Raw genomic sequence first — 71,787 nt, 5'->3', positions numbered from 1 at the left:
AGTATGTGGCTTTATAAAAATTATTTCTGACCTAATGTGCATGTTGTCTCATTTTTTTACTTGCCCTGAGCAGAAGCTCTGAATGAAATAAGTTTTATTAGAATAATTCTACTGCATGTAGATTTTGTCACAAGTATTGCTTAAAGGATTGCAAAACGCAGTCTCTTCAAAGGACAGCTGGGATCTAAATTAAGCCTAGAGAAAATAGCTAGAACTCTGTCAGCCTGTAAAGTGATGGTATTACTCTCTTATACTGGGCTTCACTGACATACAGATATACCCAGTGGGCACTGAAAACCAGTGTACAGAGTTAGTGAGACTTGACTGTTTCATAATAAAATTTATTGCTTCTACTTACTATTTTCCCAAAGAAGAAACCAAGATGAAAACAGGAAAACACAAGATAGAAGAGAGAATTCTTCACAAACTGTGTTTCTATCATGATTTCAAGAAGAAAAGCAATACAAGTAGCAGAGAAGGAATATAGGAATATCCAAATGCAGAATTCTGATTTATCTTCTATTTCTAAAATTCATTTATAGTATTGCCAGTACTGAGAGTTCAGAAAAAAAAGGGGAATGTGAACCCTAAAGTCTCAAAGATACAATTCTTGCTGCAAATATGAAAAAATAAGATGACACTGTGGTTCTAGCATGACTTCTAGAGTGACTGTTTTATGGAAAACAGTATCAGCATAATCATAACGAAATTTTAAATGATTGCTAACAGGCATAGATATGAAACACAGAGATAGTAACAAATATAAGAGAAACAACTTATTTAAAACAGTGTTACTCACTTTGCCCCCTTCTTTTACACATCATGTTTGTAAGAAGTCCTTGATTTAGAAGAAGGGACAACCTCTTCCCTCACGTGCTCCTTCCCCTGCTCTGCACTTTCTGCTACATCCCCATCCAAAATACCATCACATCCACCTAATGCTCTCTAGCAGTTTCACAAACACTGCTTTGAGCCACCCTTCTTGCCTTATTTCTACACATTTTTTGGGTGTAGACCCAATCTGAAGGGAGGGGAGGATAAGGGGGAAAATGCAGTTCTACAGCTGCTGCTGTGACAAGGCAATCCAGTGTATATGCATATTTCACGTCCTATGATCACTTATTTCAAACTACAAGCATCTTAGTGCAGGAACTGTATTTTTCCCAGATAGGTTAAACTTTGTGAAACAATGCTAAATTATACACAGTAAACGCACACTTGCAAAATCAAGCACCCAAGAGCCAGTAAAAGCCAAGAATAAAGTAACCCACATAACCTTAATCCAGAATCCATGGGCATACACATTGTGGTATCATTTCAGCTTACAAGATAGGATACTATTTTTTTAATATCATCTTACCTTGCTCAGTGCACAAACAGGCTGGGCTTATTGAAAAAGCAATCATTCAATGTTTTTGTTCAGTGATCCAGGCCTTGTCTTCTGTATGTTCTTTAATCCTTTTCTGAAGGCAGAAAAAACCAAAATGAAGCAACTATTTTGATCATGCTCTTTGCTACAGTATCCAGGTAATCTCACAAACATCTATTTGCATTTATTTTACAAAAGCTGTTATGCAGTGCTGGTTTTGTGATGCACAATACAAAGTAAAGAATATATGAGTATTAATTTGAAGTGCTTGTAACTTGCCTGGCTGCTGAATTTCAGAGTACTCTACATGTTTGGCATGGTTTTCATATTCAAAGTATAGTTTCCACCTGACAACAGTGGGAGCAGCAGCTCCTCTTCATTTATGCAAATCATCTTACAGACAAGGAATAGACTATTCTTGCCACCTATGAAAAGCTGGGTTTAAATGATTTGCCCATTGTTACACACCATCGTGTGGGAGATGCAGGGATATAACTTTAGCCTTTTAAATACCGTTCAATTGTTGTACACACACTTTCATTTTACTACTTGGCATTCCCCAACTCATTCACTGCTTCTCCTAGACACAGCCCCATTTTCGGTGCAGAAATGTTGCTCAGGCAGATTTTCAAAGTCTTTCTGTAGTTGGCTGGAATTTCTAAATACACAGCAGAACAGCTCTGGTCAGACAGCTGTGTGGCTAGTAATCTCTGTCATGCTTAACACATAAATACAGTCTTATCATGTAGATGTGACACAGTTGCCATGTTCCAGCAAAGCAGACAAAATACTTCCTGGCACTGCTGGATTTCCTGTGAATTTACACACATTGCTTTCTGAGGAATGCAGGACAGAAATAAGACAGTTTTACTTACAGGATGCTCTCCACAATGAAATGGAGGTCTTCACCTCATATGCTACACGGCAATTCACCCTAAAAGCCCAGTTTTCTCTGCCTTAACTTACAGATAGTCTCATCAAGATCCCCAAGCCTAGAAATGTACAAAGATGCCAAGAAACACTCACAACTTGATTGTTCATGTTGCAGGAACACTACACATACAATGAACAGCACGCGCCCAGCTGCCTGTTTCTATTACAATCAAGAACAGCTGAGGTGAGATGAGCATGGATACATTACTGTAACCATTCCCAACCACCACCCTTCAGGGAAGCAGCCAGGGATTTCCCAGACAAACACTCCATCTCTATCCCTCTCCTTCCCCAGCTCAATAACCCTCTCCAGCTTGATGGATCCCATAAATGTCCAAACCACAAACTACGCCAAGGTGCCCACCTCAGATTCAGCTCCCTTTGCTTGCCTGTCAGAGGTGGCGCGCTGAGGCAGGTATCAGGCATAAACACAAACTCAAAAATTATTTATTATTTCAAACTCCATTGAAGAAATAAAAAAGAAAACAAAAAACAGTCCCCCCCCTCCCCTCTGAAACAAGTTCCCTCACTAGGCGGACCAGCTCACTCTTAATATGTATTCTTGCCCTCCCCTCTGCCCCTCCCAAGGTACACCAGATGCACTGCCAGAGGGGCGCAGGGGAAGGGACGCCACGGCCGCACAGCCAGAGATGCCCGCGCTACACAGGTGCGAGGACGGAGGAGCAGGCGGCCTTGCTTTCTGAATGGTGCATTTAACTGCCAATCAGAGCGCTTTCCCGCCCCCCGCGCCGAGGCTGCCCGATCCAACCTCGTCTCCGTCTAACGCCATCCCGGTGATGCTGATGAGTGGTGGGAGGGGCAAGGCCCCGATCCCGTGCACTCCGATTGGTCCAATCAGCCGTCAACTCACTCCGGCGAGGCACCGCCTCCTCACCGCTCCCCTCTGAATTTACGGTGCAGAGAGGAAAATGGTGCAGAGATCTCTCACGATCTGATTGGCCAAGTGGAAACGCCACTCAATTTAAGACTCCGCCCCCTGGCGGGACCGCATCTCAGCTGACCGGTCAGCCCCGTGACAGGGTAGGGGTGTGCTTCCCTGGCGAATGGTCAGTTCCGTCAGTCACTCCTGCAGAGTCCCGCCTAACCGCCCTGAATCTCACCTGCAGATTGGCTGTGGCGGGTGTCCGTCAGCGCACCCTAGTGGGAGGTGCGCTCGGGGTTCTCTGTCCGACGGTGCGGCCCAGCGACTTCCCGGCGGCGTCTTGCAGCGCGGCGGCCGGCACGGCGGCGGACATGGGGCGGCGCGGCAGGGGTCCCTGGGCCCTGGAGGTGGCGGTGCTGGTGACATCGGCCTGTCTCGCCGGTGAGCGAGCGGGGTCGAGCCGGCGTGGGGGAGCGCCGGCCTGGTCAGCTACCGCGGGGGGCTGCGTCGCCGCTGCGGGGGAAGGGACGACCGCGCGCCTCAGCCAGCTCGGGCCGCGGCGGGGGGAAGGGGGCGCGCGAGCGACTGGGGAGGGGGGAGTGAGCGCGCGAGCCAGGGGGTGCGGGAGGAGGGAGGGGCGGGGCCCCAAGCGGGCGCGGGGGCGCTTGGGGCGGCCTGGGCGGGAAGGCCCCGCAGGCCCCGCACGGCGCCAGGGCTTCACCAGCCCGTGGGCAGCGTTGGGGGCGGGCGGCCGGGCGGGCGTGTGTGTGTGTGTGCGCCGGTCGGCCTGGCAGCCTCGGGACCGAGGGGTGGGAGTGGGGGGCTGGCCTCTTGCTGCAGTTCCCTGCCCCCCCACCTCCCTCCCCCCCAGCTCCTCCTGGCACTTCCCCCTCTAGCAAAGGCAGCGCGGAGCATTTTGCGGGTACACGCCGTTTTGCATGTACGAATTCTGGCGTTTTGCGGAGCTGCTGTTGTGGTGGCTGGAGGGTTTCTGTTACTCCTCGTCAGTCAGGCATGTCATCTGCACTGAAGGCTTCCAGGCGCTGTACATAGTTTTCACTCGGTATACCATAGTTCTTGAGTCCAGCTTCACAAAGGCTTTTGAGAGCTGGAGTTCTCCTGAGGTGCAGATTTGGCAAGGTGCAAGTTTGGTTAAGTATTCTGTAGGTGGGTGCATAACCATATGTAGTATTAATTGCATCTCAGAATTTACTCACTAGACTTCAGTGCTCATGTGGCCTAGTGAGGTGCTGTGGTCAAGCAGTTACAGTGTGTCTGAGGAAGAGGCTTGTGTTCCCAAGTTCTAATTCAGGTTTAATCATTGAGGTCTTGATCAAGTCTGGCTAGGCAAATTTGACTGAAAAGGGTAATGCTCTAATTTTATCCACCTAAGCGATCTTAAGTAAGCCAACTTGTCTGACATAACGTGTGACTGTCTTACACCCTTGTAGAGAGAGACCTGTGAAGGCCTACATGCTGAGCAAAAATACTTGTACCAGTTCTGTAAATTCCCTCGTAAACAAATTGGTCTGGAAACATTTCTGACCTTCAGAATGTGGGTTGATACACCACTAAACCTGATAGCAGGCCATCCAATGAACACATACCTATTTAAAACAAAAAATGCTTGAATCTACTCCATATACACCTACTGGTTTGGCCTGTTTCCTTCCTTTTTGCCACCTTTCCCTGACCTGTGTCACAGTGCTTTATTCCTTTAGTATGTTTATCATAACATAGCTCAGATTTACTGTCAACGTTTATATGAGCTATCATGATCCAGGCTTTAAAACAGCATCTTCAAGGTCACATTGGTTAATGTTAGGGAAAATGATAACTGCACAACACATCAGTTTACTATTTTTGTAAATGGCCTTCGTGTTTGCAGATGCCCTGGAAAACTATTGTATATAGCTGCTTGGATTGGTAACTAATTTTCAGTGATCATATGAGTAAATACTTCTATTTTTTTTCGACGGTTATCTTTATTCATGCCATTTTGAAGTATGCAGTCGGACTAATTGTATGATTAGAACTTCAGGTTAGATGGCCTGCAGATATTTATTGCTCTCATACGTTATTTTCTTGAATCTTGTGTTAGATTAGTTTTCTGTTAGAAACCTACAGAGATTGCTCATTGGGGGAATACACCTGAAATTTTGTGTTGTGCATGTTGCTGCCTCTATGCACCAAATATGTTTTAAAATTTATTTAGATAAATGTGTACACGGTATTGCAGTTACGCTTAAGTGACTTCAAAATAGGAAGCTAAGTTGAAATAAGCCCATCTCTTATATTTATGAAGTCCTTTCTGACTTTATTACACAGTTAATTACTGTCATCATAATACAGTTTAGAAATAGGCTTTTAGTCAACTTTGCTATTCAGGGTAATAGGGAAGAGAGTGAAGGGGGATCTCAAATAAGTGAAAACCCCACATGAGGTGTATTGCAGATTGCGGCTTCACACAATCAGCTTAGGTCCAGTACGGCATCCAAGGAAGAAAAACATCTCACAACGTCATTTGATTGAGAAGGCAGAGCAGAGAGCGCTGGAACTGTTCTGCAGGAGCCAGGCTGTCGGTGCCGGCTTAAACAGAGCACTGCCAGGAACAAACTCTGCGGATCCTCCTGGCGCTGGGTTCAGTGGCTCAGGCTGTTGTCTGCATGAAAAGAGGTGCTATGCCAAGCACTCCTGGAAGCAAACAGAGCTGTGTTGCTGCATAGCTGCTTTTGAGCTAACAGGATTTTTGGAGTCTGCCTGGCTCTGCTGAGAGTTAGCTTTTCCAGAGTTCAACTCTTTAACACCACTCACAACCTGCTAGTGAGTATGAGAAATGTACTGTGCTGTTGCTTGAATAATTGTCTGGCTTCTGTTAATGTGGATTTGTCTGCCCTTAGTTATTGCTGTATAGAAGTGTTATTTTGTATTCCAGAGCATTAAAATGATTAGTTCTTAGTAGTTATGTTACATAAACTGATAGGCATGAGAAGGAGGAAGAAGGACTATAAGCTCTAATGTGCTGTTTTCCTATTATATAAGGGAAAGACTGCAAGAACTCTGACAGCTTTTTATGTTTGTTTTTTAGGTGTATGCGGTGATGAATTTAGTATCTTACGATCACCTCAGTCAGTTGTTTTTCGAGATGGAAGTTGGCCCATTCCTGGCGAGCGGATCCCAGATGTAGCTGCGTTATCCATGGGCTTTTCTGTTGAAGATGTATGTTTCAGGTCTTGATTTTGAAACACCTCTGAAACTACAGACCTGCTCACTTAACATGCAAATCTTTCTGTCATGTGCTGGAATATATAAAATACCATCCTGTTTGTTTTGAGGAATTCATGACTGACTTGTCAGAGTGTGGTTTCCAGGCATAGAGCTGTATTGGTCATGTGAGCAGCAAAAGGCTGGGCTAGCTGGCTCATTTGAATCATCAGCTATAGAAGGAAGCAAGCAAGCCTGTGGAGTCTTTACAGTGCTGTTCTTAAGTTCCTCTGAGACCCAACTACATGCTATCCCCCCCATCCGTGGTCACGTACTGAGAATCTCTGGAAACCAGTGTCATTTCTTGCCTATGAGCTATCCATAGAGCTCTGTTCTTGAGTACTCTGAAGATTGCAAGAAATGGCTTGGCTAAGCAGGCATTTTGTCAGGTCAGCAAGCTTGCCTGCTGAGCATAGTTAATAAGAATGAGTAGACTGGATACTTAGGAAGTAATCCAAAGACTTGAAAACCTGATTTGTGGTAGTGTTTTCCCAAATTAGGGTTTTGAATATCGCTTTAGAGATGTTTAAAGTGGGGCACATGAGTAGGAGCCCTTGGATTGATTCCATCTTACCTACTTACTTTTCTGCTGGGCTTCAGCAGGGATGAGTGGCTGTTGAAGCAGTATGTGAAAGCATAATAGCCAGACATCTCTAGCAGCGTCTGAGTGCAGCCAGATACTCAAAGCTACATGCTGGGATGTTCTCACAGTGCTAGTGAGGGAGGCCGGTTCCCATTTCTCCCATACTGCAGTAGGGAAGAGGTCTGATAAATCTGGTTTGAATGCAGGTCTGTTTAGCCTGTGTTTTGGAATTTGTCTGAAAATATCTTGCTGTCAATTAATTACGCTTTTTTGTCATTAAACTAGTAACAAACTCTTATGAGTAGTATTCCTAAGAAGTATATGTTGATTATTTATCAAGAAAAAGCAATACATGAGGTGGTATTGTGTGCATTGCATGTGAAGACACTCAGCAAAACAGTGGGGTTTGGCCCATTTTGAACACTGGACTTTTGGCGTACTGGTCATCCAGAGGTGTGACATGGTTATCATGAAAAAAAAGTGTTTCAGTACTTGCTCTGTGCCTTTGCCAGTTTGGAATTCATTTGCTGTGATGGGTCCATAGCATCCTTCAGAAATAGCTCTTATTTCAAATCCTAGAAGCAGGCAGGGAAGGAAGTGTTTAGATTACTCAGTTAAGCCCCGACACTGGAAGTTTTCTGCAGTAAGGCAGAGATCACCATATGGGTAGCTTCCAACCCTGGTTTGGAGAATACTGCAGGGCTCAAACATTCGTTTTGCTGTTTACATCAAGGCTGTAGTCTAGGAACATAAACTGACAGTGCAGTAGGTGCACTGTAGAGAATTTGGCATTCTTGCTGCATTACATTGGGGATTATCAACCTCAATATTCCTCTCTTAATAAGGCAAGATAAAACTGAACCCCTTTTTTGTCCCTGATGATGCTTTACAAGGTTTTTCTTTTGTTTCTTTGAGGTGAGACAGAGTATAATGTCAATGGCATTTAATTCTAAAATCCAAATAAATCTGTTCCATAAAAGTTAAACAAGCAGTTATGTCTTTTAAACAAATGGAGAAATCTGTTTGAATTAATTCCAAATAGATGGATTTGTATGTTATTCCCGAATAAACCTTCACTGTGCTCTTACTGATACATAACTGTAGGAAGCTACTAAGGAATCTTTTTACGTTTTGAAGTTTTAGATTAGTAGGCTGTTAGTATGATTGACACTCCCACCCACCCCACTGACCCCCAGTTTCTTTCTGGTACTGAAAATACCAAGATGTTAGTGTTTTAGTGTGCCTAAACCTGTTTCTATGGTGTTTTGGGAAGGACTTTGGTTTTGTTTGGGTTTTTTTGTTGGGTCGTTTGTTTTATTAAATTCAGCCTACAATTTAAATTCAGCCTTATTAAATACAAACTGTGATGTTACTAATTTAATTATGGGAAATAACTCTTGATACATACAATACGTATAATGCTTTTTCAGCGTAACTTTGTTAGAAAGTTACTGGCAGCTTTTAAACTAACAGTTTCTTCATGGTTAACTTGAGACAGTATTATTCAAGATGAAAGCATTCTAGTATTAAGTTACTTCCCCATGAAATTTCCAGTAGGCTGTCCTGGAGATATCAACAACATAGGAAGTTACTTTGCTGTAACAGCAGGGGAGGACTCCTCTCTTTCTTCCTGTGAAATATAAGGTATTTTTACTGTTTTGTAATAGGACCTTCCCTGGCCTGGACTTGCAGTGGGTGATCTGTTTCACAGACCACGAGCTACTGTGCTGGTAACAGTGAAGGGAGTAGACAAGCTGGTGTTGCCCGTGAAAGGGATTTCTTACCCTATTGAGAATGTGAGTATCCACATTTGGAATTATCGCGTGATTTCTGTGAGTCTTGTGATCTAATGAGAAGTACGTGACTCCCTATTGTAGTCCTTGACGTTTATTTATTCTTACTTCACTTGAAGTTCACATGTCCCCTTGAATGATAAAATCAGGCTGTATGGATAAATAATTCAGTCAGGCTCCTGTACAAGGTGAGAGGCCTTTAAGATCACCCAAGGCCTCCTGTGTTGAATTCAGTAACTTGTTTGACTGCAGCATGTTCTCCTTGAAAGGCATCTAGTTTTAATATATTTGTACCAAAAGGCAGAAAATCCACTGCTTTCCATGTTAACTTACTGATTCATAGGCAGAATTACTAACTTTTTTCGCTTAGGCTGAGTATGTGTGATAGCATTTTGTGTGGTGTTGATTCTTTGACATACTGTATCACCCTCTAAGCTGTCTTTTGAGTTTTCCTCAAGTACTTGACTGTGAAATATAGCACTTGGAGACACCATTTGATTATACTGTATCAAAAAAGAAAACAAACAACATTATGTTTACTTATCACTGTCTGTCTTTGCTGAGACTTTTCTTACACTTGTCACAGTGTCACAGAACCATTTAGGTTGGAAGGGACTTCTTGAACTCATCTAGTCCAAAACCCTGATCAGGCGGGGTCTGCTAAAGCAAGCTGCCCAGGACCGTGTTGCGTTGGGTTTTGAGTATCTCCACAGATGGAGATGAAAATATCAGTGTCTAACTGGAATGTTATGTGGCTTTACGTTGAATTTAGGTCAAATTGTGGTTAACACAGATCTGCTTTCACATTAGCTTTTGAGCACAGTTCAGTAGTTCAGGCACAGTTACATGTTGGCATTGCTGAAATGGTTTCTAGACCAAAACTGATTTAGAATTGTCTGCACCTGACCATGTAGGCATTGCTAACTTGTGGAAGCCTTAAATATACTTGAAGTCTTCAGTCATATTTGCACTTGTAACTTTGATAAGGTTCTGATATGTACATAATGCGTATTTTCTTTATTTCCCATTGATAGGAATTATTATTCTTAAGCTTTAATTGTTTCAGTTAACCAGTGCCATGGCTTCAGATGAGCTGCCCCAGATGTATGCTGGCAAAGTACTGGTTCTCTGATACTCAAGAATGAGTTTCAAATGATCATCACTGAGTCCATGTTCAGGGCCACTGGGTACAAATTGACCTAGCTTACAGACTTACTAAAATTTATTAGCAAGGATGTTTTTTATGCTTTTTAACTAGAATTTTTAACAGAATGTGCCATTCTGATGCTTTTTACATGAAACCCAGAAGTAAGTGTTTAGAAAAACTTAACAATGTAATTAGCTTGCTGGTAACGGCACTATACTGTGGTAGGTTTTCTTATTGTTGGTAATTTTTTATATGGCTCTTCTCTTCGGTGTTTCAGCAGTTAGCCTTTCTACTGGTATATTTTCATTCATCAGTTTTCTGGGGTTCATAACTTTCCATTTGCACTAAGGTTGGTTTCCCCTTTTGTATTGCTTCTATATTTGTTGACAAATAAGGCTATACTCTTAGCAGAAGCCTCTTAATTACACAGTCATGGTCCCTTGGAGTTCTCATTTTTGTGTCTGCCATATATACAAATAAATAGTCTGTAGCAGTTCATGGGGGTTTTTTTGCACATTGATTCCTATTACTTGTCATTATTACTTTGGCAATATTCATACTCTTTGCTCAAAAAGAGCCCGTTATTCCAGACTTCTGTAGGTAACCAAATTATCTCCTTTTATATCATTAGGCCCCATTTTACTCAAAAATCTAACTACACTTTGTCTTCCAGGCTGTTCCGTTCAGTCTTGACAGTGTTGCAAATGCTATTCATACCTTGTTCTCTGAGGAAACTCCTGTGGTCTTGCAGCTGGCCCCCAGTGAGGAAGTGAGTATTGCTTCACTTCTAATTCTGGATGTTCTAAATAGTAAACCTCTTTCCACTTGTATGGCTGGAGGAAAACCAATGGATTATATGAAATATTTTGTGGTGGAGAGAGATTGCAAGTATGATTATTAATGTGTCACTGGAAAAACTAAAAACTAACCCCTGTTGTTATTAAATAATGGCTGTTCCTGCAGAGAGTGTACATGGTGGGCAAGGCAAACTCCGTATTTGAAGATCTTTCTGTTACACTGCGCCAACTGCGAAACCGTTTATTCCAGGACAACTCTATTCTCAGCTCCCTTCCTCTTAACTCCCTCAGTAGAAACAATGAGGTAAAAAAAAACTTTAATCAGTGGGAACTTTAATATTAGGGTTTTTTTCTAATATTCTTAGTTAGCTTGTGCTTTTACTTTCTTTTTTTTCTTCTTTTTCGCCTTGCTTTGCCTAGGAGAGCTCTATTTTTTCCAGTAGAACTCTAGGAACTAAGTTTTAAGGTTTTTGTAAGTAACTTTATTGAAAGAGTAATTTCCTTCCAGCATGTTCTGATGCTGTAACAGACACAACCTGTTGTAAAATACTGAGACTTACAACAAAATAAGACTCCCTAACTTTGGTTTCATCAGAGGAAATTCCTTTTCCTTCTGCCTCTTTCCCCAGGTTGACTTGCTTTTCCTGTCAGAACTACAAGTCCTACATGATATCGCAAGCCTGGTAAGGTTTTTTGAAATACTTTCCCCATCTTGTATCACAAACTTCAGACATCTCCTTTGAAGGTAGAGAAGCCGTAGCCAGGCTATTTGACAACCAGTGATATATATTCAAATGTGTCATCAATTGGTTGCATCAGTTACAAATAGCTTGAGAATGCATTATTTAATCAGCCCTGTCACTGGTGGAAGAAAATGAGAATCTTATTCATTTGTGGTTTCTTTTGCATTGCATTTGGTGAGAACAAGGAATTCTGAGCTGCTGTTTCTCCGTACCCAATGATACAGGAAGTGCTCAATGAAGAGTTTGCCAGGGCTTTCCTTGTTTTCTTACTGGAGAGGGATAATGGTAGTTGAGAACATGTTCTTTCCCTGTCCACCATTTTACTTCAAAATATCACTGTAACACTGTATCTGAGAAGACGGGAGTGACTTTTGTAGTGTGAATAGTGCTGGTGATAGAAATTCTTTTAATTCTTATGATCTTTTTACTAAGAAACTACTGTCTTGTTGCTGTCATTCGGGGTTTGTTCTGGTTTTTGGTTTTGGTGTTTTTGGGGGTGGGGGGATGTTCTTTTTTTGTGTCTTTTAACCTGCAGCCCTCAGCTACTCAGAGTTGAAAGAGTGAGTCATGAAAAACTCGGAAGCTCACATTAGGTGAAGGGCCAGTGGAGAGAAATGGGGCTTTTGACAAACTGAGGTAGAACAACTTGTTTTTGTCTTGCGGACTAGAAATGCTGTAGTTAAAGTAGACAGGAAGATAGAAACAGATAATACTCTCTGAAAGCAAGGAGTTTGCTTTTATGCAGGCAAATATCATTGCTGCAGCTTCATACCTGTAGAAGTGCAAGAATATCACTGCTCTTGTTTTAGATAATTTGGATTATATTGGTTGGATTTAATGACAATGGAATGATACCCCTTAAGTAAAATTTTGTGCATGAGTAACAGCAAGGTAGAAATTGCAACCTACTCAGTTTTGCAAGGGCCAGCTTCAGTGGAGGGAATAGTATCCAAGTACTGTAGTTCCGTGGGTGGTTTTTTTCCCTCTAAGCTTTATTTTTATGGCAATTATAGAACAAGGATTCTGATGTGAATAAGTATAATGCTTCTTTATAGTAGAGCTCTGTATTACATGTATATAACCTTGGGTTAGGAATAGATGCTACATGATGAGCATCTGCTTTCTTCTGTAGAATAAGAAAAGAAACAATTGTGGACATCTTCTAGTTAAGAGATAAGTTGGCAAGAAATTCCACTTCCTAATCAATATGGAATATGACTGTGGAAAGTGAGGCTGGATTAGTCCCAGCAAACCGATTTTGTGAAATGTGTTTTTAAAATAACCTTTGTATGAATTAATTTCTTTCTGCCATCAATCGTGTGACATAGCTATCTCGACACAAGCACTTAGCCAAAGATCACTCTCCAGACCTGTATTCTCTGGAACTGGCTGGTTTGGAAGAGGTTGGAAAACGATATGGGGAAGACTCTCAGCAGTTCAAGGATGCTTCTCAAATTCTTGTAGACTCTTTGCAAAAGGTATACTTTCTACCTAATGAACAAAACTCACAGAACTACTAAGGAAATAATGTTTTGTGTTACCTACAAGGGAGTTAGTTTATTGACTGTCTTCTGCTTTGAATTGCCACTTCATTAATGATAGCTTGCCTGATGCTTGGTTTTTGTTATTTGAGGTTTTTTTAATGCAGTTGTTTAGTTATAAAATGGAATATTTCAATTTGTCACTCTGGAAAGTGTTGACATGGTTCTACCATGTGTTGAATATTTTGTGTAATGAGCAGGAATACATTGAAACCATATATCAACATGACCTGATGTGTGTTTTTCCTAAATAAATACCTTGCATTTAAAACCCACCACTATGTCTCAGAAAAACTGGCTCTCAGAAATGTGGAAGTATCTTTATCCCAGGGTACAGTGGTTAGTTTCCCCTTGCCCACAAAGCCATATAAATTAAATTTCCAAGCCTCTAAATTAACTGCTGTTCATCTGCCAGTGTGTTCAAGAAAATAATTCTTCAGCAGGTCTTATGTAATCTTTAGATAAAAATATTAGGAAGTCACTTCTGAGAATTTCAAAAACATGATGGAAAAGTGTAAAAGCATGAATTTGCTAAGTCAAATAACTGCTTTCTTTAAACATTGTTCTTCGGCCTCTTTGCAGTTAAGCAAATATATTTTAAATACTAGACATATTAGTCCTTGGACCAGATTAAAATATTCAAGTTCATAATTTCCCAGTGGAAGATTGAGAACCTAAATATTTTGTTGAAACTGTCAGTCATACAATTGGGAAACTGTACAGTGATGGGCTTTTTGTAAAAGGGATGAAAGGATGAGTTTCAGCCCAGAAGGCAGTCATAAGCTACAGTCTGCTGAACAGTGGTTGAGGGGCTTTAAAGAAGTTTTGTAAACCACATGAAAGTTGGCAGTTTCTTAGTGGAATTCTAAATTAGTATAGATTTTTACAACTTTTCATAATTATTCCTGAAGCTGACATCTTATGGTTTAGTACATCTTGCTAACAAAAACTACTTAATTCCTGGCTACAGTGTAAGTTTTAAATTAAATCAAATCACTTTTGCTTTTCTAGTTTGCAGATGAGATGTTTAATCTGTATAGCGGAAATGCAGTAGTAGAAGTAGTAGCTGTAAAGGCATTTAATTCTCCCCTCACAAGGAAGACTCGCTCCATTCTTCAGTCTTCACAGGTAGTAGATGCACATTTTTCTATATCTCATTTATTAAAAGTGATCCAAACTGCATCAATTCTTCACTTCAACATAACTTTTTTTTTTTAATAACTAGGACACTGACTATGATTTAGGCATGAGTGTGAAGAGATCAGCTTACCTGTCTTGATCTTGACTTAATCATATAGTAATTTAGGTTGAAGAGGGCCTCTGCGGGTCATCTACTCTAACCTACTGCTCAAAGCAGGATTAATTCACGAGTTAGATCAGGCTGCTCAGGTCCTTGTCCAGCCAAGTTCTTGAAAGCCTGTGGTGGAAGTCCCACAGCCTCTCTGGACAGCTTGTTCCAAAGTCTTAACCACTTTTACTGTGAAAACTTTTTCCCTTATGTCTTGTTAGAATTTGCATTACTGTTGTTTTCTCCCCAGTATAGTAGTGCACGTGAGTCCTGCTTCCCAAGTGGGGAAAGGATTGCTTTCCTTGCCTTGCTGCCTACATTCCAGATGCAGTCCAGGATGCAGGTGCCCTGCGTCATTGCAGGGGCACACTGCTGTCTCCTGTTCGCCTTGTGCACCAGGACCTCTGGGTCCTTCTCTGCAGAGCTGCTGCCCAGCTGGTCAGTTCCCCAGACTGTGCTGTCATGTGGAGTTATTCTGTCCTGGGTGCAGGGCTTTATATTTGTCCTAACTGAATTTCATGAGGCTCCTGTAAGCCCATGCGTTTGGATTCCGTTAATGTCAGTCACATAATCACTTTTGCATTTTGTGCCCTAGTATCAGAATTGTCTAGACAAAAACACATCTCCTCTATTCAGATTGCTTAGATTTTCAATGTAGTCAGAATGTGTTTTGTATGCAAGCTACCTTTAAAATAATGCACATTTTCTTTATTACAGAGTGAAACAGAAAATCCATATAACCTCGCCTATCCATATAACTACAACTACGCTGTAATCTTCAACATTATTCTGTGGATGATGATAGGTCTTGCTTTAGCTGTGATAGTTATCTCCTACAACCTCTGGAACATGGATCCTGGATATGACAGCATTATTTATAGGATGACAAATCAGAAGATAAGAATGGATTGAACTGCACTGCATTTCAACACAAGGAATGATGAAGAGTAAGGTCTCCTTTAAACTGTATGGAAAACAAATATTCTGACATGGTTAATTGTGGAATTTTTTAAAGGTGTATTTATTTCTAAGTATTTTTTTTCCCCTCTCAAGCCTATTTTAAATGTTAGTGGTAGCACCAGATGGGATTTAGAAATTGAAATCTGCTTGTTTAAAAAAAAAACAAAAAAACAAAAAAACAACAAAAAACACCACCAAACAGAAAAACCTAAAAATCCCCAAAGTAATTGTTATGAAAGTAACATCATTCCATTTTTCTATTATGTAACATGAGTTTTTGAAATACCCTGTACTGCCTGTGACTGTGTGCAAAACAGATAATTTGAAATTATAATAGCAACATGTTGTTTGAAACTTTTACACTGGAAGATTAGAAATTATAGCTAAATTGTTGTGTTGCATATTATGAACCATTTGTAGATGTTTGATGTAAATATAATGGCTATATGTAACTTCAGAGAGGATAGTAATTATTCTTTAGTAAAATACTAAATATAGAAATATTTCTACAAGACCACAATTCTAGTGGCACAAATGGCATTTTGATCTCATGTTGATGGCTCAGATGTGAGCTGTAGACAGAAGGATCCTTCGCCTAGAACATCAGTGATTTGAAGGTAAATGACACTAGTGTGGCTGGTCTATACAGTGGAGAGTCTATAAATATTGAAGTAGCACCAGTCTGATCATAGTTTAATGTCACATACAGTTGGAAGTTCCTATTATGATGCTTCATATTCCTTCCATTTGTGTTTTTTGTTATTATTTAAAAAAAATTCTTTTTGATTATAAGAGTGGACCAACACTTGATTTAAATATACCTGGATTATAGTCCTGCTTCAACCATTCAATAAAACAAAGAACAGTTGTTCTTGAATGCATTTCTTCTTTGTGGCTTCATAGGTGTGTATACTTCTGTTTAGTATCTGCTTAGCTGAATAGAGTAGGTGCTGGCAGCCTCCCGCATGTGACAGCGGGCCTAAGTCTGTAACAGCTTAGTTTTTACTGTCTTTCAAAAGCAAAGGGTGGAAGATCACCTTGTATGGATTAATTTTCCTAAACCAAGTAGTGACTTTAGGAAAACAAGCAGTTAATCTCTGGCTTGAATCTTTTTTAGAACTACCTACTTTTTAGAAACTCATTTGCTCTTGTGGTAAAAGGAATTCTTCCAGACTACAACAACATGAATGGAAACTTTTTATTTCATCATCTTGTCCTCCAATGTGCTTACCTTTGAGGTATTTGTTCCAGTTCCAGAAAAGATCTGCGCGTTGAATTGGTCTTGTTTACTGGGAATGTCTGATTTGGAGATGTTGAAGTTGTTCGTGTCTTGGAGATCCTGAATGGCGCTTCATGTGGAATTGAGTAATGTGCTGCAGCTTTGCCCAAGTCCAGGAAAACCAGTTTATATATGTTATAATAATTTGAAATTACTTTTAATGGCACTTAAAATTAATCTGGCTGATTAAGACCAATAGTGATTTAAGATCAATAGATAGAAAGGAAGAGTTGCACTGCCGGTTTCTCTGACAAGAATGTGTAGTCTAATTATTGAACATTCTGTAACAGACTTGCAGATTTGTAATAAGAATCAAATCCATCCAATGAAGCTGTACAATTTTATTATAAAAACAATCAAAATACTGCTCTATCATCCCATTTGATAGGCATGAAACCTAATGTTCTAAGCAAACTGTTACAAGATGGTCTTTTAAAGACATTTAAATGTCTTTGTCTGTTTTGAGATCAATTAATATGGAAGACAATACCACAGAACTTCAGCAGGAAGCATGGTCTAGGGTAAGAAAGGGGGTAGTATATGTTAACAGTAGAATCTTGCCAAATAAACTATACCCTAAAATAAATTAGGTATGTGGCAGGAGGAAGAATGACCACTGTCAGAGTGCAGGGACTAGTTTGCAGTGAAAGGTTAACAAAAAGGTAAGGTAAAGGTAAATGCTCTGGAAATATTTAGAAGCTTGCATTGTTTTCAGCTGTCTTTGACACAAAGCAGTTGAAATACAGTAAGCTGCTTTATGGGATTCTGCTTGTCCTAAACTATGCTAAGAGGTTTAAAATGTTAAAGTACTTTTTCAAAAACAATGCCTCAGTACGTTTCCTGATATTTCAAATCACTCCTTGAAATTTCTAATTACCAACTTACAGTTGTTAAGTCTTTTTATATTAATTCCCGTATTTCTTAAGGAGATGCTTAAGCTCCAATTTCTGAGACTTGTTGCATGAACTTTCTGGTCAGTTGCAACATCTTTGCTACATCCTACATCGATCAGAAACTGTGCTAAAGTGACCCTGTGTACAATCAGAAATGAGCAGCTCAGCTCTCCCACAAGAGTAAAGCTGTTGTAATTCATTTGAAGTAAATGGGAAGCACGATTGTGATAGACTTTTCCTGAAGACTCTCTTAACAGTATCTCTGGGGTAAAAATAAACTACATCGTGATTCTGTTAGGCTGAACACTGTAGTACCATAAAGTTTGAGAGTGTTCACCTGCTTTTATAAGCAATAAGTAACTCAAATTGCAGCTTTGTAGAGAGTGTATTCCGCAAGGCCTTTTAAGGAGGGTGGAAAAAAAAAAAGCAAGGGGGATAACACTTGTTGCACGTTTACTGTATAGTACTAGGACTCTGTTTTTGCAAGATTAGGCTGTCTGGGCTGTGGGCTTTGGTGAAGATTTACTTCAGCTTGAGCTTCTTGTCTATATTGAATTAATGCCTTCCTAGTTAATTCAGAGGTTTAATCAGATTAATAGTGCACTTCAGATACTGGTGCAGAGTTTTACAGGAGCTGGCTGTTTAAAGTGACTGTATAATTAATTGTAAGTCTTTAATGTCTGCATGTCACGTATACTTAAGTAGCTATATTGTAATCAGTCTGAAGTTTGCAGTATAGAGTTTGTTTAAATGCAGAACCTGCCATTGAGATGGTCATCCTGTCAGCTCTGTTCCAGCTGCTTGCTGCTGCTGCAGGCTCTAATTTTAATTTTTCAAGTTAGTCTTAGATTACTTTGAAGGGCACATTTGAATTCCCACTTCTCATGTTCGTATTGCATTTGTTCATTCTGATGTCTGTGGGCCCCCGGCTGTTAGTAAAGTTGCTTTTGGGCACTCTAATGTGTGTGATTTCTGAAATACTAGTTGCTTTGTGCACCTTGGGCTAAAGCCGCTGCCCTTTGGTTTGAGCTAGGTAAGCAAGACACATTATACTGTACAACAGTACTGGTCCTTAACTGCTAGTCAGACAGGCAATTACAATACTGATCCCTGAGCCAGGAATAGCATTTTCCTACTTAGAATTCAGTTAATTAGGATGAAAAGTGCTGTCAACACTATTAGACCTGCTCTTGATCGTTCTCTTTAAATTTAATCATCCCAAGAATACACACTGTAAAAAAGATTTATGTGATAATGGCAGAAATCATATGGTTTTTGTGCAGCGCTACCAGGAAAGCAATGAAACCGTCACGTGAAGCTCTGTGAAGGAAGACCACAGAGAGCCACAGTTTTGGCTCCCAAAGGGAAGTTATCACTGTTCTTCTGAGGCCCTCCTGTGAGGCTACAGGGGGGAGCAGGGTGCAAGGAAAATATTGCCTGTATTGGGATCCTGTGTGCTTGAAGTGAGAAGGGCAGGAGCGTCAGGAAGCAATATTCAGCAGCAGGGAACTTCCAGCCAGGCTGGGAAACCATACAGTGCTGTCTGTAGGATTTAGGATGTAACAGCTGCAGGGAGTGGTGGTCCAGTCACCACGGGGTTTTTCCATGGGGAGCTTGGCCTCTGGCAAAAAGAGCAAGATGCATTTGGTTGGGTCTGCTTCAGACCTTAGTTGTGTATTGCCCGGTATTCGGACTGGGGAGTACCTGGAGTCTGGGTAGCTGTTCTCCTGAAGTGCTGATGTTTCTGAAAAAGGAGAGAATTTCAAGTCAGAATTGAAGCCTGAGAATTGCTTTTGATAGTTAGAGTGAAGAGAGAAAATAAGCCATAAAATAAAGGCTTCTTTTAAGAGTCAGGATGCTGCTTTCTCTAGATAATCCCCCCAAGTCTACACTTGGCAGAAGGGAGGTATAATCTACATTTTGTGTATGCCCCAACGTTCCAGACTTCTCTGTGGCAGGCATAGCAGCTTTCAGAGTTCTTCCAGCCAGTGCACTGCTGTTGCAGCACACGGGCAAGGGAAGCCTGAAGCAGATCTGAAATGTGTTACATTCAAGTCTTAAAAGGAAGTGGAAATGAAGAAACCACGTCAAAACACAAATGTTGAGCAACCTTGCGAGTCATTGCTGGGATTTATGGGTCAGCCTCAGCGGAGGAGACAAGGACGCTGCCAGAGTCTAGTGTAAGGACATGAGCATCTGTCTCAGAACAAAAAAACCTGCAAGAACAATGACAGTTTGAATCCTATACTGACACAATTCTTGGCTATGGTGAAGTGGCTACTTTGTGCTAAAATTCACAGGTGTTCTCCAGGAAAAAAAAAAATAAAAAATCATGCTCAAGTAAGGGTTGGGGACTGTCCTGCTTTTTAAATTTTTTTCTTTGCAGGCCCTAAACCATATTCTTAAAAATTTTCATCTTTGTAGAAGGTGGAGAGGGGATCCACACAAGTATTACAGAACAGAACAGAAGGCAGATCAAGGAAGACAAAAGTGGAACTACAGGATTTCAAATCCAGCAGAACAGAAGAAACTGGAATAAACGGGGAACCCTGAAGTTTTATTTCCTGTCCTGTTCTGCCACTAATGCAGGGTGTTGCTGTGGAGGAACTACACTTGCTTGCAGGCACTAAACCTTAAAGGGCTTATGCAGCTCACGGCGTGAAGGATGGAAAAGAAATGAGTGAGAGCTAGCCAGCATACACAGATGCCCTGTCCCTGCAGGAGCAGGGCCGGTATGTGGTGTGTTCACTGGATTGGAGAGCAGAGACTCCAGCAGCTCCCTTTGTGCAGAGCTCGCGCAGACACTGGCACCACTGCCGCCAGATCCTCTCCAGGCACTCTTTGTAACCACAGACTGCAGCAGGTCTCTGAACTGGGACAGCTCCTGGGCAAGCCTTTGATCTTGCTTTAATGACTGCAGTCTCCTGGTCCAGTGACAAATTCGGGTCCCCCAGCTTGTGTTCTTTTGTTTTTGGGAAACTTCTGGAGTCAGCGGAGCGCTAGCAGATACTATAACGCTTCACGTACTTCTGAGAGACATGCGCCCTGGTGCAATGTGACTGCTGTGACATCACCACGCTGCTCTTTCTCCTCAGTCTTGTGCAACTTCACACTAAAGGACTCTGGCAATCAAATTTAGTAACACCGTTAATGTCACCCAGCATCACCAAAAATACATAGCTAAGTTCTTGGCATGAGTACACATCATAAAATATTAAGAATGCTTCATAAGGGAAACAAAATTCATGGTTGCACCAAATGTTTTTATAAAGGCAGTCGAATTTCACTTTAATTACGCTCCAGTGTGTGAATTTATGATGACAAATTTACATGCCCTTAATCTAGTGAGCATATGCTTTTCATTAGGCAGCAGGGACAGAAGCAGTATGGCTAATCTAAATTCATAGTAATTTATCTGGTAGCTTATAGCCAATAGTTTAAGGTCACTGACTTGAAAGACTTCAGTGCTGTCTACCTACTTACCTGATCAATCCCCTTATTTAAAGTACTTCCTTAAAATGCCATGGTCAAAGTACCCAAGGAATTGATAAAAAAAAAAAAAAGTCTGTTGCAATACCTGTGTAATCAATTACTGCATTTGGAATACAGCAGAGCTAAATGGGAGCTCTAACTACATCCTACAGTAGGTCATCAATCAAAATCTTGACTAATGTACAGCATTGGCTTAGAAAGAAAAAACCCTTTAAAGTCATCAGACAGCTCTCAACTCCTATTTCTGTCACTCTTAGTCTCTGCTGCAGAAAAGAAAAAAAAGGAAAAATTACATAAACCAGCTGTGCCAATTATTTTCAATCGACCTGTCTCAAATGTTTCAGCTAGCTGGCAGAGCCAAGGGGAGACAGCTGCCCTCCAGTGCCAGTGCTCCCCATGGCTGAGCTGCTGCCTCCACGGCTGCTGGAGCACCCCACAAAGTCATCAGATTTGCAAGCAGTGAGTTAGCATAACCTCATCCCCGCTGGTGAATGTGCAGCTCTGCCCTCTGGAAATCTTTAGGGAGGCGTGCGTGCTCTAGGTTGTTGCGTGTATCCTTGGGAGCAGAGAGGCTGTTTCACCGCTGCATGTGGCCTGATTTCCAAGGGAAGCTGCTGGCACCCACGTGGTGGGAATAGCTGTGGGTAACCTGAAAGGAAAACGTGCTGGAAGGAGAAAGCTCGATCAGCTGTCAGTCATGCAGAGGAGCTGATGGGGTGAGGAGACATAAAAAAGCAAATCGCAAGACAAGCGCCCTCTCTGAATTGGTCTTGATCGCTTCTGTGCCCGTGTGTGTACACACACACTTGCATTGGTCTTTACAAATGAAACGAAAGAAGAGGTTTCCTCCCCCTGTTAAAAACATTACTTCTATTAAAAGGTGGAAATACTTTTACATTCTTTCCACATTTTAAAGGAGATTTTTTAAAAAAGTATACTCACATTTTGTAAAAATGAGGATTTATCAACTCAGAAAGCTAACAGGAATACCTCCACCTAAAAAGATGTCTACTAAAAACCTCTGCAGCAAAACCGTGCCCATACTGCTAACACCCCACAGGTGATACTGACTACCAGAAACTGGCTTTTATGTTTGTTACTTTTGCAGAAAAACAAAATAAGCGTACCAAAAAAAAGCAGAAGCGAATCAGGAAAAGAAGCATGCTGGGACACAAATAGCACCGTAGAAGCGTAACGGCCTTGGTGTCAACCTGCAGCACAGCGGTCACTTTAATTTTGCTTTTGTCCCCTAATTACTGGTTTTTACCCAAGGGAATGAAAGAGTCGGTATCAAAGGGAGTACAGAGGGAGTCACCAGGGGCCAGAGGCAAAACTGAAAGAAATGCTCCGCCGGACACACGCCGAGCCTGTGGTGCCCGGCCTCCTCCGGCTTTTTGCCTGGTTTTCAGGGAGCCCAGGGGCACAAGCTGCCTGCGCCCCGCAGGGCCCCCGCACGGCTGGGCACAGCAGCCCCCAGCCCACCGCCACCCCTCGCTCCCCCGCGGCCCCGCCGAGCCGCAGCTTGTCTGAAGGGCAGTGGGAAGCCTGACTTGAGAAAGGTGTTTCGTGGCAGTCTGGCCGCCCTGCCGTCCCAGGGCAGAGCTGGAGCCTCCCGTGCTCCTGGCGAGGAGCTAGCTGCCAGACAAACCGCTCCATCCCAGGAGCCTCGCTGGAGAAAGCAGCTCTGGCATGCCGCAACAGGAGTCACGATCATTGTCGTGAGATTGGCTTCCTTGTCTTGAACGGACAGTCTGGGTTTAAACCATTCTGCATTTCAGTTCCTCCTCTGCTCCCTTTCTCACCCCCGCCCCCTCTTTTTTTTTTTCCCCTTCTGTTATCCCAGGGGTTCCCAGGAGTTCATCCACACGGGAATCGCCTTTATTTCTTTTTTCCACCCCGTGTTTGGCCACTTGCGTGGCACAGACCCGATTCTTAACAAATGCCACAGCTGCTGAAATCGTCAGTTGTTGGCAGTGGTAAAACAAGTCCCGGTTGCTGTAATTTCCAGCACTGTGTAGGAGTCATTGCTTACTGTAGCCTAAATTAACTATTTGGCGGGGGGGGGGGGGGTGGAAATCTGAAAAGCTTAAGTTTTTAAATCCTATTGCCTGCCAGATTCCTTTATGGAATTCCCTGTAACATGCAACACGACCTTGGCTAGTAAATAAACACATTTACATTCTTACCTTCATTTTTTTCCTCCTCAAGCTCTTCTTCTCCAGTCTCTGTTAAAATTTGGTTTTGGTCATGTTTCTGTATTTCAAAGCATTGTAGCCTCTGCATTCCTGTCCTTCAAAAAGTTGTTTATAAACCGCATCTCTTGCAAGCGTTGGAGTAGTACCAATAGACAAAAATATTCTGATGGAACAAAGTATTACTGCATGAGGTGCCTCATTTTCCTGGTATCTGATGTCTAATGTGAAACCATGTGTGCTTTAGCCAGGAATAAACATTTCTGATCTTGGGCTCTCCCATGAACTGCAAAAAAATAATGGTGGTTAAATTATTTTAAAAGCTGTGAATCAGAGTAGGGATCTAGAAAAGACCAGGATATGGGAAACACCTGGAACAAACAGGTTAAGGCAATGGCAGGTTGTTTACCACCTCCCAATGTTAAAAACTGCTCAGGCTGTGACCTGTCAGCTTCTGGGACTTTTCCATCTGAAGAGCCAGTGTTTTACCCCGTGCTGGTGTGGAAGGGGAGGCTAAGGTGCAGAATGGAGCGTGAAAGATCCAGTTGTTCCTCAGCCCACCCAAGTCAGACTGACTGCACACCTACATGGCTTTGCCGCAGCACAGACCCAGCCACCCGTGGCACAGGGCACAGGTCCTTCGTCCTCCCACTTTGTCATTCACACCCGTAACTGAAAGTAGGTGGGACGTGGAGCCCCCCTATCAGACCAGGAGGACAATCTCAGCTGATTTTTGGCTGTGTCCCCCACACCGGCCCCTGGACGGCCTGAGCCCTCCCCAGCAGCTCCCCCCCACCTGGATATGCTGGGAAGGTGGGTGCAAGGCTGCCGAGGTCACCCCAGCTTGCTGCTTCTGCCACGCTAGTGAGGATGGGCTAGAGTCAACGAACATGTAATAAGCTGCCATCCGATGTTCACCGTCAAGAGAAAATAATTGCCTGAGATTGCAAAGTTTTCTTTTATGCTACAGTGTTGAAAAAGAAAATCAGCCTTATAATCAAGTTGTCCTTGAAAGCAGCAAGGCTGCTGGGGACACCAGCTCTGAGGGACACCTGCTCGGACCTGGCAAACCTGAGGAACTCCCACTACCAGGGCAATTCCTGGGAGCAGGATAAGCTTATGATGTGTCTGTGCAGGGGGGCAGTGCTGGACCCCGTCCCCATGTCCCCATGCTCTGTGAGAGTTCAAACAGAGACACCCCAATATTTCTGTGTCCAACACTGAAACATCGGGAAATATTTTTGGTGTTAAGAGTACAGGGAAAACAACTATGTTGCTGTGTCGGAAACAAATTTATAATCTGTGAAAGGCAACAAATTTTCTCTAATCTTAAAGTCTGTAAAATGCTAGCTTTTGGCAACGGAGCACGGATGGTCAGGATAGGGAAGGATGATTGGAGGGGACCACACACAATTCCTCAAAGTGGGCACAGAGAACAGAAGCAGAAAACCCTTCCAACACAAAATCTTGGTTTTGAAATACTGAAAACATTCCATCTGAAGGGATATGTCTGTGCCCCTACCGAATATACAGCAGAGCCAGACAGCAAGTAACTATGATGTGATGTGTTAAATAAAGGGAAAAATATTCCATTTCCTTACAGATCCAAGTATATTCCAAGTACCAATGAGGTTAAAAGTATTCATATAAATTGAAAACCTACCACAAATTTTAGGAGAATATGTGGAATGCAGAGGAAGCTAGCCCGGAGGGTATTTTTCCCCTGAAAAATCAGCACTTCATGTAAAAGAACGTTTCCACTGTCATTATAAGAATTGCTGTTTAAAACAACAAAAAGAAGAAAAAAAAAAAACCAACAAAAAACCCCCCACTTGCTAAAGGTAAAATTAGATTTGTTCTGTCAAATCATCTGTGACAATGGAAGAGCGGAGGGGGAGGAAATGCCACATTTGCTAAAAGCTTTGTGTTAACTCCTGCTCTGTGGAGGAAAACAGCCCGGGGCTGCAGGAGGAGGGGAGGAGGGCCCGGGGAAGCTGTTAGCCAGGCAGCTACAGAGACTGAAACCCGGAGTTATTTAGAGCTGGAAAACGGGGTTCTGACAGCACAGTTTTTGTAAGCGCTTCGCCGAAATTAAAGGTCAGAAATTACCTGCGTGGGCAAGCAGTTCACAGCCGAGCCCCAGCTGTTGTTTTCCTTTTGTTCCTAATGCTCCCACGTCAGCCTCTGCCCAAAGACTCCCAGGTACAAGAATGAAATAGAAGTGTTAGACGGGGAAAAAAAAAAACCCACGACTCAATTTCTCTTTGCAAAACATCAAACACAGCCAAATTCAGGAGAACACTGCGGGCTCCAGCCGGTGGGTTCACCTGAAGCAAAACCAGGGGGGGTGGGTGGGTGTCTTATGTTGTTACGCATCCTCCCACCGCTGGCAACGAAAGGGTTAACCACATCTTCCTTTCCACCTGGGTTCAAAACCACATTTTTATTTAAAACAACAATCTTCCCCACAGCCCCGGTGTGGAGCCCCGGGTGCAGACCTGCTCTTGCACAGACAGGCCTCCGCTGGCTCCGGTGCCAGGCTGAAGCGGCTCCTGGGACACCTCTGGCTCAGGAGCTCCCTGGGAATCAGTTCTCTGGGGCACAGTTTGCATCATCTTAATTTGTCAGCTTTACCCTGCTCCTTGCCAATCCCTGAACCGGGCTAATACTGCTTGTTTTAGCATCTGGGGCACCCTGGCAAAGGTTTGGGATGGGGTGGAGAGGGCTGCTTTTATTAATTTGTGTATTTAAATGCCTGTGCAACTCGAAGGGGGAGGAAAATTTGGAAAATCAAAGAGAAGCAGAGTAAGATTTTGACGTCTTTCCTTAAAAACAAAGATATGTAAAGCTAAAAACTAAGATATTGAAAAGCACTGATGTAAAACAATGATACAGGCTGGTCAGCCGCATTTTCTGTTTGTTGTTGTTGATTAGCACAGTGCTGCTATATTCAGATCTGCAAAAACACAGTGATGTTCACGTTGGAAAAAAAAAACCCCAAACAACAAAATCCAACCCCAAACCCCAGTACCCGGTCTCTCTCCACTGGAATTAGAATTTGCATAAAATATTAATTTTGTAATAATTCCATTTAATTTTTTTAAAATGTTTAAATGTCTTAAAATTTCCTCATAGTGTTGAACGCTGTAGATATAAATAGGTTTTCAAATAATTACATTTGCTCTAAAAGTCGATAACGACAGGTTGGCTTTCTTATTTTTTTAACCACTTCCTTGTGTAAGCTTTGCTAACTTGAGTCCTCCAGAGTCACAGCGTGATGCATGCAACATTTATAGGACAAAAAGCTCCAAGAAACTGTGGGATGAGGGAAAAGCAGAGAAAAATAAAATCCTTTTTAAATTCCTTTTTTTTTTTAATTTATTTTGGTTAGTTTGGTTAAGTGAGGAGCCCAGCTGCTGGCAGAGGCAGGTAAGTGTCTGAGAGCACTGCATAACTGCACCGAGGAGCAATACAGCAGCTCACGAATGCCAACAGTGGAGGCAAAGGCGAACGTGCAAGGCGTTCTCTGCAAAATTGCCAAGCTGGACTAGAACAAGAGACTTGTGAGAAGATGGAGAACATTTCTGATACCTTTTGAGGGGACTCCCAAGTTTGTCACATAGCAACCTAAAAATCTGCCTTTGCTTGTTCAGACCTTCATCAGCAAATACTTTGTTTAAGGCCAAACAAGGAATCCTACAGAGTTATCTGCCTGCTGCTTTCCTAAAACTAACGTCTCTAAAATTAATAATGGAGTTAGGTGGGGAGAGCTGAAGTACCTTCTCAGACACCTCTCCTGCTCTTCCAAATCTCTCGGAGTCTCTCCTTTATTCATTCCTGCTCTCTTTCACTTACTTATGTGGAGACAAAGCACCCTCCTGTCTCTTCTTCCAATCCACCCCATGGATCTGCCTTCTGCTCTGCATGGGACAACCCAACCTGCTGACCAAAGCTGTCCAAGGCACAAAAAGCAGAACAGAACAGGCAATGCCAGCCCGAGAGATGTTCCCGCTCCCTCCCAGTTGCAGGGTGGGTGTCCCGGCCATGGGGAAGGAGGGAAGCAGTTATGGACAGTCCCTCTACACAGTCTGTGGTGGGTCCTCCACAGGATGCTGAGCACCTCTGGGCCAGCCTGTGCTGCACTCCTCCCTCTGGCTCCCTCCGCTCCTCCCTAACTTTAAGACAGGTCTTCGAAAGAGAGCTGTGGCTGGGTGGGTTTTGTTGTTGTTCTTGCAGGAGAATGAATCAAGATGCTTCTAAAAGCACAGTTTAACAGCTGCTGCCTGACTGTGGTCCTAACTCTGCCCAAAGGGAATGGAGCACAGAAACAAGATGGAAAAAGGGCAGTTTTTTCCTTGGAAACTTACAAATATCACCTCAGGCTCACAGCTTTCTGTGGCTGACATAATCTCTGTAGCGCCACAAAGCTCAGAGCAGTGAAGATCTCCAAGAGCCTCACTCTCAGGGGATTCTGAGAGGACTTGTGAGTTCAGGCAAAAGCACGTAGCTTTAAGATGGAGCCTGCCAAGTTTATAAACAGCATTTTACAGTGCATTTGCCTGCAGTTGATCTGGGTTTGGAGATGCAGGAGGCCACTGCCAGCCCTATATTTCTCATGAAATGTAAAGCAGAACACCTTGTCTTACCTTTTTTTATAGCCGTATAGAACAGTCAGACCCCTGGCACCTTCTGCAACATGCACAGTGAATTTCAGGTCTCCCTCCCAAGCCCGTTCAGCCAGGAGGGAGAAGGAACTCTCATTTCTACAGAACACCATCAGGTCTCTGAGATCTCCAGCCCCCCAAGGAGAAGGAGAAGAGCAGAAGCAGTGCCACAACCACTCTGTGCCCAGCACTGGTACTGCTGCCCACAAATACCCTGCACAATGTAGGGCTGTACAGTACCACATATTATGAAAGAAAAGAGGACTCTTTGGAAAAACTCTGGTCAGGATGACCCCTGTGACTTGCTGCCGGTGTCTGTCTCTGAGGCAGTCATAAAAGATGGAGGAGCGCTGCTGCACCCCACCAAACCGCTCCAAAAACTTTCAGCTGCCCACAGGCTAAGCAAACCTGCCGAACAAAACCCACACGGCTGACAGGTCACCTTGGGCTTCAGCTGCATACCTGTCCAGCGTCACTACCCGACCGTGACTGCCACTGAAGTTTCAAGGACGTATCATCTGAAGTAAATGAAACAAACTGGAATAATCCTCTTCCAGGATGCCCGGAATGTGCTGTTTGCTAGTCAACAGTGTGTTTAAATAAAAGGTTGATTCCTTCAGACTCAAATCTTTCCCTGTTTGGGCAGCTGACTCTTCCATAAGAGCTGAATGTAGATCATGCCAAACTGTGCAGTGAGCAAGAGGTGTGGGGGTGTGTAGGCATTTATTTTTTTTAAAGTACCCATCTACAACAAAACAAATGCAGAAGTGTGTAGAGGAAAGCAACTTACAAACCTGCTTTCAGGACCAACGAGTGTGCTTTTGAAGCTCAGATGAATTCAAGTTGACTATGGCCAACTATGCATAGACCAGGGCACCTGGAGCATAGAAAAGAATGAATTTATTCCTAAAGCTTGCCCTGGTCCCCATTTGTGAGGTAGCACAAAAGAAAAGGCACTACCCAGCACAACAGTTGCTCCCAAGGTAAATTCCAGTCCACAGAAATCAAAAGGAATTTAATGTTTCTGAGCATCTAGAGGTACCCCAAACACACATTAAACATGTGCATCCAGCACGGAGCTCTGTGAAAGTGAGGTGCACCTACACTGCTACACAAGAGGGACAGGACCTAGCCTGGGCCCTTGGAACAAATGGCCCTGACTGAATCACACCCACACGTGTCCATACCCACCCTGAGCCAATTCAGCTCGCAAGGAGTGAGCCGGAATGGTCCTGCACAGAGCCGGGAAGCTTGCGAGCCTGCAGGTCCTGTGGCTCAGCACAGCAAACCAAAGTTCACTACCTGGCCCACTTTTATTTAGCAGGGGAAAACACGCTCAACCAGGGCCCACCTTTGGAGGCTCCTGCTATGCAGAAAATTCAATAGTGTGATGGCTGCAGGTCTGCAAGAGCTGCCTGGCAAAAGCCGAGGTTTGCAGTATGGTTTCCCCAGCTGACTCCTGCATGGCTGCTGGTCCAGCGCCACAGGTTGGAGAACATAAGAGGGTTTTTTCCATGGCAGCAGCTGCCAGGAGGGTGCTGCTGGGGCAGCTGCTCAGCAAACAGCTTCTCATACAGCGTCAACTGACATGTTAACCCAGAGCTGAACTGGAGAACTTGAGCCCAAGAGCGCAGAGTAGGCAGAAAGGGCAGAGCTAGCTTCAAGTACAGGTAAGGTCTTGGCTGGTAGCTGGTGTCTCTCCCCTGGGCACTGAGGTGACAGCTAAGCAGGACTCGTGGCTCGGGAGCTCAACCAGTCTGCTTCAGTGGGGTGTGGGGGGAGGATGTCTTAGTATTATTTGAAGTTACACTTCAGTTCTCACACAGTAATGTTATTCAAAGAACTATTTTAACATAGCTAAATCCCTAGAAAACAGTCAGCTTTGCAGGCTGTCCAAATAGCTAAGGCATACATCCATTTTATCCTTTCCTTTCCCCACCCCCGAGCTCACTTATGGCACGTATACAAACACTTCTTTTCCTTGCAGCTTTTGATGGGAGGAGGACTGAGAATGGATGTAATTAAACAAGATCTAGTCTGTCCCGCTAGCTGATGTTTTAACAGATCAGCAAGTCAAAGTGTTAGCTCTTGTTTAATAGCACCAGTGTGAGATAATTGCAGTATCGTTCCGTATTGTGGAATTGCTTCTGTGGAGGGAGGTACACAATGAACAACGTGGCTTCTCAGCTGTGCATGAAAATCATGATGAGTTCCTACAACATTACAGCACTTCATGAGCAAAGGCCTGATAACAAATATAAATTGTTATATATATATAAAAGAGGAGTGGCTGGAGAGCAGCCCTGCAGAAAGGGATCCAGGATGCTGGTTGGCAGGAGGCTCAGTGTGAGTCAGCGGTGTGCCCTGGCAGCCAGGAGGGCAAACCTCATCCTGGGCAGCACCACACACGGCACACCCAGCCGGCCAAAAGAGGCGGCCATCCCGCTGTATTCAGCATCGGTGCAGCCTCACTTGGCACTACTGCGTGCAGCTCTGGGCCCCATCATCTAAGAAGGATGTGAAGGTCCTTGAATGCATCCAGAGGCAGACAAAGCAGCTGGCAAAAGGGCTGGAAGGAATGTCCTATGAGGAGCAGCTAAGGACTTTGGGTTTGCCTGGTTTGGAGAAAGGTGGCTGTGGCATGACCTCGTTGCTCTCTGCAGCTTCCTGAGGAGGGGGAGAGGGAGGTGCTGAGCTCTTCTCCCTGAGATCCAGTGACAAGGTGTGTGGGAACACTTCAAAGCTGCAGCAGGGGAGGTTTAGACCAGACATCAGGAAGCATTTCTTTACCGAGAAGGTGATCAAACACTGGAACAGGTTTCCTAGAGAAGTGTCGGTACCCCAGGCCTGTCAGTATTTAAGAGGCACTTGCACAATGCCCTTAAAAACGTGCTTTAGCTTGGTCAGCCCTGAATTGGTCAGGCAGTTGGGATAGTCGATCGTTGTAGGCCCCTTCCAACCGAGTCTATTCTACTCCACGTAACCTCGAGGAGTAGGGCAGGAGCTCCTGTGCAGAGCGGCACCAGAGACGGACACCACTGGCAGCTCCTAGCCCTGCGCCTGGCTGGCTCCATCCCTGCTTTGCGGGATCGACATTGCACAGGTCTGAGCTGGAAGCACAGCAGGGTCCGGGCCACCCTGCAGCCCCCCAGCCCCCATCTCCCTGTGCTGCAAAATCGGCTCCAAAGGATGCTCCATCTCTTTCAAATACAGCACTTATGGTTTGCCTGCTGCTCTGCAAGCTCGCCAGCTGCTTTCAAGGCTGTATTTGTCACAGAAGGAGCCTCAAAAATAAAGATGCCGGATCGGGGAGCAGCCCGGTGGCAGCAGGCAGGGCCAGCAGGAGGGGGGCCGCGGGCAGGGTGGGCTGCTGCGGGGTCCCTGCCCGCCGGGCAGCAGGCAGGTGGGGGGCTGCGGGCCAGAGCTGGGGGCTTGGCCCCGGGCCTGTATGCACTAGTTCACGGCCACGCAGAGATGCGAGTGCTTCAAAGCCACAGTGCAGGTTTCCTGAGGGTAGGGCAGGACTCCCCGTTCATTTTCGATTAGCTGCAGTGACCCTGAGAAGGGTCAGACATCAGGGAGGCAGGTGCACCCCCGGAGTGGCAAAGGAGAGGGGACTGCTTCTCATCTGAACCCTGGGAGGTGCCTGCCCTCAGCAAAATGCTTCCCCACCTCAGAGCAGCCCGTCAGCACATCTTTTTTTTGTAGTTTCTGACAAAGTCCCCCTTCAGTCTCTGCTCTCCAAAAGGGAGCCTCAGGTGCAGCTGAAACCCCCCCGCTCTGGTATTTGCACCCTCGATGACAATGGCCTTTTAAAAGCACGCGCGTGCGGTGGTGGTGGATCACGGGAGGAGTAAAACCGGTCAACAACGAAGCTAAACACCACGCTTTTTCAGCCCCCAGAGCCCTATTTCACACAGCAGACAGAGCCCATTTTCCCCTGCAGCACTTGCTTACGCCGGTTGCTCCTGGCGGCCTGCACTGGCTCCCCAGCAAAGCACGAGGGGACAGTCCTGCTCAGGGGGGCTCTGCTCCCCCGCCTCCGGGGGCCCTTCCAAACTCCAGTTCCAGGGGCAGGAATTCAGGCTGCAGCGAGCTTGCTGCATCCGTGCCACTCTGCCCAGCCTCCCACCAACACCAGTACAACCCTTCCTCACTCAGCAACTCTTTATCTTTTGGAGGAGCGGCAGCCAGACGTTTCCTGCAAAACCTATTACGTGGGAGTCGTTTCCCAAAGTAGTTAATGACTGTTCTAGAATAACTAGAGGGGCTGGGAGTACAGGGGGAAGAGCCCCACAGGGAAGAGCCAGCACACCACTGCTTCCCAGGAGCACGATACTCCTGGAGCCAACGTCAGGTCTTAAAAACATTCCCGAAAAACGATCTACCCACTGAACATCAAACCACCAGCGGCTGTTGGAGCATCTCAGGAAAAGCCTCACGTATTTGAAATCAATGGGATTTAATCAAAATAAGAAACTCTCGATTATATTGCTATTGTGGGGTTACACAACAGTCACACTTTGTAACTACAGTCTAGATGCTACCTAGAGATAATGCATTTCAATTACATGTTTATTTATTGAAATATATTGTTACCTTAAAAACATGGATTTCTGTGGTGCGTGGAAAATTCGGGTCAGGGAACAACTATAACCACTTGAACTAAAATAACCAGTACAGCACAACTTCTGAAGAGATACCTTTGACAGTTTAATCATAAATGTGCTTAAAATGACCCAAATATTCTCTTAATAGTCTATCTGCTATTTTTCAGCTAGAAAATTTAGCTTTAAAATGCCTGCTAACTAGAGTAACTTTCAATTGGTAGATGAAACTGAGCACACACTTAGAGACAAACTATAGCTCTTGAAAGAAAAAACCAGCTTCTAGTTTACAGAGCTTTGTTTCGTCTCTGCTACTAATTATCAGAACTTGTTTCCTGCAGTCTTTGTAAATGCAGGGAAAATATTTGCAGTCTCAAAGGTAACCTGCAAGACACTCAAACCTGTACAGATAGCAAGTAATTTAAACTTAGTTTCAAGCAACTCTGCCTCCCCTCCCCAGCCCCCCCAACCTCACGTTGATTCAGCTCCATGTCTGTGTTTGCAGGACTCCAAAAAACTTCTCACCTCTTCTCTATATTAAGAAAACTTTTAACATGATCAATATTTGTTATCTGAAAAGCCACAAAGCCTATTGCTATCATCCGGGATAGCTTTTTGGATTAGTTAAGAATTTGTGTTCCTGTCTGGCCCTGGCTAACATTGCTATGCCAGATCCGTGGATCAGTTCAGAACTGCTATTTTTCTTCTTATAATTCAACTTGTCTCACGCTTGTCCCCCAGGCAGATTTATCAGAAACAATCTATAGGTACTGCAGGATACTGCAACACTTACAGTGAAATAAATGGACAAGTCTCCTGTAACTATAAAAATCTACAGAGTCCCAAAGCAGCAGGTGGACATAACACCTGGCTACCAGAAAACTAGACTGAACATACGAAAGACAAAACTTCAAACTGCATTTGCAAATATACACAGCCACTTCTTTTAAAGGAATGAGTGTCACTGGTCAGTGGGAAATGCTTCCTTTTACTGGGAGCATTTTCCTTAAGCATTTAATTATGTAGGAGAAAGGCTTAAAATGCGTTGTATGTTAAGAGGAGTGGCATGTGTAATATAAAATAAAATTTAATCTTCCCATAATCTCAGGTTGGGAATGTCAGTTCACAACCATCTGTTACTAGCGTACGTATTTTGTTTTCTCTGCCCCTTTTACTTGCAAGTGCTGAAGCTCTAGAGCAGGGGGGCCCTTGCCCACCAGCACCTTGGCCAAAGAACAGCAGATACTTCTTTGCACATCAGAAAGCTGCTTTTAGGCACAAGAACGCCCAGACCTTGAATTCAGTCTAGTAGCCAGCGTCATAGCCAGTCTTTTTCAACCATAGTTGTTATCACCTCTCAGTTTCAAAACATCAGTTTAGCTCTGAAAAGACTGAAATACAAAACCTTTCCAACTGAGTTGCTGCAGCAGCAACATTTAAAGACGGCCAGGGTTTTTACTCCAGTGGACGAGTTTTGTATTTCAGAAGCAGAAACTGCATAACCATCTGTTAGATGCACACAGTTCAGAGAAGCCGTGATACAATACCGATACCCAAAACCACAAGGTACAAAGCTGAAATCTGAAGTGGACATCAACCAAAAGATTATTTCTAAAGGCAGGAGCTTTGAAAGAGACTTTCATTCATAGGGAAAGAATGTGACAGTTGTGGGGGCAACAGGTAGCCTTAAAGCCAGATTTTTAAAATGAGTTTAAAACATCCTTCAGCTGAGCAGGGAGCTGACAGAGCTCTGCAATGGGAGTGAGGCAGCACAGCAGAAAGCTGCTCTTTCAGGAAGTCAGGAAACCAACTTGAACTCAATAAAAATTTGAGAATACTGATCCATGAGGACAAATGGTTAAATGACAGAGTAATTTCTAAGGATGGAAATTTTATTCAATCACAAGAGCGAGCCTTCAGTCATTGCTAACAAAGTTATCTACATACATTCAGAGTTAAATGTGAGGTTGTTGCTTTTCTTGATCAGCCTCTCCAATTTCATGGTATATGGTTCAAGCTTCTACCCTTACCTGCCTTACCTACCAGTAAGACAAATAAGAGTCTATTATTATACAGGTGTCTATAACTACAAACTCCATGACAGATGAAAAAAGGTGCTTTTTTCCACTAATCTTTGCTTTTAGGACAGATGTTGTTCCTTACAACTTTAAGAAATGAAGCACTGCTTTAAGTAATTACTGGTTATTTACGCAATCTGGAAAACCTAAAAACTCCGTTTTCCTATGACTTGGAACAACTCAGACCCACAAAATAAATAAGGTTTTGTTTTGGTAGATATTTTTTTTTTTTTTTTTTTTACATTAGCAGCACACATGTGTGTGCAGAAAGCAGATCACATACAGGAATAGCCAAGTAACTGTAAATACAAGAGATCTGGCCAATGGCTACAGTGGAGAGGAATAGAGTTTAAGATTATACAACATCCAGGACAAGATTTTTTAATCCAGTTTATTAAATATTGCTTTTTGGGGACATGTTTACAACAAGCCCAAATAAATTGTTTAAGGATTCAAAGCAGTCTTATTAAAATACAGCTTCAATATAAAGTTTGTCACAGTTTTACAGTATTCAAAAATGACAGACCTGCCTTAAAAAAAGACTATTACACCAAAACATAAGAAAAACAGAAAAACAAACAAGTTTGGCATTTTCATAATCTTTATAGTATAAAACAGAATATTAAATCTATTACCAGCAAGCGGATACTTCAATCTATTACCTAGTCTGAAGTGTATCCCGTTAAAACACACTATACAACAGCACTATACAAAAGTTGTGGTGATACTCATTTGATGAAAGTGCATCCCTGAAAGTTTGCCAGTTAGCTCTTTAGGAGGCAAAAAAAAAAAAAAAAAAAAGAAAAATTAAAACGTCCTCTTTTAACCGAAGGCTTTATTAGTTTTTTTGGGTTTGGTTTTTTTTTTGTTTTGTTTTGTTTTTTTGTTTTTTGTTTTTTTTTTCTCGGTTTTGTCTCACTTTCAGCCTTCTTTTAAAAGTGTCTACGGACGCCCACCAGGGGGCAGCGTAAGATTAACCATCAAATCACGAACGGCCGCAAATATTGTGCATTCACCTGGAACAGGGAAAAGAGACAGGTTAGCGTCCCCCCGCGCACAAACCGCGCTCCAACCACCTCCCGAGGCTGCGCGACACCGGCTCGGGGCTCCCAGCACCCGGTACGGGGCTCCCAGCACCCGGTACGGGCAGCGCTGGAGGAGACGTGGCGACTGCGACTCGCAAATCCCAGCCGCCTCCGAGGATGTCGGGATTTGTAATGATTTTAAATGGAAGTAGCTCCGGCTTTCCCAGCAGGGTAGCTCTTGGTCATGAAATTGCAAGCAGCTCTTAACTATTAGGTGATTTTGAAGGTCAGATTGAATCTACACTAGAATTTATCGTACATGGCACTGCAATCGCAGTTTTTCTGTACGTTACTAATCAAAAGCACTACATTTTATAAAGAAACCCTCCCCCAACTTTTTTGAGTTCTATTTGTATTGATTAAGAGCAGAAACAAAACATTTCGGAAGACTCAAGTCAAACAGCTGGAAGATTTTTTCTGTCCTAAGCCTAGTTTTGGAAACATTTCTAATTCCAAGACTGGGCAGAAGTCAGAAATCTGTTTCTTTCAACCAAATTGCTCTGGCTCTACCCTTGACACCTAAACTGCAAAATAAAACACTGAAACTGAAGTTCGTTTGCTCTAACGGCTGAGATATAGTACAGAGAGAAAAAAACAGCCATAGCTGTCCCAAGTTTAGAATACCAGCATTTTTTGACAAACACACACACACACACACACACTCTGAAATTTTTTTTAAAAGTTAAAAACAATAGAATCAAAAGGGTTTAATCAGAACAAAGGGTGAAGTATTAGGCAGCTGTGACTTTCATCTACTGTTTCCTGGTAAAAGAATACAATTAATAGCCACTATTGTACCCTGGTTACCGTGGGCTGAATTTTCCCTGCATATTTCAATAAACATCAATTAGAAGGTGTTGAATTTTGTTGCTGAAGGAGCAACAGTATGAGCAAAGAAGAGCAGAGCCTGTTAGGATGCATTAACCCTAACTGCCAAACTAAGGATTCCCAAGATTATTTTGGGCAAGTCATTATCATAACAAAGCTACAAATCTGGGCTAAACCCCATCCGCTGCATCATTGAAATGCTTAGTCATGAAGTACTTTAAGAAATATCACAAGTCCCTTGAGCTCCTCTCTAAGGGTCAACCTCCAGCATTTGTAGGGACTTCCATTTCCTTACCAGATTGATGTCCACTACATAGTGCAGGTTGTAGATCTACAGCTTGAGTTTAACCCTATTACTCCAGGGCATTGATTCCATTTCAGTTCATAAAATTATTTCCCCAAAATATTTTTTCCCCCCATGGAGGCATAGGTAAAGTGGTCTCAGAAAGACAGTATATTCACAATGAGTCAACATCTTACTGTTAAACACAGCAGAACGTGTTTGCCCACAGATCTGAAAAGAAAACTCTTCCAAAAGAACTTACTTTTCAGGCACTACCATTTTATTAAGAGGAAAATTAAGCTGAATACAAAATACTTTCTCACAAAGAGAGAAAGGTAAAAAAGATACAGCCAAAACGAGGCAACACTGATTACGGGTTACAATGAAAGTGCCAGCAATATCATACGTGCATGATGGGAAGCCCTGGTCCTTTCTGACTGAAACAGTGAAAAACTCACTTAACCAAGCAAATTGCAGTTAGTGCAGCAGAAGAGCTAACACAGGTAGGAAAATCCTGGGTACAGCATGATAGCATCAGAAAAGAAAGGATATGCACCTGCGATCTCTCACGTACTGCTGTTGTATAAGTTGTCTCCCAACTACCTACTTCCATCTGTTGGCTCTCCTATCACCCTTCAATGGCAAAGAAGGTAGCTTGTTCTCTTTCTTCAGCTATAATAACTTAAGTTCTGACAGTAAGAACACAGGAAATTGCATTTCAAGTGTCTGCAGGGAAGATCCTATTTGGCTCAGTGAAGGTGGTGGAAATAAACAAACAAATCCATACAGACTAATTTCTTTCTTTTAGAAGTCAGAAGAAAGGCTACTAGAAAATGTCCTCTGCTCAGCTAGGTACATTCTTCTTTGCCTGGATAAAGTCCTGCTTGGGGCCACAAGCTCTTTTTGTAAGTGTTTTTTCCCCTGCCTATACTCTGCTCCCTGTATTGCATCCCCAAACTACTTCAAAACTTCTGTAATAAAAATTGTCTATCCTGATCTATCTATCTAATGATCATGAGAAGACATCTCACCTGGTATACTCAAGAGCAGTTTTGGCTATCACTCCTTACGCTGCAGTATTTTGTGGAGGGTTTACCTTAAAACACAACTTAGTGCAATGACAAAGAGGAAAACAAGTGTCTACCCTTCCCCACACTAGGGGAACTCAGTAGGGAAGCGCCTTCCAAGAGAAACACCTGTGGTTAATATACCTTGAAATAAAAGTCCTGTATACACAACAGTTCTGTACCACATACAGAACTCTTGGGTAATCCCACACGTCCTCAAGGCTATTCTCCTCTCTCCTATCTACCTACACCATTACTATATGTTAAACAGAAAATGCATGTTAATTTATATCTCATCACAATTTTCAGAAATGTATGCATATCCACACCAATTTAAGATAAACATCGCTCATGTTCCAGCCACTGAAATAAACCATCAAGCATAGTTAAAATTACCACATAACAACGAGATGAATAATCATACAGAATAGAAGTAGAATTCAACCTCTGGATTCAAAAGTTCAATCTGTTCACTGGGTTACTGGAAAAAAGGTTTTGTTCTTCAGCATGTAACTATAGCAGAACTGAAAGTTACTGTTCTCAAGAGCCATCTGTGTATTAGGACCCCAAACCACTGCTTACAGACAACATGCTGCCCAAAGAACCTGCTACTGTTCAATTTCAGATAATGAAATAAAAAAATAAAAAAAAAGGGCATGACAAACAAGAGGGAAAGCAAAGCACAACATCGCTCACAGGGCACTACCTACGGAGCCACTGAACATTCAGAACAGCCTATTTAGCTCAAACACTTCACAGCACATTTGGTGGACATAACTGTATGCACCTCTGTTAGTGTACACACTGACAAAGGAGCATACAATCACTCCAATTACTTTTTAATCATTCACAGCACTTGGACAAGTTCTGATAACTATTTCAACATCCCTTTATATTCTACTGTTGAGCTCAACAACTTCATAATTAACCATGAAAACTGACACTTGACCATAGCATATTTCTTATGACTCACTCTGGGCCAATTTGTTAAAAAGCATGACTCCTACTCACAGCAAGAGCTGGGCCAACAAGAGGTGCATTCTACCACTTGGGCAGAACAGCAAAATCCAGCCTGAATCACCAGTGTAACCTTCTGCTGTGTTGCCAATACTTACTAGTAAGTTACATATTGCCTGTCACATCAGGAGTTTGTAATCACTAAAGTAGTATTATAGAAACCAAGAAGAACTCAGACTTAAGAGAGGTTTAGTTTTACACTGGAGATTTGTCACAGATGTCTGGGTGAAGAGAATATATCTACTGGACATGTACAGTACCTGGTCGCGGTGAATTCAGTTCAGCAAACCTCTTTAGAATATTGCTAACCATCATTGGAGCAGCAACAGAAGAGTTCTGCTGCCTGGGAATGTCAGCCTGTTGCGTTGTACCCGAAGCCATATCATAAATAATTGGGACTATAATACTAACAGCTTCCTGTGGGACTGTTGTTTTCTGTGTTAGCTGGAGCTGCAGGAAAATACAGAAGTATGGTAAACTGAATGGCCACGTACTTCAGCATAAATTCTAATACAGTTAAAACATTCCAGGCCATAGATAGCATCCACTTCCACCCCCTCAGTTTTCAGACATCAATTCTGTAACAGTGAAGTTGTCAATCAGGTGTAGGTGTAGACTATTTTCTTTTCAAAGGCACCCTACAGTGAGCACTGCTTACTGATGCTAACATAGATTTGTTCTAAACATCTCATTCCTGCTGTCCTTTTCCAGCACCACTAATGCATATATCACTTAATCTAGGTGGTTAGGGCCGCAAAGAACAAAACCCTCAGAAGCTAAGCATTCCAAGATACCTGCAGCCCAGAGGGAACTGAACTTTATGTACTTCAATATCTCTCCAAGGACACAAAACATGAAGAATTGCTGTGCTTTCATAGGAGGAAGAATAGAAATACTAACTGAACTCCTTACAAGAGATGCACACAAATCTAGGCTTCCAAATGGTGTAACATTTTTAGCAATTACAGTTGTCACATATAGCATGCTTGTGTTTTGCTACTAACCTGTGATGATTCCAAAGACATGCAGCCCACAAAATTTTAAAACAGATAGCTCTACTTACAAAAAACAACATTTTGGATTTCAGCACAACAGCAGGTGTTCCTGGAGGTGCAATTGGCGGTGCACTGGGAGGAATTGTTAAACAAAACTGCACATTCCATTTCAGCTGACTTGCCTGATCAGGGAACTGTTTAGAAAGAGCAGCACAGAGAAAGAACAGCAAAAGGTCTCACATCAGCGACGTACATGGCTACGAACTAGGCAAACATTAGGAAATAAGTGCCCCTCTAGCTAAATTTGCAGATGTTGCCAGGTTTAGTGTAAGCCAGAACAGTTCTGAAAGAATTGAGCGTAGGGTGAACAAGAATACAATCAGAAAGATTCCAGCCAGCCTATGCACATGTCTATTGTGCAGTAACATGCCTGCAGTTTCTCAAGATCATCACTCTAAAGGAGAAATTTTAGGAGCTTCCAGGATAGCCAGTAGTAAAATGAAAACTTCTTTATTAGTACTAAAACCCATATATATAAATTTAGAGTAGTTATGTCTAATGAGTAATAAGTCTTTACAGATAAAGATACAGCATCTTTTTCATTTTTTAAATATAACCTCCGAAGTTGGGTGAACCAAATAAAACAGTTAACTTACCAGCTCAAGTTTCATGATGTGTACGCAGTCCCTGAGGATATGTGTTGGAGCCCCTAGTAATTTCGTGAAGGCTATTAGGGTGTTCGCTTTAAAAGGTGGTCCTGCAACCTAAAGACAGACACTATTTAGTACTGCCTATTTAGATAACAGCTATATAATTTAATACAGTAACCACCATGCACAGCTGTTAATTTTGTATTTTGCAGTCCTTACACATACCAATGAAAGTCAGCAGCACCATTAAGTTAAAACATCACTAGAGATTAAAAGCAATGCACAAAAATTTAAACATTATGATTTGAGTACATACCCTTGTTTCAAAAAACTTCTCCAAAACTTGTAACTCCTCTGATTTCCACTGTCCTGTATTTTCAGGTGTTACTTTCAGTTGCAAAGTCTGGTTGGTTTTGGGATTGAGAGCAACCCTACACTTCAGTGCCTCCGTCTTAAACATAATTACACCTGGTTCATTGGAGTTTATTAACTGTAGCTGCATGAAAAGTAGTATCACATTTGATCAGTTGTTCGTTAAGTAGCATGAGCACAGACACAGATTCACTCCCAAAACTCTAGTGAACAAACTGTCCTTCTTCCAGACAGAAACATGTGATATTTGTATATACAGGTAAAATTATTTGAGAATGAAGCTTATGCAAGATTTGGCTTCTTTCACTGAATCAATGCCAAAGTGAAGAGGGACACAATGTCTGTCCCAAACTCTAAAGCGATATTCATGACTGAGTAGTTCAGTTATTGCCAACTAGTAACTAATTTCTTGGGCAGTCCTGCCAAGTCATGCCATCCATAGTAACCCTGTGGCTGTTCTGATTAACTCCCAACAGACATGCTGCCCTCACAGAAGCCATGGCATCTGAAAATCTGGTCAGTCTTTGCTATTGTATGTTATCAAATTCCACCTGACCAAACAGGCTTTCCACTTCTAATTTGTGTGGAAAAGAACACTTGACACTTTAGATGGCAAGATTCAGAAGTACAGCACAAGTCCACCAGCAAATACTGTATCTGAAGTGTTTCAGTTTGTGACTGATTTGAAAGACATGGAATACAGAAGCACGAAATAGAAGAGTTGTAAAGTCATACTCACAGGTCAGTACTTAAACAATCTAAACCTTACCGTTTCCTGTTGTATGATCCTCTGAAGATGCCTCCTCATAATAACTGATCCAAGGAATCGCTCAAGAGGGGAGCAAAGATAGCTGCCAGCCAGTCCCGGCACAAGCCCAGGGGTAGGAGAGGGCAACAACAGAATATTCAAGGCACTGTGGGTGAGGATTGTAGGTATGGATGCGGCCCAAGAGCGCTGAGGTAGTTTACGAGGTGGAGGCATGCTAGTCGGCATTGCTTGGGAACCTATTGATATGGAAAAAGTACTTGCATTAAGGAAGGATTTAAGTTGCAAGGCCAGATGTGCGTGCACTTTATTTGTTGTCACTAAACAACCAATAAGTCCTCTAGGCCAAAGCTTAGCCCTCCTTATTTAAGAATTTGGCTGCCTAGTGATAGCCAACGGATAGACAAAGTCACAGAATTAGAGTTTTGGCATTTCACCCATGCAAAGAGTCTCAGTAACATTAAAATCGTACTCTTTTCCTCTTCCTGCAGCATGCCAGCAGATAGCAGGTTCATACAACAAACTCCATGAGATGTAAAGATAGCTAAATCAGTCGTGCAAAAGCAGCGTTACAACTCTGATGTGAAAAGTTAGTATTTGCGTAGGCAAATATGCCTATCATTGCTTTCATTCTAAAGAGTTTTCTCTCTGTCATGGAGCTTAATAGTTTAACGCTAATTTCTACAGTGCCACAAGAGGTATCAATCCTGCTGAAGTTTATGTTGTATGATTTAACTAGCTTTCTAATTTGTTATAGAAGATCTGAACTAGGACAGAATAAAGGCTTCATTTCCTTAGATATTTTACTGCACAAGGGTAGTAAGAACTGTTACACTGACACACAAAACTATCAAAAAGAACAGAACTAGAAAGGTTAAACACGAGTGTTTCACAGTCATAACACCGATAAAGAAGCCTACTTGTTCCAGCTCGTGGGGAATGAGAGGCATCTGGGACAGGTGAATGAAGGGAAGGGTTGGCTGGTGACATTCCAGGCATCCGTGCTGCTGGTGATGGACCAGAGACCTGGGGAGATCCTGGCCAGTTCCCTGCACGCTGACTGGGTGACATCATGGTGTATGGTGAGCTTGGGTCTATGGTACCTACAGATGTTACAAGACCGTTATTTTTTTAAAAGGTACAAGGCTTTCTAATCTAGAAATCTAAAAAAGGCTTATCAAAACCTTTAAAGCATGGAAGTGCCTGCAAGCTTTTAGACAACATTTTACATAAAAAATTACACATAAAAAACATAGGGGGTGTGTGTGTGTAAAATCAAGATACAGATTCAGGGGTTTTCTGGTTGTATTTTTTAAAAGTAAAGTAAAATTGAAGATTAAGGCAAATTGGCACATTCAACACATAACTTGTTCTAAACTAAAAGGAACATATGCCTATGGACTTGGACTTCTACTGCTCCTTAGCAAATGGAAGCCTCAGCTAGACTGCTCCTTATCTATTCAGTATCTTGCAGTTACCTCTGCAAAAGTACATTTGCTTTTGTACTCTGCTACAAAGACCAATCAGAACAAGCTTCTTAAAACAGTCTGTTGTATATCTATCTCACTTTGCTCATCCTGATAGCTAAATTGGTGTGCTAAAATTACAATCTGATTTGTTCATTTATTGTGATCAATGGAATGGTTTCCAAAGCACTGTGATTACAACAAAATTGTTTTGGCAGCTTTCCAGAAAAACTTAATAAAGGAAACCATCAAAAGGCACACTGCTTGCATATAGGTATGTCAAACCAGCAAGACTTTGACAATGTTTTCAAATTGCAAGTATTTGAATTTCTAACCTGTTCCAGTTATTTTTCCAGGAAGCATAAGCAGTGAAAATATATTAACTAATCTAACAAGAGACAATGCTCACTAAAAGCTGCAGCCATTGTTCTGCTACAAGACCACAAGGAATTTCCCCACATTAGTAAGCAGAAAAGAGTGATTGGTAGTCAGGTTTTAAAAGGTTAGGAACATCTCAACGTGCCATGCAGCTGCTTTTGACTCCTGTTAAGTTACACCCACATGTATGAAAAACAGTGACTTAAGTTAACTGAGAAAATTTCGTATGTTGTAATTGGCTTAGGTCTGCTCCAGAAGACTTAATTTAAAGAAGCAGATTCAATATGCCCTCCCTGTCACTATATATACACCTGCCAGTAAAGAACTCACCATGTGGGCTGGCAAAGCTAGCTGTTTGTCCCATTGTGATTCCAAGAGAGGAAGGTGAAGGAGTTGGACCAAAGGATGCTGGTGATGGTGCTCTTAAAGCTCCACTAGGTGAGCTTGCAGCATGCAAATTTCCTAATCAAAGACATCATGTCATGTCACTCAACATACACATTTCCCATTTTTCTGTTAAATTTTTTTTCTATCAGCCATCTCCTTTTTAGGGATGCAGCAAGCAAATGAGAATTTGGTTTTGCACTCAAAGGCTTTATTTTGTACACACATGAGCATTGTATTTTCCAGATTGATTCACCACACAAAGGAAAATTTCCAAGATATTTGGCTTGAAGAATGGCATTTCCCCCCCGATCAGCACTTCCCCAAATTTAAATATTTTCAGCTGTTGTACTATAACAGCTGGGAGCTGAAAGCAGGGCTTTGGTGATGAAAAGCTTTTCTGAAGAAGCAGGTATAGAAAATTAACAGGTTTTGACCTGAGCAAGCTGCAAGCCATAAAAGTTCCAAACATTACACAGCTAAAGATGGCAGTTTCACTGAATGTTGGGTTTTTGTTTGGTTTTCTTTTTTTTTTTTTAAGTTTCCAAAATGTACTTTCTAGAACATGCATGGCAGGATTTTGCTTTGCTATTTTTCCACAATATAAGGTGCATTATTTTGGCTAACTTGGAGCTAAACACAGCTCAAATAGTAGAAAAAGCAGGCATGCACAAAGGCACATTTCCAGCACATGATCAGCATACAAACTCTCAGCCATCTTACCTGGTGACTGCGTGTGCATCATAGATGGAGATGGCGTCACTGTGTTGTGATAGGAGGTGGGCGGTGAAGTGAGAGGATATGCTCCCGATGCTCCTGCCTGTTTTGCAAACGGCTGAAATTGTCAACACAGGACAACGAGAATTTTTGATCATTTTGTACTAAAACTAAAGTTAAGTATGCGCAGGAGAATACTAGTGACAGTTTGGTCTCCACCTATGAAATCTTATAGGCCCATCAATGTAGTTGTTTGAGTCTCTATATCACCTTGTTCAGTGCTCACTGTTTTTTCCACAGTGACTTCTTGCAGTTTCTCCTCAAGACACAGTATCTCTGCACTTCATTCGGTTTTATCTGTCACCCTGTAACAGCAAAGCCTCTTGACTACCCCTCCCATCTTTTATCTTAAACAGTCATTTTCCCTCCCTCAGCCCTTCACTTCCAAGGCAGCAAGTCTCATGTGACCTTCCAAAGCTGCTGTTCATACACCATGGGCTGTTTACACTGGAATAAGAAATGGCAAAATAAATTAATACATTTTGCCCCAAGGGGAATTCCACAGCAGAGCAGTTTTATAGTCTGCCCTTCCATTTTTTACTGCTAATCCTTTTAGAACATTAAGTCTTTAGAAATCTACAGCTGTGGAAGACAATAAACATTTCTTATTTTGCCTGGAGGGTACCTGTTGTTGTGGTTGCTGTGGTGGCTGCTGGGGTTGAAGCTGTGACATCAAAGAATCCATCATGTCTCCTCCAATAGGAGAAGGTGGGTTATCGTCTTCATTTACAGATCGTCTTCGTGCATCCTGATTGCTGTCAACAAACATGTTCAGGAATGTCTGTGGAAAAATCAGTTTTGTTAGCAATTTCCCTGTTTAAATTCTATTACATAAATAAGCACAGTATTTGCTGAGCTTTTATGCCATCTTTATCAGCTACAGGATGTAAGAAACAGGCAGGTCTCTAGAACTAACTACTAGCAGGCATTCATTATATACAGTACAAATAGTTTGCAAAATGTATCAATTCATAAACAGATCTTCTCAGTGGATATGTAAGCTTTATTCCCCTTTCCTTTTAAAAAAGAAAGGGTCTTGTGTTGCCACCAAACATTAACACCTTGCTCATTAACATGAAATATCTTTAATTAATCGAAATAACATTTTTCTTTTTTCCTTAAAAATAAGGAAAAGCCTCACAAAGCTCTTCACATGAGATTCATACTTCAAGTTAGAAGCTATTTACAACATGCCAGAAAACACAAAAATGGTCACCTTTAATCCAGGCGCAGGGTAAAAGCCTTCAACTATTTTGCTGTTGTCAAAGAGACTGTACGCCCCATCACGTATCGCTACAACACCGCGACTCCGGCAGTAGATGTCAATACAGTACATATTCCTAAAAGCCAGCCTGATATGCGTGGGTGACTGTGGCAGAATTGAGAAACACTGATAGGCAGTGTTGGTGCGTTGAGTCAGACCCAGCATGGGCACAGTTGGAAGTTTGTTGATGGCATTTAATGGAGCCTGAGTGTCAAACAAAACCTGAGAGAGAACAGATGTTGACAGATCAGGTAGCTTACCTCTAAGTAAAGGTCAGAGAAAATGGGGCATAGCAGGGACACAATCTTCCCCAAGTTACCTTCTACCAATGAGATCCATAAACCATAACAACACACACATGCAATTTTGAAGAGAACAGTTTAAGCAGAACTCAGCTCTTAATTATCTTGCATTTTGCTTGACAGAAGCTTTTAAAATGTTACCTGTAACAACTGCACTACGTTTGGCGTTTTATTAAACATCTCCTGGAGCTGGTGCAGAATTGTGTTGTGACAGTTACTGCAACCTGAGTTTGGACCAACAGTTCCCAGTGAAATGTGAAACTTCTGGAGTATGGAATTCCACTGAATGCTGATCTGCAATGTCAAGAACATGAAATGGTCTTGGAAACTAGAACAACTACAAGATTATAACAAGAAAGATGGTCTGCTTTAAGTTTTTTCCCCCTTTTTTCATCAAACCTCACAGATTCCTAACTCACCTCCCTCAAAAGCTGCTGAGGTTGGGGCAGGGGGGGTGCACTCCTTTAACATCCATTTACCTAGCTGGATTGTTGGCAATCACAAAACTGGGGAAATATTTTAGCAAGTCAACCAAAAAGAAAAAAAAAGCCTTTTCTGCCAAAGGTGAGACAGAAAAAACTAAACTTGAGAGATTCATGCTTCAGAGAACTGATTAATGACTTGCTGGAGGTAGACGGGTTTTCTTAGTCATATTACACAAAAATGAGAACTGGACATGCTAACATGTAAGGAAGTGACATGCTAATTCTACACCGCTACTCTTACTACTTATTAACTGTCCCAATAAAATGCACACAGAAATGTTCCTAAAAGTTCAGCTTAGAATCTGAAACCAAAAGCCTTCCAGGAAGCCAATTTCAAGTGTACCAGCTACTCTGCATCAGTTGCACACAAAAAAATATTCTTAGTCTGTAATAAATGTGTGCGTACTTCCGCCTCTACCTTGCATTTAAGGTACCAGTGTAAGTACTCAAACTGAAGAGTAAGCTAGAATTCTGAACAAGGGAACAGCACTGCTACAAAGTAACTAAGGACCCCCTCATTTGAAAGCACAGCACTACATGTAAAATTTTGTTAGAGCCGCTTCTCCTCAGGCAGAACGACACATTCAGCTTACATATACCCACATATCCCACTACAGCAGCGACCAGTAGCAACACTTACCATAAGCCTGTCAGAAAAAGGCTGTGACACCAGCTTTCATCAGTCAGGAGCACACAACTGTCCCTCCCACAATTTAAAGCATCTTATACAAATTCCGAACATCTGGTAACCTAACAAGTTAGCAATCTAGCACCCTCTATTTCTGTCTTTTCTACATTCACCAATACTAATTCAGTGTAATGTAATACCAAGAAATATTTTGTTGCACAATTCTGAGAACTCTAACCCTCCCATTCTGTTTCCAAACACACATTTAAGTGCACTTAGGAATTACTTACTGAGCTCCCCTTGGTAGTTCCGTAACAAAGGATTAGTTTTCGGTAATTGTAGATACGAACTTCTGAAAAAACGTTTAAGTGGTTGGGTATGTCTTTGAAGAGAGGAGGGAAATAAGTTAGTGAGAAGTCTATCATTATCTGTAAGCACATTATTTTAATGAAAAGGAGGTGATTTCTGTACCTGGTAAGGATCGTGCAAACTCCAGGACACATTCATACAGCCGAGCGATACTGTTCCAGTCATTAAGGAACATCTCAACAACTTTACGACCTCCAACTGGTTCAGATAATTGGTTTTCATACGTCAGGTAAACATGACGGGTTGGTCCTGCAGTGTTAGGAGGTGGTGAATACTGATTAAACTAGTGGTTCCTAAACTGTGGTTTAGAGCCAATGAGTGAACTGTAGCAAGTGACCAGGAAGCATATTTAAATAATAAAAGTGCATCAACTCAGCAGACAAAATTTTGGTTCAGGTACACTGTGGTTTATCAGAAATCTTAAGAGCAGACAGTTACCAGTAATGCCAAAACATCAGAACTCCTGGAACAGACAGTGTAAACCACAAAGAAACAAAATGTACCAGTCTCCCTAAATAAAACGTACCTTGCTCCCTGGATGAAGTGCTATTAAGCGGACAGTTTGCAAACACCAGCTCAGCCACCCACGTGCGATTATTTCTACCTTGTAATCGGAAAGTGCAATCAAGAAGAGATCGGTCCAGAGCCTTCTGTGTTTCCTCATTTACACCTTTACAGGGAGGAATTCTATTCATGAAAGAAAAAAAAAAATACTCTCCATTATACACTGTACTGTTCCAAACTAAAAATACTACCTTTAACTTGTCCTGAAGGACTTCCAAGTCCAGACATGAAAGAATGGACAAATCAACAGCAAAGACAGTTGGACTGCACAGCAAGATGTCTTATTCCTCTTCAAGGAATCTAGTGTTTTACAAAAGCACTCTGAGTTAAAATCAATTTTTATATGGATTCAACACCTGCAAATTATAAACTGTTAAGGGATCTGCTGAATTGCCATTATCTCCTGGTAAAGTAAGAGCACACCAATAAAAATCTTTTATGCAGAGAAACAAGCCAAAAAGATGAAAATAAGTTCCACAGCAACCTGAATTCATGAAATCAGTTTGCCTTCTAGAACAAGCTCACTCTAAACGCAACAACCTGGCAGTTATCTTAGTGCCCACTAATTTACTCATATCCCAATGTGAGAATTGAGCTCAAGGGACAGACTAAATAAAGCTTAAGTAAAGACATGCCAAACTTTTCCAAATCCCTTGAGAGTCTATCCAAAACTTTCATGTACCACCCTTAACTCTAGCTCACAGCTTCTCAGTACTTCCCTGCTCATATGCAAAGTTAAAAAGGTAAGGGCTGATGCATTTATGGGCTGATGCCTTTATATAACTACACATTTCTGCAGCACAGAAGAAGTTACGAAGGTTTTACTTTAGAAGGTGTCTTTGTGGTTTGAGAGTTTTTTTTAATGTTTTAAACTGATACAATCTGTTTTACTTCATAACACAATCCAAAGTTTAACTGGTGAGGCCTGAAGTAGGCTCCAGGAAGTGTGAAAAACTGGCTGGACTGCCAGGTAGAAAGCACTGTGGTCAATAGTTGCAGGTCCAATCAGCAGGACAGCTGATTGTGGCTGGCATTCCTCAGGGTTAACACAGAGGCCAATGCTATTTACCAATTTCAATAACCTGCATGATGCAAAGGAAGAGCAAGTTTGCAGATGACTCCAAGGACTGGGGAAGGGACTGCCTCCTACAGCCTACTGTAGGAGAGGGAGTACAACTGGAAGACAGAGCTGCCATTCAGAGAGACCTCAGATGGCTGGAGGAATGAGTTAACAGGAGCCTCGTGAAGTTCAACAAATGCAAAGTCCTGCACTTGGGCCTAAATAACCTCAAGCAACAGCACAGAGTGGGGACTGACTGGCTGCCCAGCGGCTCTGCGGAAAAAAAACTTGGGGCCTGGGAGACAGAACAGAAGTCAGCAGCATGCCCTTGCAGCAATGACAGACTGCCGCACTGGGGCTGTACGAGCCAGGCAATCAAATGACTGCTCCCCTCTAGTCACCATTTGAGACTGCTGTGCCCAGGAAGGGCATAAAAACTCTTGGAGACTGGAAAATGCAGATGACCAGCCCTGCTTTGAGCAGACGGCTGGACCAGATGACTTCCACAGGTCCCTTCCACTCTTAAATTACTGTATAATTCTCAGATGCTTCCTCTACAAGTTTTTACCATGCAATTGTCTTTTCCAGGATTCCTTGCATTCTCCTCTGCTGTATCACATACTGGTAATTGTAAACAACATATGGAGTATGTAGGCCTCTGATCTGACCTAAAATTGCAATTACATGTTCATGAATCGTCACCATTATCTTCCTTAGCCCCGCCTGAATTTAGGATTGAGGACTGCCAGACTGCTTTCAGAGCTCTCCAGTTTAGGCTAATGGAGGAAACTGATTTTAGTTGGCTCTGTGTCTACTCTTATTTTCCTCCTTCCCCAGCACTGCTTCACATAAGAGTACAAGACACACAATAATTAAAAATATCAACATTGAATTAAAAAAAAATTCAAACAAAAAACCCAAACCAAAAAATCCCTCCCACCCTGATATTTTTAGTGTTACTCTCTGAACAATCCTTTTTTTCTCTCAAACATATGTACAGTAATAAAATGAAACACAGAACATATCCTCTTACTTTAATAAACGTATTGCATGGCTGAAGCCATCTCCTTCTACTTGTACTCCTTGGTGAGGAATGTCCATATTAGATAACTAGGAATAAACAAGAAAAATGTTATCCCAAACAAGAAAGTCAAGTAAAACAACTGTAACTTTTTCAAGGCTTTTTTTTGCTCCCGAAGAGTGACAGATGTTTCACATCCTCAAGCACTGGAAAGCAAAAAACCAGTCTGTGCAATCTAGTATAAAGTTGTTTCCCAGTCCCTCCCACAAGTGCCTCTCTTATCCTCTCATTTTCCCTTTTCCCTCAACTTTTGAAGCTTTTTGCAGTGCTCTGTATTGGAGAACCAGATCTAAAAAGACTAGAGCAACCCAGTGTCACTCTAGTCACCCAGGCTCAGCTGGCAGAGGAACTCCAAAGAGAACACATGACCATAAATCTGCCAAACAGTCACATCGAGACAAGAGAATCAGGAGTAGTAGAGGGGAAGAAGAAAACAAAATATTTTTTAATACATACCTCCATACGAAGCCCTATAAATGGCATATTTGTATCACACATGGCTACAATATGAGCTAGCACTTTATTGAAGGCACACATTTCTCCTGATCGTTTCGGTTTCTTAGGCTCTATGGAACATGGATCACCAGATAACTAGAATTAAAATAAAGATAAATGTACTTATTCATTTGGAGTAAACATTTTGAAAAGATGTCAGAGAATAATTTCATCCAAGTTTTACATGAATCATATTCCGAGCACAAACTTCTGAAAGGATCTGGTCCACTTCAGGACTCAAGCAATTCAGTTAAACTAATTTTATAATCACTACCTTCCTTAAAACAGTATTTACATATCACTAAGCCATGTCAGCCTGACACCAAGAAGTAACTCTTCCCAGCCTCTGCAAGTCTTTCAAAGACTACACCTACATGGCACAAAGCGTATCAAGCAGATACCAGTGCTCTCCACATACAAGCTACTCTAGCTACCTCAGCACAGTGCTCTGCCTTGGCTCTTCAGAACAGCTGAGAAGCCCTGGCATGAGCTGAAAGACAACAGTTACAAAATAGTTTCCCAACGTCTCCCTAAGGAAGCAGTCCAGAGAACCAAGCCGCAATACAAGTAAGATGTCAGCCATACAAACTTTGAAACAACACTACTAAAGCTGGTACTGACGCTCAGAACGTGTGTTCAGCTTTCACACTCTAGCCCAATGGCTTTTGAAGTACATACCTTGCGCTTGACACCACTTTTCATTTGTTTCCCACTTTTTGTGTCTAGTACCAACTCTTCAATGTTTGGTCTGAACTGCTGTAGCAAAAGTGCAGTAGCAGGGCTGTCATCTCCTTCAGCATAGCTCACAGAGAGAAAATGGTACTTGTACTCTAGTTCTGTGGGGTTGCCAGGAACATCAAACATCTCTACAACCTATATTTAAACAGAGCAACAAATTGAGAAAGCCCTCAACTAAGAATATGTCTACATCAGCTCCTATCCTCTCCCCCTCAAAGACAAGACATTAAGCCTTTTTCAAGATATTAATACTGTGGCTAGTAAAGGAATTCAAGAAGAGAAAGACTATTACACTTTCAGGAAACATAAAGAGAACATGAAGGTTACTGAATAATAAACCTTTATGCCCCCTCTTCTCTATAAGCCTGACTGCTTAACAAACCTACTGAATGAGAGAAGGGAGGGAAAAGGGAGAGCCAAGGATTACATCAATCACTTGGTTTGTAATATTAGAGATAAGAGTACAGCAAACAAACTGTCTGGTATATCCATGACTAGGAACAAAAGATAGGAGCATTTTTCAGCTACTTACAATATAGTACTGTGGAAGGCGAGTGAGTTTGATAAACAGTTTGTGTTTAGAAAGGTTTCCCACTGGATGGCTAGCATAATTAGCTAGCTGAAGAGTTTCACTGCTCACTGTTGGCAGATGCTTTATAGACTGTTTGCAACGTTGCTGTCCAAGCCAGAACCTTGCATTGAAATAAAGGTATTAGTACTCTGAGACTGATTTACATTATTCTAGTATACCACTGTTTAAAGCATTAGTGTCAAGTTAAAAGTCAGTCATATTCTAAGTCAATATCTATCATTGCTGCACAAATTATATACAGAAAACCACATAGAAAGTTTAATGAGTTTGTATTTTCTTATTACTATCTTTACATCTTGTCTTCAGTTTGAGTTACAGACAGCTGTTAATTTAAGAAAAAAAGCCCTAAGATTATTCACTGAGAGAATACATAAGTTTTTATGTGCCACAATATGAAATTGCAATATAAAAAAGAAGGATAAATGAAAAAAACATGTAGATCAGTTACTTTACAACTTGGAATCTGCCATTATTTTTTGGTATAGAAAAGAAAATCTTTGCTCATATAAGCTGGTAAGTGATACAGTAAAAAAAGTCACCCAAGCTGGACGTCACTCTGCATTGTGCTATAAGCAAACTCATTCACATGAATAAGTCTGGACATGAAGAACCACATGCAAGACACCAAGTTTATTTTAATTTTTGGAATTAAACTTTGTTCTACTCCAATAGATTTTGGCTATAGTGGCAAGGACAGAAAGTCTAGCTAGGCTTGAAAGGGGCTCAGACACATGTGGCTTGATTTTTCAGTCAAACTTCCACTGAAGACAGCAGTGGAAAATGTGGGAGCTCAACATTATCATCCATCACAACAGCACATTCGGTCTTGTAGGTAGATGTTACATATAGCTGTCCTAAAAGACATTTCATGTGACTGCCTGGCTTCCTCAAAAACTGCAGGACTACCCAAGCCATTATCTCAAGTACATTATTTATAACAAAGGGAGGTTGATTAGTTTCTCCAGGGTGCCAGTGCTTCATGCGTCATCATGCTTCTTTTAGAAGCAAAATTTCTCAAACAGAGGTCTCACCCTGCAATTAGCTCAAAGTACTGGGAATTTCCAAAACAACAGAGCAGGTGGAACTTAGTTTTCACGCAGATGTAAACTGTATTTGTATTATCCACTACAACCTCTTATGCAGCCAAATGTATCTTGTGCTTAAATATCAGGGCTTTATGGAAAGAAAATGATAGGTTTAAACCAGCAAGGGCTCAAGTGTTAGAAGATAAACAGATATTATTTAAATCATCCTAGGCCACTTCCTGGTTTTTCCCTCTGTATTATGAGAAGGCAGATTTCTCTTGCTGAGAAACAAGCAGAGTTCAGCTGTAGAAACAAAAGCAGAATAAAAGGGGATAGAAACGAATGTGAACACAAAACCAGATCCTCAGGAAGCAAATGATCTGCTACTGACTTAAAGTGAAAAGACTTCAACGCAGAGCGTGTGCATAGCAATGTGTGAGGCTACATGTACGGGTGCAGACTAAAGGAGGACTATGGAATCTACTCCAAACAAAACCAGAATTTCCTCCACCTATTTAGAGGAAATGGTAAATACTCAAGGTTGCTTAGAACAGCGAGAAGTATATCCCCTACTGCGGTAAAACAAAGCCATGCAAGTGTGATCATCCAAAATACAAATAGGGTGATTCATTGTATGCAAACTAAGTGAATCATTTAAGTCACTTACTTGAGCTGCTGGAGCCAAGGAATGATACGCTTCATATCATCATTAACAGACTTCTCTATGTCATCAAGTGTCAACTGATCTGCAAGAACATTAGGTGAGTGAATGGTCTTAACATCTACTCTTCAAACAAAATTTTGACCTTCTAATGTAAGTGTCTCATCTAATTTAACAATCGATCAATCAATCACAGAATCATAGAACAGCTGAGGTTGGAAGGGACCTCAAAAGATCATCTGGTCCAACCTTTCATGGGAAGAGAGCCTAGATGAAATTATCTAACACCATGTCCAACTGGATCTTGAAAACCTCCAGTGATGGCGACTCCTCCACGTCCCTGGAGCAGATAAAGTGATTGATTGTTCTCACTGTAAAAAATTTCTTATATTGAGACGAAAATTCTCCTGATACAATTTGTAATTGGTGCCCCTTGTCTTCTCCATGGGGCTCATTGTGAAGAGAGAGATTAAGATACATGACAAATCGTCCATAATGCTTATAAAACTACAGCAGTATGTTATTAGGCAAATACTCTGAAAGAACTCACTTTCCTTCTTTTCTTAAGTAATCTGAAACCTGAAGTTAAGACGTGAACAGAAACTCAGGATGGATAAGGTCACATAACACAATTCTCAATCAAGCCTATATGAAATGGCTGCATCCATTAAGAGCCCAACCCAGGAATCATGAGTCATAAAGAATATTGCAATGATGCCTAACAATATTTAGTCTGTTGTCCTCTTAAAATATACCTAACTGAACTGTGACTCTTAAGCACAAAGGTCCACTTCTCCATTCCTCAAACTCAAATACCTAGATGATGACTCAAGCGCAGCGTGCATTTGCATTTACCCTTATTTACTTCCAGAAGCTGGCAGATTTAACAGAATCGTTCATACAAAATTTCCTCATAGTGCAGGATTCTTGCAAGATATTAAATACAACCTGGTTTTGCAACTACTTACCAACACCATACAGCATCAGCTGAAACATGCCAGAGTGGAGATCAACAAATACATGCAGGCACTCTGATCGACCACATGGTTCCAAAATTGGAATTACGAGAGTTGGAAGAGCTGTCTCAATGAATGCTAAACAAAAATTGATGTTAATAATTTTACACAAAATTCAAGCTTATCACTTAGCCCATTATAATCTAAAATCTGTTTGTTTTCATAGAAGCAATCTTCACTTGCACATTATTTCATTGTTAACATAAAGAGGGAACTGAATATAAGAATTTTTCTGTGAAGAGTGCTAGTAACAAACCAATAAGAAAAGACAGGCCAAATTTCAAGATGATGATTAATCCCAGAGTATCTTTTAACTCACCGCTTCACAATTATAAGCTCAATTAAATCCTAGTAGTTTCAACAACACTTTAAGCAAAGTCTCATCCAAAGCTAGCAAGACAGTGAAGGATTTACTTTCAATTCTGAACATGTTTTACAGTAGACAACTTTTAACCCTTTAACTCGGACTACAATGCTCTACCAGTTTCATCTATTACACTGCATTCAGAAGTATGAATATTTTACAATTATCAATGCAGAATAATTTAAAGCAGTCTTGTTAATTCTGAGTATCTCCCATTTTTTTCCTATTTTTTATTTAAATTAATAAAAACAAGAAATACCAAGAAAAAAGGAAGTGTTCCTAGGCACAAATAGAAATTAACTTGAAACAAACTTCAGTAGAAAACACATACAATTGTCATTAACATTGTAGCTCTTAAGAATGGCTTTCAGCTCCTGGAGTTTTTGATGAGATCTTGCATGCACACTGTCTATTAGAAGTTTTTCTATTGATAGGTGGTCAATCTGTAAAAGAGGAATGTACTTGAGCAAGTCCAAATTTGATGTGTAGACTTCATACATTAGCATACTGGAACAAAGCTACTTAAGTTAATAAAATAATCACTTCAGAAAGAATTTGCTTAGGACTGTGGTTACTCAAGTTAATAGTTCATCTGGTTATCTGGATCACTAGAAAGTATGACAAACAAACGTAAGTGTCTGTGCAGCAGGCAGTGGGAGGGTTTTTGAGAGAGGACTAGAAGAAAATGTAAAAGAAATGAAGTTTCACAACCTATGCTGTTGCTTTGTGTGCAGACCTACTTGTTCTGGAACAAGGCTGAACTATTTTCCAGCTTAGCAGGAATCTGTTTATAACTAGCTTAAACTAAGGAAAAAACCAAACCACCCCACTCCCCACCCCCCTGACCCCAAAGTAACACTCCATTAGAATATGGTTGCCTCTACACAAACACATACGCAAGTGTAGCATGAAATACAACTCGCTAGTTTTAGTCCTGCTAATGGGGTAACAATGCAGTGAAGATGCAGTGGCAGACACTGAATAAGACCAATCCTACTGAACCCAGGAGTATCAGGAGGCTTGCATCTAGAGGCTGTTGCACTGCCAGTGCTGAAGCTTATGCCATCACTTATATTCATTGTGGCTTAATTGTGCAACATGAATTCAAGCATTCACATTGATATCCACTCATATCACAGTCATATTATTTACATATTTTGCATAAATGGAGCTATAGATTACTGCAAAATCTTTTTTTAGTTAACTTCATTGCTTTTAAAACTGTTCGAGGTGAATTACTCTCAAATTTTATGCTAGCATAAGAGATAAACGCAGAAGAGGTTTATACCAGAACAGATTTATACAGAATTTCAGTACATGCCTTCATATATACCAGAATGACCGTCCTCTGAAAGAGGACCTCCCAAGGACCCTCCAAGACAAGGCCTTAAAAAAATTTCCAGTGTTTATCCATCTACAAAAGCATTTCAACTCAGCAGCTGCTATGAGTTATATCTTCCTCACTAACAAGTGACTACATGTTCTACAGCTACATCAAATTTTCAGTAGGTTAATGTATAATAACATGCTTAGACAAACATATTTGTTCCTGCCACTGTTTTATATAGTATCTTAAATAAACAGAAACAGTGTGCACTCTACGTCATTGAAGCTGAGATCATTATTCAAACACTAGAACAGAAGTGTATAGACCATGGCTGATGAATTTAAGCTCAGAGCAAGTAGTTACAAAGGGAGTCAGCATTAACTTTGACAAATCTCAAGTTTACAGTGGCCTCATATCCTAATCTACAGTCTGCAGACCTGATTCAGTAAGCTCACATTATGTCAGCTCCAGTGGAACTTCAGCAGATGTTCTAGATAAAGCTCATTCTCCTGGGTTTAGGCATAAATACAGTATCTTCACTATATTAACTGTGTATTTAGTAGCCTAAATATGCTCATTTAGGCTATTAAATGAGTAAATTCAGTATATATTTATTACACTAATAGTAGAATTTTTACTCTAGAAGTAGAAAGAGACTATACTCCGCTAGGTTTCTCTCACTCCTGTGTAGCCAAACATAAAGTTCTTGACGTTCACCATATAGACTTATCTGTCAGACCTGGTAAAGAAGATGGGCCAAGAGGCTCAAATACAAAGTACGTACAGGAGGTGAAGGCTGTCATCAATAGAAAGTTCTGTAAGACAGGTGAAGAACCTGAGCTGGGGAGTTCTTCCCAGTAGAAAAACTGTACTGGAAGTTTGAAAACTGTACCATTCACTCCAGGTTATTAACTTTCAAACCCAAACAGTGTAGAAATAATGACAAACACACATTCTGATACATCACAACCAGACTGGCCAAGGAACTTAAGAGATTTACTTTAAAACCTAAAATGCAGTTTCTCTTAGATATCATTAACCAGGATCTAGAATTATCACCAGTGAAGCCTGATCCAAGTAGGAAGTTGCCTGCAATTACTTATTTTGGATCATTTCAACAATCCCACCTTTAACATATAGGAATTTGGACTACATAAAGGCACATTCAGATAGGCCATATGCCATAAACTGATTAGTGATAGTGTAAGCTTTACCTAACACTTTTAACAAGCAAACCAGATTAGCTTTTTTTCACAAGATTTCCAAATCATAAGATTTTCTAAAGTGAATAGTACTGCCAACTCAAGCGACATGGGGAAGATGACTTTCACAGCGAGTTTACACAGCATCTCCAAGACTCAAAAGGGAGGAACTGTCTCTCCATAAAGCATTTCAAGCCAAATGCTAACCATAACTGAAATTTTGCTGCTGCTTCCCTCCCAGCCTCAGCATTCTGCCTCCTAAGTGTCATATAATGCACTGTGAAGTAGGTGTAATGTTTAAGATGAAGTCAAGGCCAGTATCTTGTAACGATTTTGGGTCCCAACATAAACACGACCTAGAGTAACCGCTCACTAGAAATCTTAGAAACAGCTCTTTAAATAGAATCAAGATGAAACAAGATGACAATGCAAAATATTTAAGTTTTTGATTTATAAAAATACATGCCTATGGCAAAGCAAACCTTTACCTTCATGGCTCTTTCCATTAGTTTGGAGTCACAGGCTGGCAGTGGAGGCTCATGAGAGATTTGTAAGGGTTTTGAGACATCAGTTTCATCAATCTTAATAGTGACCTTATGAACAGATGCAGTCCCTGTTTTCCTGCCAAGCACCTGTTGACTTAAAATAAACAGAATAATTAAACCACGTAACTACAATAGCAGAAAATACACCTTTCAGTAGCTAATCCTTGATTCTGAGAGATCTGGTTAAAAATAAGATTGTGTCAGCTGAACTGAAAAAAGTATTTGGTTTAGTTTACATTTTAAATGCATAACTGTTGGTAAACTGAAACTACATGAAGTTTTAGATGCCTGTAAATTCAATACAGAACTGCATCTGGATTGCTTTTTTATATTTTACCTAGTGCAATAAATAGTCAAGAAATAAATATAGTAAAAGGCTGACAAAGAACTAATCAATTTATTTAGATATCTGCATAAATACAAGCTGATTTATAACTATATCCATTGTTCTCCTGTACATTGATGTACAACCCTCACTTCTTTGCAAGTTAAGCAACATGTTTAGGTACTTAATTACAAGAATTTAGGAGTCTCACAACAAAAAGGAAGTACAATTCTGAAAATTATGGCTCAAGCTTAGTAAATGAAAACTCTCCTATTACTGCATTTATTGTTTGCTAACAGCCCTTTTAAAATTAACTTACTTCCAAACAGAGAGTGAGAGACATTTCCCTGCATGATATCGCTCCACTTGCACAAGGTCTCCCCAGCGCTCTCGAATCAGCATTAAAGTTTGTGAATGCAAGACTTCCAACTGAAGCGCTAAGCAGAAGGAGTCTAACGAATGGAGTTCAGAAAATGTAAGACCACCAAAAAGTCTCTACACTACATAAATCTGTTTCTGTACGCTACATAAATCCACTTGTCACAGAAGTTGGAAAAGATGCTGTCTGAAAACATACTATGTACCAACCCAAAGCTAAAGACATAAACAGCTTCAAATATTTCTCAAAGGTTTTTTTGCGCCCCCCCCCCCCCCCTTTTTTTTTTTTAAACTCTTCTCTAGGTGTTAGACAAGAATGTCTCAACAGCTTTGTTTCATAGATTTTTAGCTCCAATCATCTTTTAGGGAAAAGATTACTAACAAAGAAATTCAATTCACCCTATAGTTACCACTAGCCTCATCTCCCATGGTCACCTTAAAATAACATGATTCTGTTTGTTTCTGTAGAAACTGTTTCACTAAAACCCATTTCACATTGTCAAGCCATTTGCCCTTTGCATGCAGCAAATCACTGCAGTACTTCCTGCCCATGCTGTATCTCATCTTACTATCCACACAGGTGCAATACAGGTAACACACCACCATCAGTTTACTACAGTTCTTGGTAGCAAGAATTGTCAGCTCCCATACCTTCCAAGTCAGCACTGTATTCTATCTCTCAAATCAGCACATGCTGTCAGCCACTGCTGCACTGACTTAGCACACAACCTGCTGTCTTGAATACCTCACCTTTACCTTTGCTGTTTGTGTAAAACCAAATCTTACAGGCTGGCACCTGAGAATAACTGGCCATCATTTTTACTACAGATCCAGACATCTTCCCCCAGCTTAACAGGGAACACATTTTTCCTGGAAGCTGCGGGTCAAGAGCAGCAAGGGTACATTAAACAGCTTATTCAGAAGCAACTTTCAGAAGGATACGCAGACAGCTGTACATGTCCTGAAGTGGCTTTTCATCAGCAAACAGCCGTGACTGGACCAACTGATGGATGAAGTTGATCTGTATGCTGTGAACCAAGGCTCGGCCATCTTTCATGAATTAAAAAGAATTCACATTAGACATAAGGAAACTAGGTACTTAATATAATAAATTAATATATTTGAGAAAAAAAAAAAGATACAACTGTACTGAGCAATTCCCATACCAGAATTTCTAACAAAATCCTTGGTTTACTCTGGAAATTTCAGTCAGTCTACTACACTGTCACAGTCTATCATTGTTAAGATATTAAAGGCACACAGAGCAAGGTGAAAACAAGGTAAGTATACACAGCTTCATTATCTTAATTTATGGTATGCAAAAGACCCAGTATAAACAAGACTTATCAGAGATTAACATCATGTTAAAAAGGAAGTGTAAAGGTCTGATTTTTTCTTTTTACCACCAGTTTCCTTGTCTTCAACCAAAATTTCCAGTTTCAGAAGGCGCCAGGGGATGTCAGGGTCATCACCCATCACTGTCAAGGTGGCCTCAAACTCACCCTCAACTCGGAACTTCACACGGCCATTGGCTAAGAACGAAAAGAATGTTTTATTTCACTCAGTCTCCTAAGATGCTTCAGTGTGGCAGCTCCTGGCACTCACAATGCTTCCCTACAGTTTCTACTCTGTTGCATATGCTTCTGTGCAGCTCTGAAGACTTCACAGTTGCTTCTGCAACAGAACCGGTGTCAATAAGCAGCATGGACAGATGTACCAAACTGTCCTGAACAGCAGTACTTCAGTTACGGTAACTTGTTAACACTTCTGCTACTATAATACAGACTAACACTGACCTGACTACCAGCATGACAAGTTACACAAAATATCTGGCTTCATTTTTCCAGTTCTTTGCTATACCAACCATGAATACTTCAATCAATATTCAAAAGAGGTTCGGAACATGATCTCAGCACAGGCTGAAATCTAGCCCTGAAAACACAACTCACTGCAAACCATTTATTTAACATTAAAATATTGTAATTCCATTTTCATGCCAGGAAGATAATCTTTTGCATAACTTATATACATGCACACTATTTATCAAATTGACATATATATCTTCACACCTTTGTGAGCTCTGCTATCAGATTCAAGAACTGGGAACAAAGACTGTCAAAACTATGTAAGTAAGGTCATAAAGAGAATGAGTGGCAGAGCAACCAGTTTAGTACAAGTTCTTATTATAACCTGTAGGTCAACCTCCTTCTCAATCACTTAACAAAACATGCCATATATTTTTACAGTTATAGACACACAGAAATATTCCTACGGAAATTTTAACCTTTTAACTCAAGAAGTGTTGTTTTCAAACGCATCTCAGACATGCTCTTAAAACAAACCAAACCCCAAACCAGAAACTAGTAGTCATTGAAATGTTAACTGAAAAATCTGAAGAGCTCAGACATATACCCATTTATATTTACATCAGACAAACACGGCTCTAATAGTGATACTGCAAGTGTTCACTTAAGATCCAGTGAAACTACTACTAAGATTTTTCAGAAACATCTTTGTTCTAGGTCTGTGGGGTATGGTTTACACATGCCTAACCTTGTCTTAGTTAAAAGCTTGGACTAGGTCATTCCAGCCCTATTCTCTGCGATTCTGCAATAACCTAGCGTGGTTTATAGCCATCTTTCCTGTAAAAAAGGTCATTTTAATGTCTATCACTACTTGGGTTAAATGAAAACAGAGATCTGAAAACAGATTAAGAGATCTGGCACTGCAGTGAGCCACAGAACAAAAGGTATACATAAATATGAACAAATTCTATGCATGAAGATTAATATCACAACAGATTCAAAAAGCAACGTTACAATGAATTGTTCAAGCTAAAGTTCAAAGAGTTTCTACAGAAGACCTAACAGTTTAATTAAACTGCATTTTAAAATTCACTTAAGGTAAAGCAGTTACATTGTTAGGCCTAAGACTAACACATCTGCTGAAGGAACAAGACAATGCCTACAACCTTTTGCCGTTACCTGCACAGGTTTTCTTCTTAAAATTAAATAGTATTTCAGCAATACTACCAATGCTCCCATGTTTCAAAATGGGAAAACACGTATTTTGATGTCAGACAGAGACAGGATCCCAGTCTTAACAGATGAAGCATGTCTAATGGTCTCACTTGAGCTATTTTTTAGCTTTGCTTTATCACTAAAGCAACAATTTAAAATCAGCCTCCAATAATATATTCTTCAAAAAGTAATTCCAATTCTTACCAACTGTAAGATTTGCCAGCTGTGGAGGGAGATCTGTAGTCACTAGTCGATGTCGAAGAATCTGGTTTAGCTGATGAAGTGTGGTTTGCTTCTCACTCTTTGTTATTGGGTCAGGAGGGATTATTTTATCCTGTTAAAAACAATCACAAATAAGTCTACGTAACTCAAGCACATATAATACATAGACAGTAGCAATGGTGAAAACTAACCAGACTGGAAGTCTGAAAATATAAATACTACAGGTCATTACACATAGGTGAAGTTTTATATCCTACACTCAGATTTGTTTTCTAGTTGATTACATTTTACCTGAAAATGATCACTGAGTCAAATTACTCAATTTGAATCAATTACATAAATTCAGGGCCTTACATCAGGCTAAACTTGTTCTTAAATACTAAGATTTGACAACCAATCTTTATCTGTAGCTACAGATCCAAGTCACAGGTACTACTGTTTATATAGCTTCATAAAATCCTCTTATTCTGCATTTTAACAGTAAGAAAAGGCAGCAGCATTAAAGAGAGCTAGTAAGTGTTTCAGTACATTTCCAAAAAGCAGGCAAAAGCTCTAAGAACAACAGATGTTAGCAACTCCTGTTCACACTTCATTCTTCTAGGATGGTGGCTTAGCATGTGCAAATACTTAAAGAAACAAGGAAGAAGCGCTGCTAACCCTACTCATTCTAAAGCAGAACTAGTTTAAATGGAGGGAATGTTTTACTGGGAAAGCATAATTTGTTCAAATAGGAAGTGCTCTGCAAGAGAAACTTGCAGAGACTTGGTACTAGGCCTGTATTAAACTACAGTTCCATTTGCACATAGACAATTAGTATCATCAACATGCATTTGATACTGTACAGGGGATTTTTGCCGCCCCCCCCGCCCCCAGCAACATACGGTAGCATTATTTACCCTAATGCAGGTAGGCAGACGTGGGTATGATCCAGTTGTCAGAACATCAATAGCATAAGGGATTGCAAAACTAGGGAGACGAGCATGGACCAAAGCATCTCTGGCTAGCGATGCTAGACGATCAGCAGTGTCCACAAACAGAATGGCTTGCTGATCTAAAAAACTTGATATCATCTGCAGAGGACAAGAAGGGGGTGGGTGGGGGAGAAAGGTATGTGTCCAAAAAAATGCACAAATCAATGCCCTTTTATATCCAGTTCATCTCCTGCATATACTGCAATGATTTTATCTGTTGCTTCCAATTCAAGTAATCACATTTATAAAACAAAGGCCATGTCTTACATTTGTATGCAAGGACACTTTAAATCCACATGCCATTTCTGATGCTGCGGAGCCTCACAGCTCTTCGTCTGATGATTGCCACTGGAATGCAACCATACTTGTTTGTAATCGACTAGAGGCTCGTTTTTTGCAACATTCTAGACTTTTACTCTTATTTAACCAAGAGCAGGATGAACGTGATAGCAACAACTAACAACACACCAAGATCACCATCTTCCCTGTCCTATCACCTAAACCCAAAGCACTCCTGAAACTATGTGCAGACAAGCCTTCCATTTTTTTGCCACTGAAGAGTTTTTGGGAACATGAACTGTTAAAAGACAAGATTATACAGTTGCTAAATGGAAAAAAATTGTTTAAAATTCAATATTCATTTGCCTATGAAATAGGCTTTTTTTAAAAAAAACTTTTATAATAAGGAGAAGTCAGGGTGTACCAAAATCCCATCTCACTTAGAGATTATCTCATACCCAACTCTGTTGCTAACTTACCGCACATTTTTCCACCTTTCCAGCATTATTAGCCCATTTAACTAAGGCTAACAAACGAACGAACAGTTGACGAGTGCGACTTGCAAACTGCACTATTTCTATTTTTCTGGGGGGGGAAAAAAAAAAAAAAAAAGAAACGTACATTAAACCAGTAATCAGATATATAATAAAGCTTAAACCAGCAATCAGATATATAATAAAGCTGCAATTTAACTTTGTGCCAATAAAAAACAGTAACGATAACTTTAACTGTGTTAATGGAGGCATCACTAATACAGGGCTTGTTTGATTAGAACATGGGGGGAAAGAAAGTTCACTGTTCTGAATATCTAAATGCTAACAACATACACGGATTCTAACCAAGCCAGACTGTCTGGGGAAACAAAAAAAGCATACTCACATGAATTAATCACTGATTTTGAGAGAAACAATTCCGTAGTAAACACAACCGGGTTATTTTTGCACCTTTTAAAGGATTCCCCAGGGCTTATGATTAAGTTTAAAGTATACAAGACAATATACCTAAGGGTTACAAGACCTGGCAGTAACACTACACTGACATTCACTAAAACAAATAAATCTGATACTAAACAAAATTTCACTCTAATAATTTTAAGACGTCTTTACACAGTGTGTTACAATATGCTACCATTATGTCAGGAAACAGGGTGGTGGTGGAGACCATAACCCCTCCCCCCCCCCCCCCCCCCCCTTTTACTTTCCTCTCCATTCTTGCCTTGCAAAGGAATTGTGATAAGGAGAAATTACCGACAGTCAATATTCTTCCCACCATGCTTTGTATGAGATCATCAAAATGAGGCAGAGTCTGCTTACATGTCTTTTTTGTAAAACAGAATGTAACAGGAGCACATCAAGATTTCATCCTGTTGTTACAGATCTACATCGTAGATGCATTAAACAAGACACACAGATCTACAATGTAATCTGTAATACCATACACTAATATCATTTCATGTGCTGTTTATAGAGATTTTCCTCCCTTTCTACACGTCCAATACACTAATTTCATCAGTTTTCTAGTTACTTTGAAAGAAACCAACCCAAACAAACAAAAGAACACACCTAAGATGTTTTCCTCATACAGTGTTCTAAAGTAACAAATGCATTTGGACAAAACCAGTATTACGCAGTGCACACAATATTAGCCTCTACCAAACAGAAGTTGCAACTCCTGATCCTAATCTGTAAAACGCTACTTATAGTATAGACAGAGCCTGTTTGTATTGAAAGTGTTGGTGTAACAAGTTTAACTCTTTTTGTGCAGCAAGTATAATCTGCCTGTAGCAGATGAACATTTAGGCCAGAAGCACAACTACTACCATCTGCATCACATACTACAAACCTCATCCAAGGACTTGGGCATTAAGCCAGTAACTTCTCTGCTTTCTACAGCGTATGTTTTAGAATGGCGATACTAAGATTTCAAGTGGTGGACAAGCCATTATATGTACATACAGCTCTAATAGTAACCACACTATGAAAACAAGATGTTGACAATTTTTAAAGATTAAAAACCCATAAATTTATGGGATTTGAAAGATGTCTACAGTGAGACTTTAGAAAGCCAGTACTCTCTCAGACACACTCCATATAGAAGGTGCTAAAATCTAGTAATATCAAGCAAACCTCTGTGGTGAAAACAGCATGAAGCATGAAAAATTCAAACATGTTCTGTGATCGGAAATCAAGGGTACACACTCCCCAGGACCTCAGCTGGCTGGAAGAACTGGTTGACAGTGATCTCATGAAGTTCAGCAAAACCCACGCACAGTCCTGCATCTGGAACCAAATAATCTCATGTAACAGCATAGGCTGGGTGCTAAGCAGTAGCTGGGCCACAGCTGGGCAGCAGCTCTGCAGAAGTGGACTTGGGGGTCCTGGTGGACAGGCGAACAGGCACCAGCAACATGCCCTTGCAACAATGACAGGCCGTATTAGCACCAGGCAGCCTAGGCAAAGAAAGGTGATTATTCACCTTGCATCAGCATTTGTGAGACTACAGCTGAAGCACTACATGCAGTTTTATACTCCCTAGCCAAGAAAGATACTGCTGTACAAAGTAGGTTAGGGGCTTGAACACATGACATACAAGAGGTGATGAGAAAGCAGAATTTGCTTCTGCTTGAGAAGGCTACAGTGAGATCCTACTGCCATCTTCGAATATCTGAAGGTGTGTTACAGAGAAGACGGAACCAGACTCTTCTCGAAGGTGCAAAAGGCTGGGGGACAACAGCCACATACTAAACCAGTGAAAAATTAGTCAGACATTAGGAAGACAAAGAAAGACACAGAGAGTAGTCTTTCAGTACAGACTGAAGTAGGTTGCCCAGAAAAGTTTCAGGATTTCCATCCTTGAAGATACTTAAAATTCAACTGGATATGACCCTGAGCAACAGGAACCAACTTTGAAACTGTCTTTTACTTCAAGCAGAGGGTAGGACTTGGTATCTCCAAAGTACTATTCCAATCAAAATTATTATCCATGTCTATGAAAGGAGTGAAATAACAGTTATTTTGTCATTAGAAAAGAACAGAATGCATTCTTACACAGAAATTAGGTATGTAATTGCACTGTTGTTGAAGTCACAAATAACATGTTCTTACAACATTTCTGAATGTTAGGTTTTTTTAATCTTGTGTAGATGAGTCTTTGCTGCAAATTTGATAAGTGACAGTCTTGTTCACTAACTAATGTAAAACCAGTAGGCAAACTGCCTACTTATAGGAAAACAGTATGTTCATATAGTTCTTGGAAGTATTTTAACAATACTTCTCTTTTAAATACTTCTCAGCAGGAACTGTTCATACAGGAATGCAGGTGTAAGGTTTTACCTTCCATTTCTGCACAACAGAAGATAGGGCCTTGCAAAGTCATAATAATCCAAGTTCCAGTTAAATCTTACACAGCCATTACTGTGTTCAGATAAAAGTTTCCCCCGTATTACACTTCACTGGAGGATAAAAAGGAGAATATAAAGAATACTGAGCAAAAAAAGCTCTCTGTTATCAAGAAGCAAGCCCCTGGATTTACCTCAGAACTCAGCACTATTAATATTACACGACAGATCCAACCACTTCTTTCTTGTTCCAAGTTATTTGTTCCTATCACTGATAACTAATAAGTGACCCTTTACAAACAAAAGCCAAATTATACTATGATGTGTAATTTCCTATCATTTTTTCTTATCACAGCATCTTTTAGCTAGGTACTGTAATAATGAATGTAGATTTTATGTGATCCTTATTAGAGCATAATACCATCACATCTTCACCAAAGTTTGCATACCATGTCACCAGGCAGGCTTCAAGAAACAGAACTTGATGTCAAATTACTGCTGCCATTACAGCTCTCAAAGTTAGGAAAAACAGAATAATCTGGATAATTAAACTACATTCCTTATAGATTTCCTCCAAGAGCTGGAAAGCCACATTACCAAGAAGAGTCGTATATCAAAGCTAACAAGGATGTGACAATTTAAATTCAAGACAACTTCAACTGCAGGACATTCTTTGTAACCATTGAAGGCTGTGTTATTTTCTTTTATCTGTAATCCATTAGGACTTAAGTTGTTGCTCCAGACCTGTGTGCCCCACAAAGCAGATTCCAGCTTTACCAAGAAATACTAAACATACAGATGCGAGAAGCCCCTCGCCTTAGCCCCCTCCTGCCCCAGTACAAGGGAGCTCTGGGACGAAGTTGAATGTAATTTCCTCAGCAAATAGAGTAATATTTTAAAAAAACCCAAACAACAAGCACAAAAACAAACAAAAAAACCCCCAATAAAACCCACACTGTTTGTCTTCATAAAATGTTACGCATAAGGAAAAGGATAAGAGAAATTATCCCAGGTTATGATTCCCTGAAAATGGGACTGATTCCACAATATGTTATGAGAGTTTTGGAAGATTTCAGGTAACTGAATTAATGATCAACCCGGTACTGAGAATCCTTTATTAACTTTCTTAGGAATATCATAGCTGTTATATGTCTGCAAAGAAAATTAGTCCAATTAGCATGTAAACACAAATAAAGGAAACAATTTTCTGAACAACCTCCATAAAATTTATTCAAACAAACAAAAAAGTAAGTTAAGTTCTTTCATCTTGGGAAATGGGAAAGAAAAAAGGGCCTGTTCTGTTCTCTTCTATTTGTTCTCTAATAATCCTCACACTTCAAAAACCACACAGGACAGAAGCAGAAAACAGTGCTCATGATAACAAAGATCAGGTAATATGGAAAAAAGCAGAAAAAAGGTTTTTAACTTGTTTTCATTTCTGAACTGCTTCTTCTGAACAAAGTTTCTTTATCACACTAACAAGAATCTATTTAGGTTTTCCAGTTCCCTTTCCCATCAGCTTTACTGCTTAATGAAGAGAAAAATGCCCTTGACAGATTTTACCTACTGTAACAGCAACAGTACGTTACTGAACAGTGCAATAAAAAAAAAAGCCTCAACAACAAAACCAAAACCCAACAAAAACTTATACTGCCACTGATGCTGAGAAAAATCTTGAACTATGTAGTGACAGCAAGACAGACAAGGCTTATTTTCTTGTATAATATCTAAAATTAAGAGAATAATATTGAACTGTTTAAATAAAATATTTATCTTAACATCCTAAACAAATTCTGTATTTTAACATGCATTACAGATTGTCTTATTGTAACTCACCTTTCCATATCAGTCTTCCTTGGTAATCTATGTAAAAAAGCAGAGAGAAAAAAAATAATTGTTAGCAACCTTCAACTAAGTACAAGAGGAACTTCTACAGCATTTCAAAATGTCTATGACTGTAAATGTTTCCTAAATACAATAAAGTTACGTGTTTGATAAAGGAAGTAGCTTGACAGCTTTAGAAAGCAGCCTAGTTAAGTGGTAGATGGAAATAAAATCAGGAGTATAGTAGCACCGCGGGGCACTTGTCACTAACGTGTCCTGGGTAAGCTGTAACTGGTCAAATGAATTTAAAAGCTTGATGAAGGGTGCTGAAATCCCAAGGTTTCTGCTAATGCAGTGAGCCATGTAGTATCACTGCCTGTGCTTTGTAATTGATGACGCTCACTAAGCACCCATAACCAGATTTAATTAATCCATAGTAGCAATCCTAGAACCATCTGCAGCAGGTGTTAAAACTGACTGTTTCCTGACTTGCCTGATTAAAAAGGGAAAAGAAACTTCTTTCAATTTAAAAGTGGAGAAATGCCATACTCCAGAATTCTATTAACAACCTGTGTGAGACACTACTGCAGAGTACTATTTCTGTAATGTTTTACAGGTATCACAGGCATCCCATTTAAAGAGTCTGGGTTTTTTGTTTTGTTTTTAATTTTTATTTTTTTATTCTAGGCCCTGGCTAGTAAAAGAATGAGAAATCATTCTGTTGGAGGGAAGGAGAAGAATACTTCCAACTGGTTTTCTACTAGTCAAATCCATACTTTATGGGGAAATACACTGGAAAACTCTGCTTTTGGAGGGATATCACACAGCTTCTAAAAACTACCTGGAGAATCAAAGTGCCCAAAGCATTCCCTGTGTGCTGTTCACACATTCTATTTTGCACCTTAATTATATATATAATTATAAAAATAGAAAAAAAATTAAAATAGATACAATTACATTAAGTCTAAAGGACCTTAAAACAAGAATAAAAGACAAGACAGACACATGCTCCTACAAGAATGCATGCAGTATCAACTACTGTCCATATATACCATAAATGTACAGAAACACTTCTTGACTAACATTTAGTTTGCTTTGGAAGAACTTCCAAAAATTCCAGAACTCCTCGCCCTTTCCAGAGTTTGAACACTCTTAACCCCAAGTCAAGCAAAACTCTATCTGCATACTTACCAGATATAGCATTTCACAAGATCTATACCTATTTTTTTCTATTTGTTCTATACGTCACTTCTTAAAACACACAAATTCTCCACAAGAACCTCTAATGTAAAACAAAGTAAAAGGGAAACAGGTTTATCCAGAGTCCAAATGCTTTCAGGAAAGGTTTTCTTGGCCCAAAACATTCCTTTGTTTTGCCACTTCAAATGCAACATCATCAGCAAGCAGATCATCAAGTAAATGTGAATAACCTATTTTATTTCCCCAAAATAATCAAATGGTATTTTTGAAAGTACACAGGCAACTCAAAGAGTTGCAGCACATGAAAATATCTACACTTCACACGTTTTGGTTTCATGTCTTTTGATATCAGTACAAACACCACAGTTGGGTTTTTTCATGGTAACTTGGGGGCAAACTTCAGCATTTCACCAGACAATCTGCATCCAGCTGCTCCGCACTCCTCACAATCATAGTCTCTCTTTATAGGAGATCCCAGAGCTCAGCAGCATTCCCCAGGCCCCTGCCTACAGCCCGATGCAGAGACCAGCCTGCACGAACGGGGCCACCTCCCCAGGGTGGCAGAAGGAGCAGCCACCTCCCCCCACACCAGCCCCGGCCGCGGTCCGGGACGGATCTCTGGCGAGGCCTCCTCATCCTCCCAGGATGCTGGGAAGGCGGCACTGCCAGCCCCGGCAGCCGGGCAGGGAGAGGCCCGGGAGCGGGCCAGGGGGGATCTGGGGCACTCACAGGTCGGCCAGCACGGTGAGCTCGGCGTAGGTCCGGTGCAGGAGGAAGTCGATGAGGGTGCTGAGCCGGTAGCCGGGGCTGGCGGCGGCTGTCACGGCCCCGGGGGCCGGCGGGGCCGGGGCTGACGTGGGGCCCCCGCCGGCCGGCACCAGCTGGTTGCTCTCCAGCTGCACCGGCGCCATGGCGGCGGCGGAGGCGGCAGCGCCTCAACCCCGGGCAGCAACCGCTCGGCAGCCCGGGGCGGCCGGCGCTCCCGGCGGCACCGGCACCCGGCCCGACTCGCCCCACACGGAGGGAACGGGGGGGCTGGCGGCGGGAGTGGGAGCGGGCCCCGGGGCTGGAGCGGGCGGCGGCGGCACTGAGGGGGCTCCGCAGCGCTCAGAGCCCGCTTAGCGCAGGGGCCGCCGCCATGTTGGGGACACGGAACCGGAAGCGAGCAGCTGCGGCGGACCGGAAAGAGAACCTTTCCGGGAAAGCCTGGCGCGGGTGGGGGCGGGGCGGCGCTGGGGCGGCGCTGGGCGGGCGGGGCCGGCAGGTGGCGGCGGGGGCGGCCCGGCGCGGCGCTCCTGGGGCCGCGGGCGCGGCGGGGCGGGGGCCGTGCCCGGGGGGCTGGCTCTGCGCGTCGTGCGGCGGCCCGGTGGCGGGGAGGCTGCAGGGCCCGGCTACCTCGTCGCGGGGCACGGCAGGGGAGATGGCGCCGTGCTCGGGAGCGATCTCTCGGGGCAAGGGCCGGAGCCGGCTGCCTTCCCCGAGGGGCTTCCCGGCAGCGCCCCGTTGAAACATCTGTAAAAGATAACGGGGCGGGGGCGGGGATGGCTTCCCCAGCGTACCTGGCCGCGTCAATGAAATACGGGGTGGAGGAGAGCCAGGTGACAGGCTTGGCCCCTCTGCCTGTGGGCGGCTCGTCAGGCCGTCAGGGAAACCACGGCCGGCCTGTGTCAGGCGCTGGGCTGGCTCATCCCCCCTAACGGCTTGGGAAATGCGAAGCATTTGCGAAGGGTGCAGGGCGATGCCGGGTAATCGGCTAGAGGTAGCTGGCTGTGCTTCTGCCGTGGAAGTCACAGTTAAAGCTGGGGAAAGGGGCAGAGTGCTCGTGGGATCTGGTGATAAACGCCAAACTATAGGAACTTTTGCGTATTTCTGTCTTCCAGATTAACTGACACTCCTGAAGGGAGAGGGAAGGTCTGTAAACAATTCAAGATGGATTTTT

The 71,787-nt window shown here is 41.6% G+C and overlaps 2 protein-coding genes across 3 annotated transcripts; one reads left to right on the top strand and one right to left on the bottom strand.

Annotated features, from left to right (window-relative positions):
- The first annotated feature begins 3,399 nt into the window (after positions 1 to 3,399).
- Positions 3,400 to 16,182, top strand: ATP6AP2 (ATPase H+ transporting accessory protein 2). The gene is made up of 9 exons (XM_056328571.1): positions 3,400 to 3,626; positions 6,274 to 6,404; positions 8,700 to 8,828; positions 10,646 to 10,741; positions 10,936 to 11,073; positions 11,399 to 11,452; positions 12,841 to 12,990; positions 14,065 to 14,181; positions 15,059 to 16,182. The coding sequence occupies exons 1-9, from the start codon at positions 3,557 to 3,559 to the stop codon at positions 15,251 to 15,253; spliced, it is 1,080 nt and encodes a 359-aa protein (XP_056184546.1). The 5' UTR covers positions 3,400 to 3,556; the 3' UTR covers positions 15,254 to 16,182.
- Positions 16,183 to 34,879: 18,697 nt separating this feature from the next.
- MED14 (mediator complex subunit 14) lies at positions 34,880 to 71,005 on the bottom strand. 2 transcript variants are annotated; one of them, XM_056328041.1, is made up of 31 exons: positions 70,578 to 71,005; positions 68,661 to 68,687; positions 63,967 to 64,072; positions 63,134 to 63,307; positions 62,220 to 62,349; positions 60,399 to 60,527; positions 59,938 to 60,045; positions 58,937 to 59,069; positions 58,236 to 58,386; positions 55,550 to 55,661; positions 54,807 to 54,932; positions 53,845 to 53,923; positions 52,093 to 52,252; positions 51,501 to 51,695; positions 50,784 to 50,918; positions 50,280 to 50,356; positions 48,149 to 48,309; positions 47,725 to 47,871; positions 47,544 to 47,635; positions 46,282 to 46,434; positions 45,791 to 46,060; positions 45,200 to 45,355; positions 44,521 to 44,632; positions 43,744 to 43,875; positions 42,490 to 42,672; positions 41,573 to 41,808; positions 40,748 to 40,927; positions 40,438 to 40,545; positions 39,850 to 39,975; positions 39,047 to 39,236; positions 34,880 to 35,522 (listed from the first exon to the last, which is right to left on the bottom strand). In XM_056328041.1, exons 1-31 carry the CDS (start codon positions 70,757 to 70,759, stop codon positions 35,449 to 35,451), a joined length of 4,344 nt encoding a protein of 1,447 aa, XP_056184016.1. In that variant the 5' UTR covers positions 70,760 to 71,005; the 3' UTR covers positions 34,880 to 35,448. The 2 variants fall into 2 exon arrangements, with proteins under 2 accessions (XP_056184016.1, XP_056184017.1); XM_056328042.1 differs by having other exon boundaries at positions 44,521 to 44,617.
- Between the last annotated feature and the right edge of the window lie 782 nt (positions 71,006 to 71,787).

Source organism: Falco biarmicus, chromosome 2, assembly GCF_023638135.1.
Source record: "Falco biarmicus isolate bFalBia1 chromosome 2, bFalBia1.pri, whole genome shotgun sequence".
NCBI classification, from domain to species: domain Eukaryota; kingdom Metazoa; phylum Chordata; class Aves; order Falconiformes; family Falconidae; genus Falco; species Falco biarmicus.
The sequence above is the reverse complement of the archived record's forward strand: the minus strand, read 5'-3'. Positions and strand labels throughout refer to the sequence as shown.

Bases quoted from the DNA above. Each gene is read 5' to 3' on its own strand.
- ATP6AP2 (XM_056328571.1), top strand. From the start codon at position 3,557: ATGGGGCGGCGCGGCAGGGGTCCCTGGGCCCTGGAGGTGGCGGTGCTG. The intron at 11,074-11,398 runs GTAAAAAAAAAC...CTCTTTCCCCAG, and splicing joins CCCTCAGTAGAAACAATGAG to GTTGACTTGCTTTTCCTGTC. The intron at 11,453-12,840 runs GTAAGGTTTTTT...CGTGTGACATAG, and splicing joins TACATGATATCGCAAGCCTG to CTATCTCGACACAAGCACTT.
- MED14 (XM_056328041.1), bottom strand. From the start codon at position 70,759: ATGGCGCCGGTGCAGCTGGAGAGCAACCAGCTGGTGCCGGCCGGCGGG. The intron at 64,073-68,660 runs GTGAGTTACAAT...TTCCCCCCCCAG, and splicing joins AGGAAGACTGATATGGAAAG to AAAAATAGAAATAGTGCAGT. The intron at 60,528-62,219 runs GTAAGAATTGGA...TTTCGTTCTTAG, and splicing joins GCTGGCAAATCTTACAGTTG to CCAATGGCCGTGTGAAGTTC.